Source organism: Falco rusticolus, chromosome 7 (assembly GCF_015220075.1).
Source record: "Falco rusticolus isolate bFalRus1 chromosome 7, bFalRus1.pri, whole genome shotgun sequence".
NCBI lineage: Eukaryota > Metazoa > Chordata > Aves > Falconiformes > Falconidae > Falco > Falco rusticolus.
The window spans coordinates 41,555,805-41,627,893 of NC_051193.1; the positions used below are offsets into that span (position 1 = coordinate 41,555,805).

The 72,089-nt window shown below is 44.4% G+C and overlaps 1 protein-coding gene across 2 annotated transcripts; it reads left to right on the forward strand.

Annotated features, from left to right (window-relative positions):
* The first annotated feature begins 1,063 nt into the window (after window positions 1-1,063).
* Window positions 1,064-55,469, forward strand: PRIMA1 (proline rich membrane anchor 1). Of its 2 annotated transcripts, none has more exons than XM_037394741.1 (4): window positions 1,064-1,408; window positions 7,728-7,878; window positions 31,421-31,550; window positions 50,984-55,469. In XM_037394741.1, exons 1-4 carry the CDS (start codon window positions 1,316-1,318, stop codon window positions 51,081-51,083), a joined length of 474 nt encoding a protein of 157 aa, XP_037250638.1. In that variant the 5' UTR covers window positions 1,064-1,315; the 3' UTR covers window positions 51,084-55,469. The 2 variants fall into 2 exon arrangements, with proteins under 2 accessions (XP_037250638.1, XP_037250637.1); XM_037394740.1 differs by lacking the exon at window positions 1,064-1,408 and adding an exon at window positions 6,254-6,449.
* The last annotated feature ends 16,620 nt before the right edge of the window (window positions 55,470-72,089 follow it).

Here is a 72,089-nt window from a genome sequence, read left to right on the forward strand (position 1 = left end):
AAGCAGGACCCCTGTGCCACTGACTCAACAACAGGCATCTACGGTCATCCTGATACACACCAAGCCCAACTTGCAGCAACAGCCGCCCATCACAGAACAGCTGTTTCACTCGTTAACTGCTTCACTGGAAGCAAAAATATCTTCATCTTTGATTTTCTGCTCTTCACCTTTGATTTTCCAGTGTTTCCTTTTTGTGGGGAGGCCGGGCTGCGGCACCATGATATTGGGAAGTGCTTTACCCCTTCCCTGCAGGCGCTGCTGAACGTTTCTGCGGGCTGTGTTATTACATAGACACACGAATGCCATGAAACATTTGCCTTACTGCATCCCAGAGACAGCTGGCTGGGGACGCGGACCCGGCAGCTCCCGCCTGTCACAGGACCAGCCCTTGCATCGCTCGGGCGGGGGGGGGGGGGGGGGGGGGGGGGGGGGGGGGGGGGGGGGGGAGGAGAGACCCCAAACCCACCGACCCCAAAACCACCTGGCTGCGGTTTGGGATGAGGAGCCTCCAGGGCACGAGGGGGCCGGCTGGCCCCTCGGCTCGGCCCCGCTCCCGCATGCGGGGGGGGCGCGGGGAGCGGATGCGGTGCTCCCGGGCCCGCCGCAGCTGCCCGAGCCCCCGGCGGCCACCCCCGTCCCGGGGCAGCCCGGCCGGGACCGAGCGGAGGGAGCCGCCGCCGGGAGGAGCCCGGGCGGGGAGGGAGAGCCGGGGGGAGCCGGGCGCGCACGGACTGCCTCGATGGGCTTGAAAAATCACTGCAGCAGCGGCGGGCAGGGGGGAGATGCATCTCCCGGGCTGCGCGGCCGCGCCGCTCTCCCCGCCTCTCCCCGCCGGCCGCGGCAGCGCCCGGCCCTCCCAGCACCGCGCCCGGCTCCAAACTTTTCCCGCCGCCCGCTCCCCGCCCCGGGTGTGCGGGAGCCCCGGGCTCGGCGGGGAGCGCCGGCCGGGGAGCCCCGGCGCGGGCAGGCTGCCGGCGGCGGCAGCGGAGCATCCCGGGGAGGGGAAGCCGGCGGGGCGGGCCGGGCGGGAGGCGGGCCGGGCGGGGGTGGAGGCACGTCTCCCTGCTGAGGGAGCCGCGACTCGCAGGGCGCTGGGTTTTCCCGACCACCCTTTCCCCTCCCCACCCGCCCATCTCCCTGCCTCCCTCCCCCCGCTCCTTCCCTCCCTCCCTCCTTCCCTCCCTCCCCTCCAGAATTAAAGTTGGGACGGTCGCGCTCCGGGGATGGGTGCGAGCCACCGCCTCTGCTGCCGGCTCGCTCCGCTCCCTGCCCACACCGCCCGGAGCCCGCGCCCCCGCCCGCCCGCCCAGGAGGGATGCCGCTCCGGGAGCTCCTGGCGCTGCTCCGCCGCTGCTGGCCCTCCCTGCTGCTGCACTGTGCCCTCCACCCGCTCTGGGGCTCCGTCCAGGTAGGGCTGCCCGGGGCCGCGCCGCGCCCGCACGCCCGCCGGCGGGGAGCGGGGGCGGCAGGCGGGGCCCCGGCGGCGCAGGGGAGGGGGCGCTGCCGGCGGGGGGCGGCGGGGTGGTGGTCGCGCAGGCGGCCCCGGGGCAGGCAGAGCTGTTGCTCTGCCCGGCGCGGTGCCCCCCTTGTCGGCGCTGCGGGACGGAGCGTGTACGTGTGCGTGTCCGTGTGTGCGTGTCCGTGCGCGCGTGTGCGCGGGGCGGCGCGCGGCCCGGGCCGCCGGCAGCGCGGGACGCGGTGCGGAGTTGACTTTCTCCGCGCAGCGGCAGCGGGCGGGTTTGCGAGAGCGTTTTGCGGCGCGGCGCGCAGGAGGCGGCAGCGCGGAGCCGGGCGCCGGCAGCCGGGCTTGGGCCGTGCCCTGCCGCGGTCGGTCGGCGCTGCCTGCGAGCGGGGGGTGCTCTGGGCGAAGGGCTGGATCAGCTTGGGCCAGCTCCGGCGCTGTGGTGGTGTGTGACCTTGGTTGCAACGTGGGGGGACCGGCAGGATGAACTGGGAGAAATTCCTATACGGTGAGGGAGAGAGAGCGCCCATCCAGTTTGGAGAATCAGAACAACAGCAAAGCTCAACTCAAATGCGTCACTTTGGCATTTCAAAGTTTATTTATAATACGTCTTCAGAGGGGTGATTGATGAGCCAGCCAAGTGCTGTTCAAGAACAGAACAATTACAGTTTCTTTCTTGCACGGTGGTGACTCCAGGGCTTTTACTCCCTGTTCTAAACTTAGTGGCTCCCAAGAGATTGAAGAGAGAGGTTGTTTTAGCATCTTGTCCCTTGCCGTGAACGACAAAGAGGATTTGTGCTCCTTACAGATTAAAATGAACAGAAATACAACAAAACCAACCTCCTTTAAACCAATGCCCCCATCACAAAAATCTTCACTAGTGCTACCTCACTGTTGTCCTGCTCAAGTATTCAGGTGGCTAAGCTTAAGTTCAAACTGTAATTGCATTTTTAAGGCAAGTGCAACTGTGTAATAGAGAAGCCACCTGCAACCTCTCTCCTGTAACCAGTCAGTCAATCAAGCAGACAAAAAAAAAACCCAAAACAACCAAAACCAAACCAAACTTGCATAAACATCTTTCTGGCAAACTATACAGATGAGCTAAGCCAATCTTTCAAAAAAAATTATGCTTATAAGAATTAAAACAGGCTGTCAGAAGTGCAAAAGCCAAGGGGCCCATCCTTTCGCTGCAATAATTTGGAAGTTTTGTTGTCCCATTCATCAACTATACTTGTGCTATTGCCTGCTGTTCTGTGGAAGAGCAATCAACAAATCTGCTCATGCTCAAGCTTTTTTCCAGCTTTCCCAAAAATAGGATATCTAAGGTTCCCTTCAGCAGGTACCAGCGGGAAGGGCAGATGTGAAGTGCTCACCGGCATGCTGACCTTACATGACGGAAACTCCCTCATCTTTAAATCCCTCCCATGACTCCCTTCCCCATGTTGAGTTGTAATCCTTGCTCTTATCTTCAAAGTCTAGCTAGCCATACTCTCCTCAACTAATTCAGTAATGTCACAACATGTCGCTCCCCTGCCCCTGCACCATCTATAGCAGCCATCGTATTTTCTCACATCTCTTCTCCCAGCCCCTCTTCACCCATTCGTCTGTGCGATGCGATGACTTACATGTAGCATGGCCTTCGCTCCCACATCTTTGCACTCCCTCCTCAAGCCCTGCCTTGAGGCACTTAAGAGAATCAGTCAGATGCTAATCAGAGGAGAAGCATTTATCTTATTAAAAAATACAAAAAAACCCCAAACAAACAAAACAAACCCCACAATCTTTTCTTATTAGCATCTCAGGCAGGCACTGTGACAAGAAGGAAAGGATGATTCTGTCTGAGGCTTTTGACATAATTAAAAAAAGAGCAGTAGTGTCACGATAAATAGCAGGGTCACGTTTTTTTTTCTGGTTTCATAAACATGGACTCTGGATTAACTCTGTGTGAATTATGCAGAGCCACCCTGGGATTGAGGCCAAGCGTGTTTGACATCTCGTCTCTGTAGACTGCTTCCAAGAGACAAAAGCTCTTGCCACATCAGCAGGCTTTTGGAGAGGTCCCTGTGCCTTTTCAATCAAATGGCACTTTTCTTTTCAAGCATTCCCCTTTTACCTGATTCCAAAAAGTCACAAGAGGGCCACACTCCAGGGACGTATTAATCCTCCTTTCCCATCCCACTCTTAGAGCATGCTCAAGGACTGCTGCAGCCCCACGGGACTCTACTGAAATACTAAACAGCTCTGACCAGATGCAGATTATTCTTCCACTCTATGCAAAGCAGGACTAGACCACTGTTTCTGAAGGAAATCTTGGGATTAAAAAGAAATACACCACAGGCATGAACTTCAACAGAGTCTGCAAAAGGAAACCACCAGTTGCCACTTCTGTTTGCTTTTCCCTGAACATTTGTGGATCATATTTTCATTTCCATTAATATTTAAACACATTTGTCCTTGTTGCAAGGCATATTCACATTAAACCACAAATCCATGAAGTCAACTCCATGTGTTTTCAGAGCAGGGCAAAAAAATGCATCAGCTTGAAGTCCAGGCAACATATATGTTCAAACTGACCACCTGCTGAGTGTGTTAAGAAAGCCTCATGCCAAACAAGCAACCAAGTTTTAGACAGGCCAAGCAGACCCCCATGGCATGCCCAGCACCTGGAGGAATGGCTGGAAGGTGCGGAAGTAACAACTAAGGAGCAAGCCCTGTGTGGTTCATCTCTGGAGATGACCCCTTGCCAAGGCCACCTCTGCTACAAACTGCCTGGCAGCCTGGGGGTGTCTGATTACAGTCATTACCTGCAAAGTGCTTCCAAAGCCATTCTGGGGCCATGGTAGTGTAGGGCAGAACAAACAAGCAGTAAAGTCTGAGGCTGGACTTGAATTAGCAGACATGGTCAGAGAAAGATTAGGCTCTTTCAAACATGCCTTTTTTCTGCTGCCATTCCTGTAAAGGCAGCTTACCTTGAATTGCAGACAGTAAGAAAGAAACATGGAGTAATTTATTTCATCATCCTCTGCCAGAGCAAGATTGTTCCCTAAAGCATATTTTCTAGTGATTTGTTCTGCTTGCCTTTAGAAGACACAAGTAACAGCTTTCATTCCTTTCATGAGAAGGCTAATAGACATCAACAGTGGGATTTTTTTCTTGAAAAGGAGCCAATGGTCTTTCTTTTTTCTTAATTCTATCTTGCTACTGTTAGTTAATCAGCTTTATCTATTTCTCTCTTCCGTCGAGGCCCCTCAACCTCGATTCAAGCCTTTCCCTTTCTTGCCAGATTTCAGCCAACTTACAACATCTTTGTTATTTTAAACTAACCCTCTAAGACAAACCCTCAGTACGGTAACATCTGTGTTCCTGCAGGTATCTTCTAACAACCAGACATTTTACTGAGTGACAAGAGAAGGGAAACAAATAGGTGATAAAGCCTATGCTTTTAAATGTCAGTTCTTTCACAAATGTTTAAAAGTGATCATGGGGATTTTCTATAAAGGTACAGACTAAGGTATTGAGAGACAGAGCAACTCCTCCTCCCCCCCCCCCCCCCCCCCCCACCTGAATAATATTTTAAAAATACACAGGAGCAAGGAGTGGCTGGGCATGTATAGGGTTAATTTTGTCTGCAAAGTAATTGAGAAAAATAACCACTGGTTTCTGAGGACATTCTATTACCAGCCTAAGGTAGGAGAGCCTCTAGGGATTTAAAAGCAGTCAATAGCTCTAAAAAAAGACAGAGCAAGCCTTTGGTTCTGGTTGATGTTAAGTTAGAGCAGTAAGTCAAAGAAGCTTTTTCATACCAGCGCTGTCTTCAGACTTACATACACAAAGCTGCTTCTGGTCTGCAAGTGAAGCTGGCTCCAAGTCTGCGCAATGTTACTCTTCCCTGTCTTTTTACTCTGCCATTGCACTAGTTCCTGCGAGACTGTAGCGAGCTGTAGGATTCAGCAACTGGGGAACTAGGTAGGGGACAGTAATTGTAACTAGGAGTAAAAAGTTGCTTTCCTAATCAGCTGCCAGGACCAGCAGAGAGATGTTACCCTGCCTCCTCTATCAGCACAGTAAACGCTGTCACAACGGTACAACTAGGAGGTACCCTGGGTGTGCCACTGCCACCGCATGGAGCAGGCACGCTTCCTAGGGGACTGCTCTTGGGAGAGTTCCCTAACACCCCAACCCAGCGTGTCAACCAGCACTGGAAGAGCTGAAGCAGTATGGAGGATCTTCAGTTGCCTGCAATCACTTACTTTAAAAAGAAATCAGCCTGTTTAGCAGACAGATTTATTACCAGCCATGAGGGATTATGAAGCTGGACCACTTTGATTCATTAGAGCATTCAGAGAGTTTGTGTAAGTTCCTGGAAGCTGTCTGGGATGGTCTTTAACCATCCTCTTACTGTTACCTGATGGTGGAGGGGAATGCTGGAAAGCACTTGTGCTGAATTTGTTCTTCCCTATGTTTGGTAATAGATTTTGACAAGCTGTTTAAAGAACTGAGCCTTCTGACTTGTGCTGTGCTGAGCAATCCTTCCAACTCAGCTACGTGTAACCTCTTCTGTTCTTTCCTCCCCTCTCTACCTATTTAATCAACAAAGCCCTACCTCCATTTCCCCGAGGCCAGAGTAATGCATCTTTCTGCATTTAGAAACCTCCTACGCATGTGAACACATTCCTTGTGCAGTGATGCTGTTTTAATTAGCCTCGCCTCTCTTTTTGGCCAGGAATAGAGGAAAAGATTGTGTGCAGCTTTCCTGCAGCCAAGAGGCAGCAAGCACCCTTGGTGCCCAGCTGCCGGGGGTAGGAGAGGTTTGCTGACTGCAATGTGGGCTGTGGGTTGGATTGAAAGGGGAGAGGAGACAGACTGTGTGCCTGGACCTGACAGGGGAAGGAAGCAAAGCTTGGGCAGAAGAGAGGTAGGGAGAAGACTGCAACCCCGGGTGGCCCTGGGGATCAGCAGGGAGGCAGAAGAGTCCTGCCTAAAACAGGTCAGAAAGCATGGCATGGGGCATCTTCTTTGTAATGACCAACGCGTCATGAAAAAAGCTAAAGAAATGATGTTAAGTCAAAACTATTAGGACAATAACCCAATCAAGACCAAACTGCAACAGTTGAATCCTGGCATAACTGTCCTTAGCTTCAGCAAGACACAAGTCTGTCCCAGGTGGTCTCCTAATCCTGCGTTCAAAGTGCTTGTTAGATAACATGCTTATTCATCTTTTAGACTTTGCCTCCTTAAAATTGTATCCAGTGTTTTCCGTCTGGGTATCATTCCATTCAAAAAGAGCTGGCTTAGAGACCTCTGAAGTTAATACCTCTCAGAAGCTCCTGTGATGTTCAGCAAATTTCATTTTCATTAGGGACTTACTCCATTTTGTAGCATTAGATTAGGAATTTTACTGAATATTACTTAAATCCCTAGTCATGTGAATATGGTAAGAAAAATATGCTGCTAATAAATGGTCCTTGTCATGACTAGATCAAGCTATTGAATATATTGTATTATATATATTGTATTGAATATATTATACTGGCTAAATTGGTGTCCATGGCCAAGCGACGCCTACAGCTGGTTTCTGCAATGCCTCATCTTCAGCTTTATTACTAGCCAACACTGCATGTTACGGAGGCTACAAGTCACAGTTTGTGGCATTTCCATTTTGACCGTGTCATTGCTGTGGTCCACAGATGAGTAAATTGTGGGCTCTCTCTCCTTTTGGTGGGAAGTGAAACGCTCTGTGAAATGCTCTCTAAACATCAAAGCAAGTCCAGCAAAGCTGAGGAGAGCTTTCCTTTGGCTTTCAGTTCTGCCATAAGGAAAATGAACATAATCCTGACTCTTAACTGTCTTGTCATTTTTGTTAGCTCTCTTCAGCTTGCAGCAATGACCCTGTGAATAATGCATGCTGCTAGATGGCTTTTGTAAGGAAAGAAGACTTATGCAATGGTATTGTCTGCCACTACTGCTGCCTTCTTACCCCATAATAACTCAGAAATCAGCTGGCCAATTTCAACCAAATCTGACAGAGAGGAAAGAGGTCTTCAAGAAATTATGTTAAGTAAAAAAACAAAATAAAAAACTCCAAAACCCCCCAAAAATGGGACCATGTAGGGAAGAGTCCTCCTTGTAGTAGACTTAAGAACATGAGCTTAGTTCTCACTACTGGTCAGAGGTGCCGCTTGGGTACTCAAGTCCTAGAAACACATTCATGGAAAATCAGTTTTCACTGTTTCTACTGCTCATGCAATAACTTGTTTCTTCACAGATCACTCAGGGTGAGCCCCAGAAGTCATGCTCCAAGCCTGTAGCAGAGAAAGTCACAGAGAGCTGCCAGGAAATATGCCAGTGCAGGCCACCACCACCATTACCACCACCTCCTCCACCTCCACCGCCCCCGAGGCTGCTAGTCGTGCCAAGTAAGTAGCCGCTGGTACGGTTGTGGTGTGCTGAGGGAGGGCGAAGCAACAGGGATGCCTGGACAGACGGAAGGAGAAAGAATGTGGGAGAGGGCACAGCTAGTTCATTTGTCATCTTCCACTTAGCAAATGGAGGAAAAAATGTTCTCTGTAGAGATGGAGATCTGCTTTCTGATCAATGAATAATGCTTGGCTTTTGGAGGAAAGCCAGAGAAATTCCCTCCTTTCATTGCATTATGTGATTCCTTAGCTTTAAATGGTTCCCTGATGCCCTAGCCCTGGGAAATGCTTTCCTACGGAGACATAGGCGCTGTGCTTCCCCCTGAGTTACACAGCCTCCTGTTTCACCAGGTGTACAGCTTGGAGGTCCGGGTACTCCAAGGCAAATTAATTTACAAGCAGGCAAAAATTCTAACACTCTGTCTAGACCATCCTGCAGATTTGGCTGTCTTCAAGGCACTGGAGCTTTACTGGTTTACCATAGCAGTTAATAATCAGGCTTACTGGTTTTAAACTGCTTACAACTGTAGCAAAAGTCAGAGGCATGTCAGGGGTTAACGGCAAGTGAGCAGTTTTCCCCCTAATGTGCTTACAGGCTAAGACTCATCCCTTTCTCTTCACACAAATTGATGCTCCCAAGCCTTATCCAGCCCATCCGAGCTCCCTCCTACTTTCCAGCCATGCATCCCCATGGCTGGCACACCTGGTGCCTGCAGTTCCTGCTGGCTAGCTCTGCCAGCTTCCTTACACATCAGTATTCCTGGGATCCCTGATGCACAGGTCCTTTCTGGAAAGTGATAGCTGTGCTGGTGGTCCCCAGAGGGGCAGTCTCTCCACAGCAGGATGGAGCTTACCGGCACTACCTGGGCTGGCTGGGTGCAGGGACAAGAGCTGGACCCTGCACAGACACTTTTAGGTCCCAGTAATTTGGTATTCCAGCAAAGCTCTTTAACCCCTCTATGTCTTGCAAATTTGTCTCTCCTAAAAGGCTGCTATTAGTTCTTCTCCCTGCTTAGATAACCTCCCCAGGGAACAGTGTTGCAAAGTATATCCAGTATCCTTCTCAGCGTTTCCCCCAAGGGAAAGAAATCATTCAGTAGCATCATTTGGCTGTTTGTCTTTACCAGTGCATCCCCAGATGTGCACAAGACACAAAGACGACTTCTGCTAGTTTTAGCCAGGCAGAGGACAGGCAGAAATTTTGCAGGGTGTTTTCTGCCAAAAGCACACTTCGTATTTGTGCCACAATGCAGAAATTTAAGGCAAAGACAGGAAAAAACCAACAGTGAAACACTTGGGAAAGGAAGTACAAAGACAGCTTGGGAAGCAGAGATGAAGGTTTTGGTATAGCAGGAAAGATCACAGTCAGAAAACAAAGTGCTTTGCCATTCTGTTTTCTTGTACGTGGGGTACCCTGTTGCCCTGAGATTGCTTTTATCCACACAAAATGTGGCATAGCACTGCTTCCCCTTCCCAGGCTGCCGTCAAGCAGCTGGTCTGAATGTGCGGATTTGTCTCCTGTGAAGCAGGAAGGCAAGCAATCATATCAGAAAAAAAAGAAGTCTGTCACACATTGCAAAAAGAGGAAAGAGAAATGAAATGGGCCTGCAACTGGGATAGCCTGATGCTTACTCAAGCTGGATTGCCAGGTGCTACCCAGTTCTAAAAATGAGCTATATAATCCAGATGACTAATATTTAAACAAGTTATCTCATTTCAAATGCAAAAAAAAAAAAAAAAAGATTACACATTCCTTTTCACCAGTAAGCTTCAGAGGTAGCAATCAGTGCCTTATCTTGAAGATCCTTTCGTTATTATCAGCTGTCTAGGCACTGTGATTTAGCCCACATGTCAGCAATCCCCATCCTTGTGAGAATGAGCAAGCCTCTGGTTAAATATCGATGTTATAGAACACACTTTTAAACAGCATTCAGAGGAGAGGACAGTAAAGAGACAAGACAGCTATTGTAAAGTAGTTGATGCTAGAGTTGCACTTGCACTTTTAAGTGGTTGAAATGAAGTACTGGAAAGACCTCTGCAAAAAAGCAGCAGCCCATGGAGCTGCAAGTTTTCTACCTTACAAGGTACAGTGTCTGCACCATGAGGCACTTCATAAAGGTGCTGGTATTGCTTTCAGAGCTTTGTGAGCCACAAAAGATGGCAGCCTGCTAGGTGCTATCCTTAAAAGCTCTTTTGCAATCAACTGAACGTTGTTGGAGGTTTAGATCATCTCTACATCCTTCTAAAACAGCTGCTGTGGTTTGGGTTTGATGGTTAAAGCCAATGGATATAAATTTCCGTCCATCCAGTTACTACAGACACTGACAGCTTGGTATCTGCTAAATGAAGCCATCTAGTGCTCCTTGACATGTCTTGTCTGGTCCCCCAGCTGCTGTGTGGGAAAGCAAGGGACCCTCTTTGTGTCCTCTCTCTGAGTCCCACTTGAATGTTTTGCAAACTGTAGCTGGATGGCACTGGGTAACTGTGAGCAGCTGAATCACTCCCTGAGGGTTTTCTTATTGTGCTTGAGGATAACCGAGGACTTTCAGGAACAGTTACAGTGCATTTAATGTCTCTTTAGGCATTTCAACATTGACAGGTTGATCCAGCAACAAATCTTTAGCTCTGCTTCCTGCAGAGAGATTTACACAAAATCTGTTAAATTTCGTGAATTCCGTAATTCATGTATAATAACTGGTAAACGTTGTGTTTACTCTGAGGGATGGTAAGTCAATTCCCTCCACATAAAATCAGTAGAATCCCACACAACTTAGCAGCCAGTCTAAATACATGAGCAGTGGTAGAAACACCAACTTTCCAGACTTTAGGAGACACCTCACTCTCATAGTCATGTATTTACAACAGGAATGTGTGGGGTGTGTTTCAGTGCACCCTGAGGAGGCATATCATTCATTCAACAGTATGAATATGGGAAACTGAATTAGATCACGTGGCCCATATATTTCCAAATGTGGACAACAAAATTACGGACTGGTGAATTCAGAGAATGCCTCTGCCACCGGAACTCCAGGCCACGGGGAAGAAAACAAGCCTGCTTTTGTCCTCCTTCAGCCATGACCCCAGATCTCTTTTTCCCACATCTCTGACTCCATGCAGACCACTGGCATTTCCAATGTCCCTTCCAACCCCATCCTTGCCTTCACTGCATCCGCTCTGCAGCTGTCATGGGACATTCCCTCGTGGCAGCATATCCATGTGCCTCTTCCTCACTAAGCAGAGGACACCTGGTCTGCCCCAGTGAATCCGTCTGCTTTACAGTATCTAAATGAAGGCTAGGATCAGCCACGCTGGTCCCTGTGGGTGCTGGTTCTCTCAATACTGCCAGTTCAGCCTTTTCTCCTTCTGTAAAGTGGGACACGTGGAGCATTTCGGCTTTGAGTTTCTTGAGTTTCATTGCAGGTGCAGTTTGTTGATGGCCTACTGTGATACTGCTGTCTTGTTTGATATAGATGCATACCACACATGTATGTGTTCATAGTTGGACTTGAAGACCTTAAAGGTCTCTTCCAACTATGATTCTATGATTTTACCTTACTGAGGGTCTTCAAGGAGAGGGCCCATCTTAGAAGTAACTAGGATGGTGGGGACTGTGTGACAAAGTGGTGGGCACCATCAGGAGACATGGTTGCTGAGCCAGTTGCAGTTCCTCCAGACCATCTGGCATATTGATGTTTCTGCAGTAGCTCTCCTTATGCCAGTAGCAGCCTGCTCTTTAACCCGTGCCGAGAAAACTGCTTGCTGATGAAGTGAAGGGAAAGCTCATGAGGCTCTGAGGGGCATAAGGCCAGCAAAGCTTAGATGCTGACAGCGAAGAAAGGAGGAACTTTCAATGAAACTGAGTGTGTTCCCCAGATGTGGCTGTAATGACCTGAAGGAGACAGAGATGCTCAGAACCTGGCCTTTAATTAACTGCTGCTTTTCCCCCCCCGTCTGCTTTCCTCCTTGCTTCTGGATTTCAGCCAGGACTAAGGCAAGGTGGATGGAGTACTTGTGTAGGCAGCATTTCTAACCCAACTTCAAGACCCGTGAGATTAGGCTAGTTCAAATGATGTTGACCCTTCAACATCTAAAACACTGCTGTTGTCAACCCTTAAATACTTTGTGAGCATGCAGGTTTCTCCAGGGGCATTGCAAACAAGAAAGGACTTTGTTTGGAAGTAGAAGCTAGGCTTTCAAATCAGGAAAGGGTTAATGCAAGGCATACAATGCAGTCAGTATCAGTTTTACCCTGTGTGAGGTTTGGGGAAAAAACATTTCAGATGTGACTTCCAAATGGTACAAGAAAGAGAAAAGATGTTCAGCAGGAGCTCCTCACTCGCTGGTTAGCAGCATCTGCTGTCTCTGCTCTACCTGTTTCTCCCATTGGGCGAGTTCACAGCACTTCCATCCCCTCTCTGGATGACCGAAACGTCCAGTCAAACTTTGCTTCAGTCCAAATTTAGAGGGGGAAACTTAAATAAAAGCTTGTATCTGAGATCATTACAAGCTCTAATAGTACAGCTGAGTCTGGATACATGAACCAACCTCTGACTCATTGGATGCTTGCACATAGGTACACAGTGACATCTTTGCGGCTCCTGACCTCAGTGAAAGTTTACCCTGAGCTATCAGTTGAGATAAAATACAATCATGTCGATGCAAAGCCAAAGTGAATGACATCACTGCAGAGGACTCTAATCTCCAGGCTGTAATTGTACGATTTTGTTTTTCAAGGTGAAATCTTTTCCTGTATCTTTGGAGACAGTGAGTCTAATTTACTAATTATTTGGGCTAGTGAAAAATGCCAAAATAAAAATGACCAAGTGCATTGAAGGTGCAACTTTTTGGCAACTGTATAAGCACAAATGTGTAGCTTAATTTCAGAAAGTGTCCAGGGTCTGTTCAGAGCAAGTTGGAAAGCTAAGGGCATTTGGATCTTTTAGGAAAGATGGTTACTATGTGTGCATGTAGGCAGGAATCTGAAGTACAGGAACAGTCTGGAACTTCTTGAACTTTGAGTAGGTTTTAAAGCAACTAAAAGTTGCAATTTCGGCTTGCTGACCATTAACAACATAGCCTTTCACAGCAGGAACTTGTGATAGAAATGAAAACTGTATGACTCTGGGACATAAAAGAATAAGAAATGTTTTTTCCTTAGGCTTTTCTGTGACCTAAATCTTGGTGGCAGAATGAATGGTCAGGGTAACCCAGCATGGATGAGTGAATGAGTCTGAGCCCCACACCAAGCACTGTCTCCACATGGCCATCCAAACAGGAGAGCTGGGCATGGTCCTGATGCTCGCCGCATCGCTTCTTGTGTTACCTGGGTACAGATGGTGATGTGCTTGCCTACACAATGCCAAAAGGACTTTTGTCCTTGGCAGAGATCTGTGATTGTCCCCCAGGAGCCGAGAGGAGGTTGTGATTGCAAACTGATGTGAAACCCTCCTGGAGGCCACCACATGTTTTAAAATATAAGGTGCCAAAGACTTTTCTGCAGGCAGTCTGGTGTAGCTGCTGCAATACGGTTGAGTGTCTCAGAGAGCAATGACTCTGAAGTTTCCCTTTGGGTAGGCTTTTTGTCTTGTGAGTGCTTTGCATCTTTCCAAATGGCTGCGGCAAGGGCAGTTCTGGCCCTAAGGGCTCAGCTGGCAGGGCCAGCTTTTACCTACCGCCCTTCTTCCAGGAGAACCTGTTCTGAGTAGTTTTGAGTTATCTGGGCACACTTGAGGAGTCTTGGATTAACTTCACCCAAGTGCTGATGCCCAAAGGAATTGTTAGCAAACAGATGGGGGTGGTTTTGTTGCATAATATGGGGGAGATGTTCTCCTCCATACTTCATACAACATAGTGACTATCGAAACCAAACAGTAATGAGAAAGAACTACAGTAGCAGCAAAATGGCAGGGGGCACATCATCTCCTACACTAAAACATTTATGGTAATGACAGCTACTGAGAAAATACTGTTTTACCACAAGTCTGGTCTAGACAGTGATTTTCTTAAATGCAAGCAGAATGCTGAAACAGGGAAGCCCTTTCAGTTTTGGTAACACAGCTGTCATACTGTGATTTACAGTCTTGTGTGAGAGCATTGTTTATAATTTACAAAGCAAAACCAAAATTGAATTCTTGTCTTCTCCCACATACACTTTGATTTTTCTGGAGGATTGTGACTCTAAGAGCTGGCAGTAGGATTTTGAGGCTTTCAAATCTAAACTGAAATCCAGCCTTGCAGTCTGGAGTCATGGATTATGGCACATGAGGGGTCTAGTCCAGGTCCCCATCGTGTTGTTTTTACATCACAGACACTACCTTCTCTGTTAACACAGTGAACTAAATCATAAGCATCCAAGATGGGATTTAGGCAGAATTCACCCACCTAAATCAGAAGTGCAATTATTAGATTTCCTGCCTCAAACTGCAAGCATCTCTGATTTTATCACTAAAGATAGAAAGACTTCAAAATCCTGATATTTTTTTGCATTTAACACAGCTATTTATGGTGTAGGAATAAAAGTTACAAGTCCTCACCTTCTAGTCAAAATGAGAAAATTATTTAGGGTGAGGAGATCTCTTAAGCAGCGATCAAATATGAAGTTTGAAATAGTTTGGACATCTGGAGTATTATATTAAGACTGAAGAGCTGGATTAGTGACCAGAAAGCAAGTAAGACTGGAAAAGTTCATGCTAATACTTTCATATTACTGGTGCACCTAGCATCTCCTTATATTGGACTGTTGTAAACGCTCTGTCTTTGTAAAACACTAGTTAGATCAGACTGTCAGTCACAGCTTCCAATGCTTTCCCAATTCAGAATTTTTCACCACAATAAATTCTGAAATGTTTTCTCAAGTCTAATTTTTATTTAGGCAAGTGATGGATCTTCCCTCTGCTCTGGGACCTTGCAGATTTGTTTTGAATTTTTCATGCAGTCATAAATCCATATTATGGAAAAATCCACTCTCTTGAAAATGCACTCGTTCATAGATTTTGAAGTATTTAAAAGTTAAGAGCCTCAGGCCAGATTTTGCAGTGCAGGACTCAGTGTGAGTTCTGTTATCTATAGATTAAAAGCATTATCTAATTTTGAAAAAAAGAAGCATCAGTTATTAAACTGATTCTGCAGTAGCACAGTCCCTTCTACTCTAAGACACATACTCCAATAGCTTAATTTTTTTATTTTTTTTTTTTAAGCAAAAGGAGTTGGCTAAGCTGAAGACATCAATTCCCTGTGTGGATGGCAGTCCATTTGTAGATGCCTACCATTTCACTGATTAAGAAGATAACAAATCTTCAGTGAAGTTACTGATGAGTCAGAGGCGGCTGATTTAGAAGTAATTGTAGGTTCCCCTGTCTGTGGCAGTAAGAGTTGTGCCCCATCTCTACAAGTCAGAATAAACTCTTAATTGGTTTAAGTTGTTCTGGCAGGGAGGGCTAAACGGCAGACCTTGGTAAAGCAGACCCACAGAACTGTATGTTCTTGCAATGGTTTTGTGCATCATCTTTGTGCTAAACATGATATAAAGGTGTTGCACTGCCTGTGTAATTGCAACTTACGGGTAGTTTTTAAGTCAACGTAGCAGATCAAGGAAGCAGCAGTCTGGACGTGTGGGGTGTTATCCCAAAGTGAGTACATAGTGTCCATTCACGTAGTACAGGCAGAGGTTGATAACTGATGCCACTGCCAAAAACTGTCATTAATAATTATGCAAGTTAATTTGACACTTCCACTAGTAAATCATATCACATTATAACCGCATATATACATATATAGCAAACTGTGAATTCCTGATTGTTATTGAAATTAATCATTTTATAATTTTGAAGCATCCTTTAAATGGAGCTGATATTGTATCGGCATAGGAGAGTTTGGTTTAACCCTCGGTTTGATTTGGCAAGCTGCAGGTGCTCTGCCTCAGCTTTATGGGGCATCATTCTGCAGCTCTGGCTGCCTGCTGTTGTAGGCTTCAGTAAGGAGTGATGGGGAGCAGCATCTCTGCAAAAGCTCGCCTACCTGTGCACGTCCAGGGTTCTGTGTAAAGCCTAAGGAAACTGCAGATGGCAACCAGTAGCCAATTTGCTTGCTTTTGTGACTGCAAGGTAGCCTGTGCCTTGTCTTTCAGCTTTCAGAAAACTCTGCAATGTTCTAACAAATGTACTGAGTGGTGATTGAGGACTTCATGTTGGGCATTTGGCATGGGGAAACAACTTGATCTGTTAATGTGGTGTAGTTGCCATTTTAAGTATTCTATATTTTATGGACACTGCATGAAAATTTATCAGTTGATAAATGTACTTTAATTTTTATTAGAAATAAATTTACTCCTGGCTTGGAAGGCATTTCATACTTCAGTTCCATTTTATTCTGGGTGGGTTATCAATTTTATTTCCCTTAAGTTGAACTTGAATACAATTTGGAAAAGGAACCTGAGTGCACTAGGGATGGGAATTATTAATTGGTCTCCTCAGGGACATTTTTCACTGATAGCTGTAGCCCTTACTTCCAGCAATAACTGAAACATTGAAGTGATACAAGGAATAAACTGTAATATCAAACAGGAGGATTATGTTCATATAGATTCCGTACACTAACAGAAGTATCTGCTACATAGTCAGCCAGCTATTCCCTAAAACTCAAGACAGAGGACTTGCGCTATGGCTTTCTTGGTAAAGTGAACTCTTCAAAGCCATCTGGTACTTACCAATGTAAAATGTATGTCTATTATGGTCACTCTGTCTGTACAGTATCTGAATGCACAACAGGCAAACCGTTAATTTTTCAGAGATGGACTCAAACCAGTGCCTTAGAAACTGCTGCTACTATCACATTAGGAAAATATTCCAAGTATTTCCAAGTCTTCCACGATCCGTGTTAGGAAATGCAGTCTGCAGTGAGCTGAAGCTGGAGTTTGTATCTGCTTTCCCTGAAGGCACTAATTTTGAGAAAGTTTCAGCTCTAAGATGTGAGGCTTGTCCAATCTTTGCTATGACCTGGAGGTGCCTGAGCTCTTTAAAAAGCTGCTAAGGATCGAAGAGATAATATCTTAATCATACCAGCAGCACTTAATTTTACTCATATTTCATAGCCTGTGACTTTGATGGCACCGCTCATGTGAATACCATTCAGTTTGAAGAAGTGCTGATCCGGACCTTAATTCAATCTATATATAGAACATTATACCAAGGAAATCTGTCACCTTTCTGTGGGATTGAATCTGCCAGCCCTGAGGTATCTTATTAGTCATTTGCTGGTGAAAGACTGGTCATCAGTGCAGGAGCTCAGACTTTGTATTTCAGCTGTTTGAATTTCAGACTGTATCATCCCCCCTTTGAAGACCTGTTCGCTGCAAGAGCTGAAAGATGGATACGCTTTCAGAAGACTTGATGGTAGCGTACTGTGACTCCCACAAAGGAGGCGTCTTGCCCCCCCTGTGGAGAATGGTGAAAAGAGACCCCAGGGTGCTGCTTGTCTCTCTGTCACCAGCCTGCTGGGAGATCCCATGGGAGCCAACCAGCCTGTCAGCCTCTCAGAGTTATCATATCTGAAATGGAGATACTTTTTCACCTCTGTAAACTTTGGATTTGAGACAAATGAATGTCAAGCACTGAAGATTATCATTATTTTTAAGCTCAAAAGTAAACAGTAATTGCTCTAGAACTGATCACCTATGTCCTGTCCTACCACTCACTGAAGTGGAGGCTGCACCACCACACAGAAAGGGCGATAAGGTGTTTACCATGCCAGGAGCAAGAGGCAGAACCTATAGCCATGCCGTCACTGCATGCTAATGAAAGAAAGGAGGCAGCCGGAGGGGCTGGACAAGAGTCCGTGGTGCAAAATAGTGCTATGTCATGTCTTATTTCTCCTCTGTCAATGATGATACAGCTTCAGCAAAACCCTGACAAAGGAGTGTGCATCAGCAGGTATGGGAAATTCACAGCCTAGAAGGGCTGTCACTATATGTATTTACAGTGTCCGTATGGGTGCCACTACCACAGTACCTTAACGGGCTCAGCTGTACCTGCTTCACAGCACCTGTTGGGGTATGGATTTCATCCAATGGTGCCTGAGGCTCAGTAAAAGCAAGGGCTAGCTTTTTAAGGGCTTTTATCACCTAAAAATGCAGATAGGTCTTGAATGAGCTCTCTCAGCAAGTGTCCTAAGATATGGCCTGCTCCACCTTATTTTGGAGAGGACAGATGCTTTCTATGTGCTGTTTACTAAGCACTTCCTTGCTGCTGATTTGAGGTTGGTGGTGGCCAGAGGATACAGGGAGGATGAAGCCAATTTTCTACTCATGTCTTTGCTCCTTGGCAGTCATTTCTTTATGAGATGCCCTTTGCAGCTGCACCACCCCATGTAGGACCCTTTCCCCCAGAAATGCTTGGTAGCTGGTGATGAACTCATCTTCTGCCCTAAAACAGCCTCTGAAACAGCCTGAAAGCCAGCTTGACTGGGGGACACAGTTGTCCAGAAGACTCATTTCTCTTCTTCCCTATCTTGCTGTGGTGCATCTAGGAGCCTGTGTGGTGGAGGAGGAAAGCTCTATGGGAAAAAGCATCTCCTGTCCCCAGTGAAGTTCCAGTTTGGAAGGGACCATTTACTTCTTTCTCTGGTCCCTACTTTTAACTGTTGTCAAATGCCTCAGGGCTCAGTGCTGTAAGGCTGTAAGAAGAGGTAGCTCTTTTCCCAAGAAGCTTGAAGAAGTTTCCACATATTCGATTCATAGCAGCAAACCGTCTCCTGCCCATGCTGAAGTTGCTCACACCTGTACTGAGTTCTGTGGATCTCAGCAGGCAGGGGCTCCACCACAGCAAATGCCAGAACAGAAGCTTCTGATTTTTTTGCAGCCTTGTTATGAGATGCAGCGAGGAAGCCAGAGCCCTGCACAGCGTTCCAACAGTTCCAATCCAAACTCTGACTGGCTCCTGGCAGAAGCAGCCACACGACAGGCATAGCTGGGGCATGCTGGCAGGGAGTGGGCTGCAGCGCTCACTTGGTCTCCGAGGCTGATTACAGACTATTGCACGTTAAATTCATTCTTAGAACACGTTGTGAGTTCGCTCACCTCTATGTATTATACTAGTTTTCAGATCCTCTCTAGGAAATCTGTGCCAGCCAAAGCAGAATGGGGGAGGAACATATATAGATATGCATATGTATGTGTGTATACATGTGTGTGTGCTTGTTGAACACTGATGGAAATACACTAATATGCTTTCAGGTATCAGAGTGCCAAAATGGCAAAGGCAGACTTACTTAGCATGAAGGTTCAGTGTGTTCAGGCATCTTTTTCTCCAGGATGCTCTTGTCGCTGCTATAATGCGATGAGGTCCCACAGTTCGCTGGGGCAAGCAGATGATCCTCAGCACTTATTTTTCCTTTCTGAAGAATAACTGGTGCTCTCTGTGCACGTCACTTGCTGCTGGAGAGCCAGACTGTGTGTTTGTGCAATGAAGTGGATGGTACTGTGCTGGCACATCTCTCTGCCTCTCAGTGGTGCCTCTGTTCAAAAGAACTGAGAGTTACTGTCCCCAGGTCAGTGCCGTGCTGCTGTTGTTCTGCCATAGACCATGGCCTCGCTGCTGTGTTTTCTTCCATAGGTAGCTGATGGGAAGGTCAGGGAATTACAGCTATTCATGTAGACATATAGATGAAGTACTTATAAATTTACCTGTTTACCCTCTTAGAGAATTGGGAAATGAATAATGGTACTGACACGTGGCCTTATGTTGCACTTTCTGTCCCTGCACCTTGCAACAGTTTGGAAAGCTGGGACTCCTGTCTCTGTCCTGGAGAAGGAGAAACAGAGGCGGGGAGTGAAAATCTTTCTAAAAGCACCCAATAAGCAAGGGGGACAGCTGAGGCTGGAACGTCCTGAGTGGAATGTCGGTCTTCTACTCACACTCTGCCTAAGTAAAGAGAGATTAAAACCTATATCCATGAAACTCAGAAGTTTAAATTTAACGTTGTATCACTACACACCCAAGTTAAACTATCCTGGCTTTCTGAGTGCTCAGAACCCCTGGAAATCAGGTCACCTTCTAAAATAAATTACAGGCTACTAATTTTAACTGCAAATTTTCAGGCCCTTGTAACCTGTTTATCTTGGAGAGACCAGATACCAACTGATCTGCTTGACGACTCCCGCATTTCAGGAGGCAGACCACCAAGTATGGCAGGGTTCGTCTGAGCGCCTGCTCTGATGGGGAGGCAGCACTTAGGACCACCTGGGGGTGTCACTAGGACTGTCTTGGTGCTGCTCAGCCTGGCGCTGATCCAGGTTGCGGAGAGCGGAGAAATGTGACAGTGCCCACAAGGCTCTCCAGAATGACCGTGTTGCTGCAAGGAGGAGGCTGCCTTGCAAGGCACAGGCTTCAATTCTCATTTGCTCAGGACATAAACCGATAGTGTGTGAGTTAATTGGGATAAAAACAATTCAGTCATTTTTGCTGAGAGAGAATCAGATGGCGAGGGAGAAATGGCATCTCACTGGGAGACTGCTGGTTAGAAAAGCATGTGATAAAGTCAGATCAGAGGGCAGTGGCTGACGTGAGCATCCATTGTAAAGATAAATGCCAGAGCTAAGTGTTAACACAGAAACCAGGTATGATGTAATCTCCTTAAAAGCCTTTTTTCCACAAGGCCTTTAAATGCTACCGCTTCTCCAGATCATGCTTTAGAGAACAGACTCTCCCTCTGCGCTTGCTAACCCCACTCTCCTCCAAAAGACCTTGGCGGCTGAAACCATGTTTTGCTCCTATTTGTGGGGTCATACCTCAGTTCTGGCAGGTCCCATCAGGTTCACCAGCAGCCTAATAGAATTAAAGCTGGCAGATCTGGTGCCCAGCCTGCCAATCATTTGGAGCACAGACTTCCCCTCCCTACTTTTTTTGATAGTCCTTTGACTGCTCTGTTGTATGCATCGCTGTCCTTTCATAAGCAGGTAGGACTCTGAACTGAAATGCTAGCTTTCGTCTGCAGCCGTGCGATGTTAAGACAAGTTATCCCACAAGCTTAGCATCAACACTTCCCAGGCACCTTATGGGATCCCACCTCATTTCTGTCCATAGGTATCAGCTGCACAGAGCTCCTGGGCTTGGCATCGGCATGCTGGCTTGGGGCAGGGATCTATCGCCTGCCCGGGAGGTCAGCAAGGGAGTTTGCTGCTTCCACCCCTGTAATGTAGTTACAGCCAAAGCCAGTGTTTGCATCTACTCCCAAGGAGGAGGCAACACGATCCAGAGGGTAGGACTGGCCAGGAGTCAAAAGACATTTTGTTTACTGGCTTTTTCACTGAGTTGCGGTGACTTTGCACAAACTGCTTCCTCACGATGTGCTTCACTTATGCCTGGGAGACCAATACTTTCATCTGCTGTTATTTTTATTTTGGTTCTAAGGATATATTCATTTTCTAAAGGACTCTCAAATCTGCCAGGGAAAAGCAGCTGCACGAGACCTACCAAGAACAGCACAGCAACATGGGGCTTTAGTGAAATCCACGGCAAAACCCAAACCTAAATGCATACAACCTCTAAAGCTTAGATCTTGAGCGCCACACTTAAAACTCCCCCACCCAGCTCCTCTCTTTTTCACTGGCTGTATCCAGGCTCAGGTTTTTTTACCAGCATCTCCAGTCCTATTTTTTGCGATGAGCTACAAACTCCTCTATTGCCCGTGACCTTCAGTAAACTCCTGCAGAACTGCTCCTTTCCTCCACCTCCTGCAAACTCTGGTCTTCAAAACTAAGCACAAAACTGAGCGTGTTTCTTGTTTCAGAAGGCAAGTATTTTTAGAAAGGGGGAGAAAACTAAGGAGATGAGGGAACCGAGAGTGTAGAATAACAACGTCTACAGTGTAGAAGCTGCAGAGGAGGGAGTTTCTCCAGCATCATCCCACACATGTTTTTATTATAGCAGAAGTTCCCACTGCGTTGTGATTGCAGTATCCCCCTTAAAAGTGTAGTAAGAACATATGCACAGAGCAGCTGCATGATATAAACTTGTCTGCAACATAATGTGGATAAACAGAAGTATCATCTGCTATAGGAATAGCTGATTTCCACCAGTATTATTTAACCTAGCTACTCTGGGGAGGCAGTAAATCAGGACAGGCTTTCTGCTGAGCACACCGCTATTGCCTGGTAGTAGTTGCTTACCTGACTAGCTCATGGCGCTCTGGAAATAGCCCGAAGTTTACAAGCAACAGGGAGGAGGGCACAGAGCTATAAGGAAATAAAAAAATGAAAAAATACAACATAGATTTTTTTTTTAGACAAAATTTTGCTCCAAAATTAGATGATCCTTATTTTCTTTAAGCCAGTCTATTGCACATCATGTACAGTTACAGCCATGTGCCAGAGGTGAGGGTGGTGGGGTAGAGTATTGCTGGTCTAAAGCAGTTCTTTGGTCTTTCCTTGCTGGGCAGAGTCTTCCTCCTCTGCCTGTTCTCTGTGGCAGGATCTCAGGGAACAGGTCCAGCAGAGCAGCTTTCTGGGTCACTGCTCTTTGGGGACTGTGATAATCCAAATCCTTTCCATCATGTTCGGATTTACTGGAGATGAAGTTGCCCCCAGTGGACTTCATCTGTTACTGGAGCTGTCATCCATTCCTGCTTTACATTCCTGCTGCATTGGCCCGGTCCCTCGAGTTAATGATGGCTGTTAATAGATCTGGCTTTCTGTGCTACCCATCCTGTGCCCTCTTTCCACCCAATGCTCTAAACTGGTAACAGTGTGTCCATCACTTTGAGCAGAACAGCCCTGGGAAGCCACGGTGCTCTGGGAATCTCGTATTTTATTGCATTTGCTGGATTTAATGCACTCAACACTACTTCAGTGTTTGGTGCTCTCCTGAGGAGCTTACTTTGTTTCTGCTTCTCAGGAAGAAGCAAGGACAAAGCAGCATCAGAGCTGGGACCACGTCCCAACCATTGCACTCAGAAGCTGCAATGCCAAAGCACCTCCATGCTGGACATTTAAACATCATCGAATCACAGAATTATTTGGGTCAGAAGGGACATTTAAAGCTCATCTAGTCAAACCCCCCTGCCATGGGCAGAGATCAGGTTGCTCAAAGCCCCATCCGAGCTAGCCTTGAACACTTCCAAGAATGGGACATCTACGATTTCTCCGGGCAAATATGTGCAAGCATATGGCAGTGCACATGACACTGTCTTGCTCCTCTAAGGTGGTCTGCTCCCAGTATCTCCTCTACATCATTTCATATCTCGCAGGGGGCAAGATTGTAGCTGCCACTGGGATACCAGGAGGGGGGCAGTCTGTGCCCAAATGCCTCTGGCAAGCAGCTGGATGGGTTTGGTTATGACCATGGCTTACCATAGGGCAAAGAAGTTGCCCCATTGCAGCTGTGGCCAAATCCAGTTTATCTTTCTTCAGGGTTTAATTGTAGGTACATGCCACTGGCAACAGCACCTCGTGCCACCACCAGCTCATGTGGTTGAGGCTGGACCTGTTCAGCCTCCTCCTGTCTTGGATCCACCATTAGCTGAAATCTGGGCATGGCTTTACCTTCCCCTCCTGAGTCTGCTCACAGCCTTTGCTCCGCATTCCCTGTGCATCCTGGAGGCAGTGCAGAGGAGGACTGTGGCTTTCACAGGCTGTCTCTAAGGCCACGTCCAGCTAGTCAGGGAGCAGGGGCTGACCCAGCCCCTGGGGCTTCTGTTGATACCAGAATTGCCTTTGGCATTTGGTGTGATGTGCTCCTCCATCTCCCCTTCAGCAGTTCAAGCATGGCCAGGTGTGTTGTCAGCAGACAACAACTGTGAAGGGAGGTTGATGAGGTGATTTTTGGACCTGCCCAGGAGAGAGCAAAGTGCATCCATTCATATCCGCAGGTCCTGAAGGAACTGGCGGGTAAAATGGCTAACCCACTATACATCATATTCGAGAAACTGTGGCAGTCCGGTGAAGTTCGTGGACTGGAACAGGAGAAACTGGAGAGATGTGGATTTAATGGGTGGACCTCTTGGTGGATAAGGAATTGGCTGGATGGTTGCACTCAAAGAGTTCCAGTCAACAGCTCAATGTTCAAGTGGAGACCAGTGACAAGTGGTGTTCCTCAGGGGTCCACGGTGTTGTTCAACCTGTGTGTCAGGGCAAGCGTGAGGCTGGGGCAAGTGGAGGAGCCACTGCATGGCACGCATATATGCATGGCACACATGCATGCATGCATGGCTTTCTGCCCCCAGGGGAGGTGCCAAGGCCCCCCCATCTCCTGGTCAGCTTCCTCTGCCCCGTCCTCCCAGGAAATTTTCCCCTCAAACCCGAGAGTGTTGATAGATATGGTTCAAAGGGAGCACATCCTTTACCTGTTCCTGAAATGCCTTTTAGAATAACAGCTGAAGACCTATATTTGCATCAAGGTCTAGCAGTACCACAAACTTCATTAGAGGGCTCTTCTAAAGGCTTTCTTTTTCCATGCTGGCTGCCTCTTACTGTTAGCAGCCCTGGGTACACACAGTGTGTTCCTACCGCACAGATTATCCAAACATCTGTAGCAGTTCCTACGTGACAAAATACAGCAAACAGAGGGGATGCTTGAGCTGAGACTGACTCACAGATCTCTCTCTGTAGTGAAACCAGAGTCTGGAGAGCCCCCAGCCCCCAGGGCTCTGGGGAGTGAGCTCCTGACCTTTGGCAAAATTTGGCAGGTGCTGGGACAAGGTCCTCAGCTGGCACCAGTCTCACGGCTGCGTGGACTTGTACTAGTTTACATCACTTGAGCTCTTGGCCCTTTTATATTAGCCGACTAAGGCTTCATTCTGAGGTACCATTGAGTTAATCAGCACTCACTTTGGGGTGAATTTACACTGCCGGAGGGAGTGAAAGGCCTTGCGTGAAAGTACGCAAGACACCTCAGGCTCAGCACTGAAATCGGCTTTCTCAAAAAAGATGTGGGCATGTATGTAATGGAGGCTCTCCTGTTTCTCATCTTTTACACAACACAACGCGTATAGAATAAGTGTCTGTCTGAGCCTCCGTGTCTGTGTGTGTAGCTGCTCCTCTGTTGGGTTTCTCCTCCCAGAACCCAAGTGATGTCACATCAATCAGGGGATTCAATGAACTCCTCTGTTCCTCAGGGGGCTGGGTGAGGCACCTTGATGTGAAGATATCCAAACTCTAACAGGATCAAAACCCCTCTCCTTGTTTAACTGGGCATGGAGCTTCCTGGGAGTCTTTTCATATACTTCACATCTGAAATCACATCTAAACCTTTCTGCGTTTTCTGGGGGAAACCTTTCTGCGTTTTCTGGGGCTGTTCCTGCATCCCAGTGTGATAATGGTTGTGGCTTCTTTCTGTCTTACAAATGGAGATGCCAATGTGAAAATTATGTGAATATATCAAAATAAGAAGGCAAATAAGGGTGAAGATGAGAGTAGAACCTCAAACCCTGCCTTGTCCAGCAGTTCAACAGGTCTCTAAAGTATGTGACATACAGAGAGGTTGCTAGAAACACATTGCCTGCATCTCCAGTTCCTTCTAAGTTTCAAACAAGACTGATGAAATACTTAAAGCCTTTAGAATATGAGCCTGCCTTCAAAATAAAATCCTATCTCACTTCCTAGCATGCTAATTAAAAGTTCATGGCTGCTTCAGGCAGCCCTACAATAGCAAGAGGAGTGCTGCAGGCGCAGAGGCAGCAGGGTTTAACCTGTTGCGAGTGTACAATATTAAAAACAGGCAGATGTCTCATAAAGATGATTATGCCAGCAATCGACCTTTCTGCAAGAACTGGAATAAAAGTAGGAGGAAAATCAATAATCACTTTTGATTTGTCTTGAAAACACCCTTCCTTTTTTAGGCATGAAGTTACTGTTATTGTAGAGATATGAGAGGGGTCACTGTCACCCTTCCATGTCCCATCAGTGCACACTCACCAGCTGCTTGGGACTGAGCCTGTAAGTGGATTGACACACTCAGAGCTTGGCCAGAGACACTTCCCCTGGGACTGCACATGGGAGCACAGGTCACTGCCTCCCTTAGCTATTTGCCAGCTCAGCCCTGTCTATGGTTTGGGTTAGGTTGGGTTTGTTTCATTTTGTTCTGTTTTGGTTTGCTTTATTTTGCTTTGCTTTGTTTTGCTTTATTTGTTTTGCTTTATTTGCTTTATTTTGTTTTGCTTTGTTTTGCTTTGTTTTGTTTTGTTTTGCTTTATTTTGCTTTATTTTGCTTTATTTTGTTTTGCTTTATTTTGCTTTGTTTTGCTTTATTTTGCTTTATTTTGTTTTGCTTTATTTTGCTTTATTTTGTTTTGCTTTATTTTGTTTTGCTTTGTTGGGCTGTCTGATGGGCAAGAGCTGGTGGAAAGACATGCCCTCATGCAGGCTCCGTGCTTCCACATCGCTGCTGAGGGCTGTGCAGAGGCACCAGCTCAGCCCAGCGTAACCGCCACAATGGAGCACTTACTCTGTCCTGACAGACTTCATGGTGTTAGTTTCTAATGTCCCGGCATTCCCATGAAAACAGCAATCAGCCTACAACCCATATTGCAATGGAAAGTAATAACCCTAATCAAAATAAATGACGAGAGTACTAGATTTCTGAAATTTGAGCTTCATAAAGTATAGCTGTGACCACTAAAGATAACCTGAGGGTGTATCCAAGGATTTCAAGTCCTGCTTCTATATTCTGTCACAGACAGTACAAGCATGTGTCACTTTTATAACACACACAAAATTATGTAATGCTTAATCCAGAAGATTAAAACAGCTTCATCACTGGTTTTTTGGGTTTTGGTAGCTCAGGGCAATTTTGAGCATGACCCACTCTGAGATTTGCTAAAAAGAAATTAGAGACTACTTTGTAATTTTACGGAAACTTCTTTTCTAGTGGCACAACCTCTATTTTTGTGCCTGGACATTGAGGGAAACCCTCTGTAGCTGAGCTAATCGTTCCTGGTATGCACATTTCTGGCTAGAGCCGTGTGTGTACAGAGATCTGCTAACATTAGAACTGGAGCTCTGTCTTTATGCTGAGCCTTCAAAACAAATTTAGTCAAAGAAAGCAAGTGTGTAAGGCTTTTGTGGTGCTGAAATAGTTTGCAAGATGCCTTTGTTCTAAAAGTACTTTTCCATGAATTTGTTTTCAGTAAGTCGGATCCAGCCACCCACTGCAGGTCTGAAATGGGTCTGTTTATTCATTGTGTTTATTTAGGCCTGGTGCTCTGGGGAACAGGAGGTGTTTGCCCTCTAAAAGTAAACCTAACCAACATTTGTACTTTATAAATTGTAAGGCCAAGAGAAAAAAGGCATTGTGCTCATGTGGCCTTCCCAGGGACAGAGCATTTTCTTTACTTATTTCTTATTCCGAGTCCAGTCTCTTTAGCTGAATTTAGGCATCTTTTAGGAAAAATCAAGACTTTACATTAAACTAAATTTTTCAGTGAAATACTTTACCAGAGCTGATAGACTATTGTAATAAATAATTACCGTATAATGACAATAATTACCCTACTTCTAATCTAAATATGCTTAGCATCCACTTGAAGTACATTCCAGCATCATTTACAAACTCTACCCCTATCCATCAGCCTGGTTTTGGGGGAAAAGAGGAGTAACTGTTAATAAACCACATTCTCTCAGCAGTGACTTTCCTTTTATAGTTAGATTTTCAGACACACCAGTTCTCTCGCTTTTAACTCAATTGATGTGTGCCACACTGAATCACATGGAATTAAGTGAAATGTCCTACCAAAGTCTAAAGCTATCACACCAGCACTAATGCATCTATTTAGCAAACCTGTAAGCTCCTCAGAAAATATCTAGTTACTTTAACAAGATGTATTTTCCTAAACCTATGCTGTTTAGCATCAATTATTCATTTTAATATTTTATTAATTGAATGAGATCTTCATTGTTTGGGCAGAATTTCTGTCAGTATGACAGGCTGTGATTGCTTAGCTCACCTGCTTATCTTCTTTAAAACATCATCACTTTCCTACCACTTTCCACCGACAATGTGTTCAACGTGCAGAATGATGCTTCAGGGCTTAGGAGAAAAAGCGTATTTTCCTTGAGTTTTGCACTGTGAAAACCCCTTTCTCCATTCAGCTAATTTTGGGACCAGTGAAGAGCAGCCACCCATGAGTCAAACCAGGACACTATCACACTGTGAGCAGCTGAAGCTCGGTAGTCTCGTGGTGATGACAAAGGGACTCCCTGTGCCCAAGGATGTCCTCTACTCCCCATATACACCACTGCAAATGACAGCAGTGCACAGCTCATTGTTTCTTAACAAGACAAGGGAAAGGGCAGAATTTGGTTCTGAAACCATACACCTGCTGGGGGTTTATATCAATTTGAAAGAGGTGGTACAAAGCAGGAGGTGATCATGAGAACTATTTTCCTACATTTCATCAAAGGTTTTGTAAGACGATGAAACAATTAGGACATTGTCATTGTTACAGGTAACGTGGGACATCTTCTGCTCAGTCTTTTTTGTAATAATTTCACTGTGTCCTTAGAGGAGGGGTTTGGACCCATGTCTTCACTCCTCCAGAGAGTACCCAAGAAATGCATTGCTATTCCATGCAAAGTGGCACAGCTGCAAGAGTGGGGTGCAGGTGTCCTCACCCCAGGATAATTTCTGATCATTGAGGGCATGACACATGTGGGCTTAGCCCCTCCCAGGTGCAACCTGTTTTTTCTACACTGTGGGCAATGAGCTGGGGTCTGGGACAGGGTGGGGAGTCTCTCCAGCCCTGGGCTGCCCCAGGGAGTAGAGTTATGAGCCCTGGTGTAAGAGGAGAGAGACATGAAAGCCTTCCTAACATCAAGAGCTCAGTGTGGGACTTGCTAAGAGGCACATCTCTGAGGACGTGGTGTTTCCCAGGCACCTTTCTGGCTCTTCAAGAAATTCCCAGCTGCACACAGAGGCATCCATGTGGGCCAGGCTTGGGCTTCGCATCAGTGCAAGAGGATTAAAAGCAGTTCTGCTCTTCCTCAGAGGACAATTGTGAGTAGAAATGCATTAAGGATGTAGAAATGCCACAGTAATGAGGGCTATGTGAATGTGTACCGGGAGAGGCAGAAAAAGCACGCAACCAAGAGCTTACTGGGAAAAGAGCGGGTATTTCTAAGGAAAACAAGACTACCTAGCACTGGAATAATAAGGGGTAGAAATAGAAAATAATTTTTAAAGTGATGTAAACCCACCAGCCACTAAGAAACATGTTTTGATAGCTTGTAGTGTGATTTCTTGTGCATTTTTCTGAGTGCCTGGTCTGGACCGGTGGGGAAGGGAACTGAGCCAGATGGATTAGGGGTCACTTCCACATCAGCAGTTCTTATTATCCTGTCATTAATAGCTACACGTAGGCTGTGAGGAGTCATATTCACTATTCAATCCCACATGTATCTGTTTATTCTCCGTGTAAAAATACTGTGATAAACCATCAAGGAGCAATGGTGCACAGGCATGTGATAAGCCTTGCTTTGTACCCTCTCCCTGTCATTTGTCAGTCCTATTTGTTGTGCTGAGGAGCAGCCCAATCTCACCATCTCATTCTGCTTTATGACTAGTTTGGCTGATCCTGCCTTTGAGGAAGAACAAGGACTAGATAAGGATAGCCATACTTGTCCTATTTTTTATGATCTCATCTAATTTTACATGGCATCTGCTGATGGATGTGTTCCCTTTGATTTCACTGAGACCTTTTGTTTGCTGGGACAGCACCAGGAGGGTAGAGTTGGACCTGAGACTGCCTGTCCTTCATGTATACATTTTATCATCTTTGGAATAACTTCTGGAATCCTAGAAAATAACAATATTGAAAACTTTCAGAGAATATTAAAAATGTTAGCTTTATCACAACACAATCAACAGTTTCATCATCCACTGAAAACTGACTTCTGCAGCTGACATAGTAATAAAGAAATTCTGTTGCTGAGATAGTCTGGGAGTGGACACATTGTCAAAAGAGGAGCCAGGACCCACTAGTTCTTCAAATCACTCGTCAGCTTTATTTTTCTCTTTTGTAAGATACACCACCCCCACCCCCCCAAAATTTTTTTTTTAAAAAAATCAAACAACCACAAAACCCCCCAGCTTCACAGTCAATATATGTACAATAAATTGAAGGCAATATTTCTAGACAAGTATGATCACAGTGATAGCATGTGTTGAAGGCTGATGTGTGTGAGAAAGATAGGACTTCTTATGTGGCACCAAACGCTGAACTGCCTATAAATTACCAAGCTGTTTGCTTTATTATTTTGATTGTTTCTCACAGTTCCTTACCTAGCCTTTTTCTAAGGTTTTCCTGCAGATTTGTGGGCATGAATGTTGGCAATTCTTCTGTAGATCACGCAAATGGAAAAAATTTTCCCAGTAATTGTGTACTTCAGGATTTAACCTAATGAGTCTTAACCTAAGAGTATGTGTATGTCTTTTCCTGATGAATCACAGGAGACACAGGAGATGTCAAATCACAATAAGAGATGCAGGTGTGATGACTTATTTTAACTAGTGCAGCTATTTGTGATGTGTGTAACAGGAAGTTCAGAATATAGGATGTATCAGATGAAATAATTGGACAAAAAAAAAAAGGCTTTAGCTGTATTCTGTTCTCTCCCCTACTTAACTGAACATGTAGATTTAGACAGTCCCATTGATAGATTCATTACTAAACCTCATTTAAGGTGACCCACATTCTCATGGAGTTTATTTGGTTGTGCGCACGGTGTTAGTGGTCTCTTCCCCCTCTACAGTACACTGGTACTGCTCATGGCATTGTCTGTTGCTCACCATACTTCTAAGTGTCTTCTGAAAGCATGAGGAAAAGAATATTGCCCTGAAGGAAAATATTTTAACTAAATGCCACCAGTATTCCTTCTGATGCAAAATATTGCTTGCTTTGAGGGGTACTTACATAGACAACTCTAGCCCTAAATCGAATAAGGAAAATGTAACAATAATTGCTAATATTTTCATGAGGTAACATTTCTTAATGTTAGTATTTCTTAACTATTGGACTTAAAATTCAAAGGCAATGTAACGGGAAAAAAGCTTGTCAGCTATAGTCCTCTAAAAGCAATTAATAAATGTAATAAAATTCCTGTTCTTTTAAAACAAATTCCCCTTCCATGCTCCAAGGTTACAGTGGTAGCAGCTGCAGTACTGATTGGTAGGCTCTGCTGCGGCTCCCCTAATGGGGTTTGAAAGTCTACCCTTATCAGCACAACAACTCTCTCTAAATCTGATGCAGCAGGAGATGGCAAATGCAGAGGAAGAAGAGGTCTCTCACAGGTAGCAGAACTCAGCCTTTCTCCTTCACGCTGAGCACTGTGTTGTGGACCACACAGACACAGAGAACTTGGTCGTCTGGGGACTGTGACAAGAAATATCTAGTACCAAACAGAGGAGTTGCTTGGGAAAAAAATGGGTCCTAAATGTGAAATAACCTCTTTGCATGTATCTGTGGCCCTGGCATAGTGCTATTGCATGGGTGACTGAAGCGTATCTGATTACACACTGTTCATTTGGGAGAACTCATATATTTTTCCACACTCTGTTTACAGCTCCCAAGTCTACGTTTTGTCCCACTGAAGAGACCTGGTGGCCAGGCCTGGTTATTATCATTGCAGTATGCTGCGCCACACTAGTGTTCCTCTTCATAGTTGTCATCATTTGCTACAAAGCCATAAAAAGGTAAGACTCCAGATGCTCTTACTGTGCTTAGGGCAATGCAACCCCGCAAAGGTTGACCCCAGACGTGGCTGACACCTTGTTTTGTTTAAAGGCATCCTAAAGGCCAAATGCATCCTGTAGTCAATGTGTGTTTTCATTGGAAGTTAATTTTATGTACCATATCCTGCCTGTGTAAAGGGTGACGTTCAATGCATGAGGAGGAATAAAACTAGAAATGGGATAGAGCCACAATGCTCAGATTGATAAGAACTTCCCTGAAGTCAAATTGTGGTGGTTTGCTGGGGAATGCCAATAACTTTGGCTTGGTCGAGCGCAGATGTAGGTAACACTGTCCTGTCCGCTCCTGGTAGTATTCAGAAATTACATGTGGGATGTGAGATTTTTGGCCCAGGACCATCCTGAGTGTAGTATTTCAAATTCACGTGAGGTCTGTTAACTCAAACTCTAGGGTAATTTGTGTAGGTTTTCATTTGGAGACTACTTCTAATTTATTCTTGCTTCAAAATTATCATCTACAGAATCAAAATCAAAACCTGTCTCTTTGAACATAAAGCCTATGTGAAGCCTACATACAACACGGTGTGTAGCAACCGTTTCAGCTCACTGGTTTTGCAATAGATGTGCTTGCATAGGCCTCTGGTAGCTAGAGAGTATTGGCTTCAGTTACATAGAAAAATAGAAGTGGGAAGAATTTTTTCACCTAAATAATATTTCATATTTCTGGTGGAAGAAGTCAAAACTTGAACATTTTTGTGTGAAGGCTCCAACTGCAAGTCCAAAGCGTCAACATAGAGAATAAAGTAACTTGTGGGAAGCCGAGATGATTGGAGCTTCTTTTTTCCTCCATTGGTTTCAATACAGCTCTGACAACATCCCACGCTTGTGGCTTTGCACTGTCACTGTTTTACATGTGGGGCTCTTGGGCACAAGCTGTTAGTACGGCTGGGTGGCCCAGCCTGGAGTACAGAATGCAATACACAGTCCATAACGCTCATGAGATACTGCAGTGACCTCTGAATCACAGCTTGAATTAAATGATGGTTTCTTCAACTTTGTGATTTTTTTGACGGACATTTGAGGGGGGAGGAAAAAAAAAAAAGAAAATAACTGAAAATACCTTTCATGAAACATGTTATCTGCACGCAAAGCAATTGCAAGATTTTTTATGAGCTTCAGCAGGGACATTTCAATGGTGTAGCGTTGCACATGCGTTGTGGCTGTCTGAAAAATTTATGTGGGATTGGAAGGATAGTGTATCCAAGAGCATCCAAAAGGGAGAATTCAAATGAGATGACAGAAGTCTGTATTTAATTTCCTATTAAATTTACATAAGTATCTTTGCTTTTCTAGTTTGGCTAAAATGAATGCTTATTAGCTTTGAGGAGCTGGAAAGCTTTCACTCTGGCCACGGCACTTTTAAAAAATCATTTATGGAGGACTGAAATTGGAGTCCAATTGGATTGGTACCACAGTGAAAACTCTAATTCTATGTGGAAAGTTGTATTAATTTCAAAACCAGCTATTGTATTTTTTGCCTACTGCCAAATTGTGAACGATTTCTGCAAAATATACCTACAGGAGCAGTAACTCTCCAGGGCAACTTGTGCCTAGTGAGGAATTGCTCTTGAAATTTACTGTGGTGCTGGTAGATGGGAGGAACAGAAAAGAAATACAAACAGACAAATTTAGAGCTGCCTTGAAAAGGTTTGGGGAGTTCACATAAGACAATAGTCTTATGCTTCAAGTTGGCAAAGGATAATAGTGATACTTGATGAAGACACCAATTTTTGTCAGCAGTGTGAATATTAACATACAAGTCAGCCACCTGAACAGGCATTAGGCTCAGAGCAAAGTGAAAATTCCTCTTAGATCTTCTTATTGTTGACATTCCCACCACTGGCTAACACTAAGCTGAAAACTGCTCAGATGTAGGATGGACAGCTATAAAATAAAATCTTATTAATTTTATTTTTACAGAGTAACTAGAGCATTTCTTTTCATCAATGAGTCCTTTCTAAAACAGCTGTGCTAAAAGGATGCCCTAAAGTGCCTGGCAGCATTCCCCAGTAGTTCAGGTCCCTTGATCCACTGTAAATGATATCTGATGATAAATGCTGGGAAAGGAGATAAGGTGCTTCACAAGAGAAGCATCTCTGTCTTAGACACAGAGTATTACCACATATTGTTGAGCTGAATTGGCTTTAGCTAGTGTGAGAAATCCTTCATTCTATTTTTTGCTGAGAGGTAGTGATGGCTAGAGAAAGAGTAGGGGGATTAATCTGGGTGATGCTGAAGCCAAGAGTCCCTCTAGTGTGTTCCCAGTCTCCAGCTATATAACCATGCTCTGCCCTGTCCTTTCTCACACCCCCATCCCACCAGCTCTCCTCTGCAATCTTCTTCCTGAACCCTTGTTCCTGCACATCTCCTGCAATATGGACCTCTGTCAATGCAGCATCTCTGACAAACCTGTCTCCCACCTCCCCTGAAGAGATGCTGAAGAGTGCAATAACAGCAGTCATCTGGTTGTAGGGTGCAGCAAAAGTTAAATGTTTTAGTGGGAAAGTGCAGGCAGAGATTTATTTGCAGAGCTTGGATCTGTTGTGTTAATCCCGCACTTTCATAAGAATAAAATTTGAAGTAAAAGAAAAAAATCTATTGTGCTTAAGTTAAATTCTCATTTACTAGTTTCAAAGGGCCAGACCTAATCAAACTCTCTCATTTTCTGTAGCAGGAAGAGAAGGAGTGACTGTCCTCCAGGTATCATAACTCAACTGTATTTTTATTCAACCTGTATAAAAACTCTTTCTACTGGGTTGGCTTGTTTTCCCTCATGAAAGCTAAAACTTCAACATATCACCAATTTTAGACACTAAGGGTTTTGTGCTAAAATACAACCTGGTGGATTGGTGCTTCTTTGTATAAAATGACTACCAGAACCAAGCAAGCATGCTGCTACCTCCACCCCTGCATCTCTGCTGGAAATACTCGGGTTCTCTGACTATGAAATAGTCATAAGTAATGCTGAAGTGCATTCCAGTGGATAGATTTGACCTCTCTGGTCTGTGAGGGAACTAATACCAAAATGTGTCCATCAGTTTTAATACTCAGAGACCTGCTGGACAGGTTAATTCTTGGGAAGGTACATATGGGATGAGTCTTTGAAGGCTCTTAAAACAGCCTCTGAATTTCCTATGTGTGATGCTGATGTCTGCAGTGTTGGGCACTGCATGACTGCCACACTGGGTACAGATGTGTGCTGCTGCATAAACCGAGCACCAGAGGAGATGACACATGATACTGTGTTGTGCAGCAGCATGGTTATACACAGGGTGGTAGCACCCTCAGTTTGGCAGTGTAGAAACAGCTATTTTCTCTGGGTTTGGTGATCAAGAGGTATTTCCACTTTTTAAAAAATGTAAATTTTCTCTTAAGAAACTTTTCCATGATACATTAGAAAAAAATTAAGGATTGGCACTTAGCATCTGCAGCAATCAGTCTGTGATGTTTGTAGATTTCTAGGACAGGCTTAATGACCGGTTAGGGCTCAGACCCACTGTAAGCAGTGGTATTTTTCTGCTCATTTTGTGGATAAAGAAAGTGATCTCACAACCAGTGATTTCTGTAACACATAGCAAGAGCAGATGAATAACTGGTTCAAAATCTGGAATACCTCCAGGTATTTCTCTACCATGTCTCTGTTTGTACAAACCTGCCATTCTTTCTCTTTCCCTGGAAGACTGTCACCAAGAAGTAAAAGCAGGAGGTCCAAGGACAATTTATAAACTAGCACAGGCTGGAGGAAGCTGGGTCATTTCAGTATTACATGGTTTGTGGACTTGGGCAAATGCACTGTGAATGCCAGCAGCTCCAACAAATCTTCATCTGGTGTAAATCACTGCATATTCAAAAACAATCAGTGGGGGTGGATTCATTTTAATCAGCTCTGGAGGTGGTTAACATCTCCAAGCACCTGAATAATAGTAAGACAGTAAGACTGGAGGGAAGTGGGAAGTAAACACAGTAAAGAGGATTAACAAGAGTTGTTTGGTAAATAAGCAACTGAGATGGGGGAGAGAGGGACCTGCAGTATGTAATCCTATTTCTGCAGCTCACTAGTGTGTCACTGTCTGTGAGGGGAGTGAGATATTTACATAAAAGGGAAAAATAAATCCATGGCTCCCTGTATAAATTTAAGATATTGGAGCCATCTCTCAAAACCTCACAGGGGGAAAGCAAAGCTGAGCATTCTGGTCTCCACGCCAGCTGATGCTCCAGCTATGCAGCCTGGCAGGATGTATTTCAGATGGCTTTCCAATATGTGAAAAAACTTACATAGTGTCTCCAGAATATTGATTCAGTCTGAGATGACCCACGAGCAGCCCCTTGTGCCTAGGGATGTGACTCCTTGGCTCTGTTGGACTTCAGGTAGGATGTACCTTGCTCTGAGATGAGTTTGCTGCCAAAGAGCCCACTTGCTAAGTCAGCAGAGAAAGCGGGCTGATGATAGCAAAGTTTTACCTTATATACCTTTTACTCGCTATTCTTTGTCAAGCTATTGTTTTGTATGTGTCCCATAGCCTGAGAGAGAGGTACCATAAATGTCTACATATGCATTTCCTTAAATAGGCACCGAGTTCACCTTCAAATAATAATTAAATGGAAGAAAACATTGTACTGAAATAAAATGACAGGTCATATTTAAGCTGTCTTAAAATTCATTGCTCAGGTATTTTCTAGGGTACTTAGCATTAGTGTATGATTTATGAACCCTGTATGCTGCAAGGTCTAGTTTCAGTAGCAGGAGCAAGGTTCTGAAAGTTGGTTTTATTTAACAAAATGAGACAGGTACTTGCAAGGGGAAAACACTGAGGCTTTCTTAAGGAGGGCAAAAAGCAGCAGTGAGGGCTGTGGTGAGGTTGTCTCATGGTGCAGGGATGTACATCCCACGAGGCAGGCCAGAGCCCTGCACATGTTCCCCAGCCCGGTTTGTACCACTCACTTCCCTAAAGAGCAAGGACCCTGTAGTCCTCCACATGGCCATCTGCCACATGCCACTGAGGCTAAGCTCAATCTCGTCCAAAATCATTATTAATTGCAACACAACAATGCTTTTCAGTACAGAGAGAGAAGACAGAACAGTGTCCTAAACTTACTTAATCACCTTAAAGTGGATATTCATAGCATGACTGATGACAGACAGGTCAAGGTGAATCAAGATTGTTATTCTCTTCTATTGTCCCTGGCATATTAGAAGGGATTGTACTGAAATGGTGCCTTAATTCTCAGCAGGTGCCTGAAAAGACAATAATTACTCAGAAGATAAAGTGAGATAGTTGGTGGAAAAGATCCTTAGAAAGTGCTGTTGGGGGGGGGGCACCCAAAGGGAAGAAGGAGGTCTGTGGGGGGCAGATCTCTCTGTCTTTGATGCAATTCATTGATGTCAAACCAGTTCAGGTCTGCAAAAGGGGTTAACTCCTAAGAAGTGCCATTCAAAAGGGAATACGGTCTTCATTGGGAAGACCTGGGAATGTCACTGAGGGTAGCTGAAAGAAAGACAAACTTCAAACTTTTGGAAAAGCAAGGAAAAGGCAGTTACACTGTAGCTTGATTATCTTTTCCACTGGCTGAATGTTGATGCTTATCAACAACAGGATCACCATCTACCACTGAGCGCCACTGTCCAGGTCTTCTGTCACCTCTAACCAAAGCTCAACATCCTCATGTGTTGCTTAGCCTCTATGTCTAACCATCTCCCAGTAGTGAATTTACTCCCATCCTTGGAATGAGGTTGCACATGATCTACTAATGACAATTTAAATACTCTGAGCAACCAGTCTTTTAGAAGGAGATCCCATTTTTTTGACCATCAAGAAATGAGTTTATAGAATCACAGAATGGTTGAGGTTGAAAGGGACAGCTTGAGATCATCTAGTCCAAACTTCTGCTCTAACAGTCAGCTAGAGCAGGTTCCCCAGGTCTGTGTCCAGCTGGGTTTGAATATTTCTACAGGTGAAGCAGCCTCTCTAGTTCTTGTTGGTTTTCTTGTGCTCTTTCAAAGCTGTCTGTGTTAATTAAACTACCTGTAGCCCTGCTTGATGAAAACTTGAGTGCTAGTACAAGGATAATCAGTTGTTCTTCCAAAGGGTATTGATGTCTGGGTGTTGGTTGTGCAAGAATTTCCAGGGTAGTATATATGAGACAAGTTGTTGAACAGCTTTACAACTCGACCCAAGCCCACTGCAGATGCCAGAGCTCTGCTGTATCCATTCTGTTGATTCAGTGGCATCACTGAGGATTTTGGATGGGGGACTAATAGTTGGCACTGCCCAGTATTTTTTGGGTGCATCAAGATGAAGGGTTGCCCTCATTTTTAAGTGGAACAGCAGAATTATTGTACTGCTTGCAAGCAGGTTTATTTGACAGATCAAGGGCTGATAAGTGGATAAAATAGCCTTTCATTTGGAGAGATGGCTGAGCAAACCCTCAGGCGGTGCTGTGCAGAAAAGTTTGCTTTGCTGTTGCCTGTGCAGTACATGTTGGTCAGATAAGCAGGAGGAGCTGCTCTTCAGTGCTGTCCATCTGGGTTTTTTATAAACACTACATGTTTGCATACCTATTATAGGGCAGGATTTTTTTGTCTCTTAAGTTATACCAAAGACACATTCTACTAGGGAGAAAGTGTGCTGTCATAAGTGGATAAAATGCTCCGCGCGGTTTCTCATAACCAGGAATACTGGAAGCCTTCAGGAGGTTTTAGTCTTTAACATAAAATAAGAAGTCCAAGTATTTCACAAAATACTCTCCTATGGATCATTTTTCACTTCTTTACTCCTAATTTGTGATCTATTGACAGAGATGCCAACAGCAATCTGTAGGGCGCTATGGTCTATCCTGTGATCGATTAACTTTTCACTGTGACTAGAAACAAACTTGCCATTTTTCTGTGTTCTGTGGCAGATGAGGGTACCACATCAAAAGGCAGCAGCCTTGCGATAGAGTTAAGTACTGCTCAGTTACTGCCTCAGTGCAGCTCTGTAATAGCCATGGGTGGATTTTACAGGCTTGTGCCAGAATATAATGCTCATGCTGTTCCAGTTGTATTGATCAAAATATTCCTCATTTACACCAGCTCAACTAGAAGATACAAGTAGATGCTACAGTTCTGAAATATATAGACTTGCCGGGTTTACCATGAGGTTTTTATTACATTTCTTCCTGAAACAATAACTTCTGAAGAAATGTGAATAAACATAAGATAAGCGTTCTCTTCACCTACCAGTCAAAAAACTGACTTTAATCTCAAGACTCTTACATAGTCAAAATCCTGCAAGGCAAAGAAATAAAGTTTTCTTAGAAATTAATTTAATTTTTAAGCCAATCATAATTTTTGCGAGCTGACATGAGGGCATTTGTGGCTGACCCTGCTGGTGAAAAGCCACAGCTGTGGCTGACACGTACCCAGCCCAGTACCTAGTATGCAGGGACACTTGAAGAAGGATTTGGACTTGATTATCTGGGATATCTCAGCTTAGGACTGTGTTTTTTACAGTCTGCAAGAACCCAGCAGCAGCACCCCGGGGTGCCTGGCACAATCTTTTTTACGGCTTAGAGGAGATTGTACCCATGGTAGTAGGGTAGGGATGTAGATATGTTATTCAGCACTGTATCACCCAGAAATTCCCTCTACACAACAAAAATCTCTCAGGAACCCGCTGGGTGCCTTTATTGCCCCTTTTTGCTTTCCATGAAGGATTTCCAATGCATCTGGAGTAAAAGCAGCAAAGCCTGATTTCTCCTGTGGCTGAACAACTGCAGCTCCCAGTGGGTTCAGCAGACATGACAGATTTGCAGGAGCATTAAAACCCCCAAAAGAGAATAAGCCAGAAAAGTAAGAGAATACCCAGGTAGTTGCCCCCATACTGCCCCAGGCAGGATCTGCCCAGACTCATTCTGCTCTGCCTTGAGGTGTCAAGAAGCCAGACCTGACCATGGAGCAGCTGGCACCAGCTGATCCCCACCCATCACATGCATCCAACCATCTTTAAGATGATTGGGACTGTTCAGCTATCTCTCAGCCCTGTGTACGTGCCCCATTTGCCCACGGTCTCTGCCCGTTCTTGTTTCCTGCAGTACTTTTGTTTCCCACATCACCCCCACGTTGCCCCAGATCTACCATGCAGAAGATACCCCCTTCCTGCCTGACCTTTTGGCACACTTCTGGCCAGCAGGCTTGGCTCGGTGCCACCCTTGGCTTCTCCAGTTCATGGCTTCTGCTGCCTTTGATTTTGATGCCTGGCTCTAACCTGGACTTCTGTGCACAGAGACCCTGGGGAAAGGTGGAGCTCAGGGAATGGCAGGTGCTGTGCTTGGATGCGCCTCCTCCTGTGCAAAGAATCTGAGCCAGAGGTAACAAGGCATCTGACCACAGCAGTGTTATTTCCCACTGTAATTTATGTGCATTAGTTTCACACCTTTGTCCAATTAGTCACGACTTGGTATGGAACCAAGACATCAGCTTTTCCATGCCCTAGCTGAGACCAGGTGTTGATAAAGGAAGGCTCAGGGGTGCTTGTCCACATGAGCTGCTTTCAGGGGTCCCCACTGCTCTGGAAGGGAGGTCACATCACACCCACCCCACCTTGCTGTGCTGTTTGCTGCCATGCAGCCACACCGCCCAGGGGCAAAAGGGTGCAGACAGGGCCCCCCTTTGCAAAGCTGCGACACTCCTTGGGCACACGTTGATCACTTGCAGCTGCCCTCAAGCTCCTTGCAGCTGTGCTGCCACCACTTGTGTTGGCTGCAGGGTGTGATTTCTGCTACCTCTGTCCTTCATTCTCTGCACCCCCCATACTTACTGCTAAATATTTATCATGCTCTGGGGTTGCTAAGCAGCCCTCAGCTCCCTGCTCAGGAGAGTCTTGCCGTGAAGGTGAGACAGGCAGTAGGTCAGCGTGGGCAGTGCTGGGGCGGGGGGAGAAGGTGGCATCAGCTGAGGTGGTCCTGCTCCACCACATACTTACCTTGCTCTGACTCCAGTATCTGCTCTGTCAGCAGGCACGTGGCCAACCCTGCTGCCAGGTGGGCTGGGCTGGAGAACAGCTCTCCTGGTTTGTCCATCTCGGAGAGCTGTTGGCTAAATAGCTGTGTCAGGGAGCACTTGTGGAGGTGAGCATCACAGCATCCATTCCCCAAGCTAATGCCAGGTGATGGAGTGAAGCACTAACAGGGGGTCTGACATAAACGGCCTGATCCCAGCTGTATGCAAGACAAGACTAGGAAAATGGGGTCATTCCTCATTTTGCCTTTTGAAAAGAGGCCATGCAGGGAGGTCACAGGTGGAGAAACGGTGCCTTCTTTGGTGTCTGCTTTTTGAGGCAGTAGCGTGAAACCTTATGAAAGCAACAGAAACTTCAGGCTAACTTGATTCTTTCATTTAGTTGCTTTGAGCCCTGGAAAGCCAGTGTAGAAACTGGCTGAACTCAAATCCTTCCTCAGAAATTGTCCCCAGTTCCAAACTGCACAACACTAAATCTCTGTGTAGACATCAACGTGTGCCAGACTTGCTGGTTTCTCTGCCTCTGTATAGACTTGCCCTATTGCACACCTGGAGCATGGGAAGGCTGGGACCACCCTGTGCAGTCCACTTACAGTGGGTTTGCCTTTATTCTGCAAAGAGCAAGGTCTGGCTCTGCAAACTCTTCTTTGTGAGTGGACAAAGTCAGAAGAAGCTCCTTGGAAATCAGTGGTCTTACTGTAGCTGGTGACAGAGACAGATTGCCTCAAATGCAAAGTGATCTCGATAGTTGGAAAGATCAGTTCATTTTACAAGTTTTAATTTTCTTCTCAGCTCCTTGCATTTATTTGTGTTGCAGACCCTCTTCTATGAAAGACATTTTTATGACAGAAAATCTGCAGAGAATTTTGGTTCATCTGCATAAAAATTAATCATTATTTAAATAATTTTGTGACATTCTATTTAAATGATTCTGTGAAGTAGCAGTAGACTTGTTCTTCTGTATGGATCAAGTCCATCATCCAAGTTGTTGCCTATGATTGCAAGGGATCAAATGGCAAGGTGGATATCTACATTCAGCAAAAGATCTGGGCACAGAGTAGCACAGAAGATCAACTTTGTTTTGGGGATGGAAAAGTCCATTGCCTAAAATGGCAATATCCACAGTCACTTGGCTCATGAAAGACATAACGTCCTTCAAAGATATTCAGAGCAAGACAGCAGTGAAGAGCAGCCCTTGCTGATCTCCTCTCTCTGCCCCTTATTATTCCAACCCCACGTTTTGCCAGCACTGATGTCCACCCTGTCCCAGAGCATGGGGCACCAGCAGCCAGCCAGTTTGCAGACATGGTAGGGGTTTCCTGCACCTTTGCCCTCCTTCGCTTTCCCCTCCAATATAGATATCTGTTTATAAGGAGAATTTCTATTTATGAGCCCAGCTAAATAATAGCTTATAAATGTCTTTTATTGGCCTCGCTGTAGCTGACAGAAGCAGTTAGGCAGTCTTTATCAATGTATATGTTTAGATGTGTTGTCTATATAAAAATAGTGAGGTATTGATCAGGACTGGTACAGCTGGGCACTTGAAAAGCAGGTTTCAAATCCAGATTTCCTAAATAATATTTAAGCACTTTGAAGATAAAAAGCATTGAATAGTGATGGGTGGTGTTCAATCTGTTCCAGAAGGACTGGGGAATTTTAAAGGACTAAGCGAAAGATCTCGGTGTGGGCTTCCACTGGTGTTTTTGTATTACTGAGTAGCAGAGGAGTGTTTGTTGCCTTCATGCCAGCACCTGTGAGAATGTGCATGTCTCGGTTTTGCGTGGGTCACAGAGAGCTCTCACAGATGTGTGCAGAAATGAAGGATCAAACCTGCCTGTGCATTCAGCTTGTGGGCACAAAAGCTCAGAGAGTGTGCACAGCCCAGGTCAGAGGAAGCTGTACATTTTTGTCCGTTAGACAAGCTCCGTGACTTCAGTTTTAGTGAGATGCCACTACTGCAGTAATGCATCCAGCCTGCGTCTGTAATGCATCTGGAGGCTTTTCACAGGAGGGCTCTGGGAGATGCTACTCTCTTCCTCCTACTGATCTGCATGAAATAGGGAAAAAACAAAGTAGGTGTCCTGCCTTCATGATTAGCTGTTACCTATTCCCAGACCTGGTGCTGTGGTAGAGCAACTCACCCTGTGTCCAGCTCTGACCATAGGTATTGCCTTTGATCACTGAGGATCAACTCAGGGAAACTGAGGCTGTACCTGATCAGTGAAATGATTTCTTCTGTAACTCTGGTTGTTTCAGTTCCCCAAAGCAGTCAGTATTCTTTCTTTGATACTTCACGGTGGCAGCCTAGATATCTTAGTAACATGGGACTGGAACAAGACCAGTCACCCTGTCTGTCCCTGATATTGTGAGCACTGTGGCATTTGATCCTGTTCACAAACACACCAGTCTCCTTCTTGAAGCTGTGTAGTTTTCCCTTTCTTCCGGCTGTCCTCCAGGAGTCCCAGTTCAAACTTACTCTTTTGAGAGTAAAAGAACTTATTTTGCATCTCCAGCCTAAATTTACCCATGGCTTCTTCCCATTTCTTTCTTTCAAATGCCCTTTTCCTTTTCTGGTGTTCCCTGAGACAAACCCCATCCCCTCTTTCTTTTCATTAATGATATTGTTCCAAGTTTGTTTATTGTCTTCTATAAGAAATTGGAACAGACATTTGAGCTGGTTACTCCCTGTAAATTATAGACTTGTTAGGGCAGATCATGCCTAATGCAATAGAGTTGTATATAATCCTGGTTATCTGGGTGCTACATATATATTGACGATCCCAGGCTGTTTCTGTACTGCTTGGCTGAGCGTGGTGTGCCATGACTTGAGGGAGCTCCATGAACGTACCTCAGCTACCTGCACTGCTCTGCGGCCGGGCAGGCCTTTGAGGAGCAGGAGTGTCCCCAGCTCATCCCCAAAGGGCACTGCCAGTGTGTAGCACACCGCCAGGCATGGCCATGGCCATCCTGCAGACACGTTTTGGCACTGTTCAAAGCAGGGACATGTTGATTCCAGGCATTTAATGTCTTTTTTTCTTTTTCATTTTTAGTGGCTTTTTGCCAGGCTGGAAGGCTGGCAACATGAGCTCATTTTTTAACATTAGGTCCATTCATTTTTTTTCCCTTTTGTCACCAAAACATATCAATGATGTATTCCACACTGAGAACACCCGACTGATAACGTCAGCTGTAATATCCTTCCAGTCAATAAAACCTTTTAAAGATCATTATAGGGAATGCAAAGAATGGGCTGTAACGTGAGGGGTCACTGAAAGTACTTTTATCAATTATGTCAATTAATAGGCCAGTATCCTCATAATAAAGATCCTTCTCTTCCTTAAGATTGCTTTTGTGTAGGAGTGTAATTCTGAAGTTAGCTTAATTGAAGACCTAGTTGGAAATGTGGTTGTATCACCTTAGTCTCCCGGGGACAGATCTTCCCCTGTAAGATCAGAATGAATCCTCCTCAAGTCCAGCAAAGCCTGTGGAATTACTCTGACTTTGCAGTGCTGAAAATAAATGAAGAATAAACTCCACTTCTTAAATTTCACATGTGGCTCAGCAATCTACTGCAATTACTTGCAATCTGAACAGGCCAGATCCTCCCTTTAGACATACCAGAGTGACTTCAGCAGGCTGGGATAGACGCACATCTGCAGAAAGAGATCTGCCCACTACATTTTGCGGCCTGAGTGCACCAGCCCAGGGAACCTCTAAGTGCTGATGAATGGCTGCAGAGCGGCTCCATATGGATTTTTTTCCCCAAGAGAAGCACTCAGCAAAGGCTAGATCTTCAATCCATGCATCGTGAGGGGCATTTGACCATCACAGGGGAGCATGAACCACACTAAAACAGAAGCTGCCCACACGCTTGCAGGGCTTGTTTAAATATACACCAGATACTGGTCAGCTAAAAATGGTTGTAAGGGAGAGCTGAATTAGCCATAAATTGCAGGCTTGAAAATGCTCACATGAACAGCCAGAAAAGAAGAAGCTGTCATTAGGAGATGGTATCTGGGGGTAAGATCAAAGCCTATTGCTGCAACATGACTTGCAGTGCTGTGAGAGAGTCTTCCTACTTTTGCGTAGTGGTCCTAGCACTGCGTGCTTGAGCAGATCTTCTCCCCTTCTCCACATGTGAGAGATAGACAGAAAAGTCTGAAGATGTTAAAAATTGTATGCTTACTTTGTCTTGTAAATCTTACTTATCAGCTGTTTTTTTGGGCTAAGACTGAAGTACTCAAAGGTCTCTAGGGAAAGAACAGCCTTTTCTGATTCACAAAAGATGCCTTTATTTTTTTCATAAGGAGCAAAGCAGCTTGAAGGAGATCTCTATCAAATGTCCGAGACTAAAAGTAACCCAATATACTAATCTTTCCAAATGGTGCAGGTAATATCACACAGGTTACCTATAGTTTGGAACAGTAAGTAAAAAAACATCACATATTGGGATAATAAGTAATAAACACTGGGGCAAGACTGTTTTTCTTTTAGATGCTGGATTATCTAATTTACCAGCCTGGAGATAGAAATGCAGGGAATACATGTAAACGCCCTGGGAGATTGAGAGTATTGAACATTGGTACTCGACAAACACTGAGCAGAAGTGAGTGCATTGCTGAAATTTCTCCAGATGGAGCTCCTTTTTATTTTAACTGTAAAACATTTGCTTTGTACGTGGGAGGTAGTTGAGCCAGTAACCTCTTCCTACAAGTAATGAATAGTATGCTGCTTGGTTTCTGGACAGATAGATGGTCCACATATAGCTGTTAACTAATTTAATAGAGAAAATCTAAGGTTTCAGAGAATTCTCATCATTAGGGTTTCTTCTTTGATTTCTGTCTTTACGTTGTAAAATAAAAAATATTCAAACTGAATTTTTCTGAGCATTCTGGGACAGTCAAAGGGAGAATTCAGAGTGTGACTCTCTTTTCATGACTGTGAAAACTATCTCCAAAGAAGTGTCCTTCTTTAACATGAGCCCCATACATTTGGCCATAGCACCAGGCTGGCCAGCCCAGGTTAGTCATTAGGCACTGCTTGTTGTGGATGGCTGCACACAAATTCCATGTCTGTATCCTGGAAAAGCAACTGTTGTCAGTACAGTGAGCCCCTCTAGCAGGGGTCGTGTTCACAAACCAATCCTAGAAAGCAAGTTCACTTCTCTCACCCATTGCTGTCATGGGAACTGATTCACCTCTGGTGGCTGATGGCCAGCATGAATCAAATGGCTGTTTGATGAACGCCCCCAGTACTGAGATGTAAACAGCCTCCATTCACATCCTTTATGTTCTTATAAACATTCAGGTTATTTGGAGAGATGGTCTAGTAATTGAATAACATTACAAAATTTATTCTTTCATTCCTATCCTGTATCTGCTAAATAAGGATGTTTCTGAAGTGTGACAGTAGCTCACACATCATCTTGTCTGGGCTTCCAGCAGTGAAGTCTAGCAAAGAGCTGTAAACATAGCCACCACAGGTACTGCTAGCATCCTAGCCTGGGAGATGAAGCTGAGTGAAAATATACTTACCAGATTTTAGTCTGTTTCTTGGACAACTTTTGAAACACAGGAAGGTGCTGCTTCAGTTGGATCTCTACTGGTACATAGGTAGCTTGGGTATTTCTGCTGTGTGCTGGGGACACATCAAGATAGACCTATGGCATGTATAAACAATCCATCTTCAGGTCTCTGATTTGTCCCTTCCCTTCTACTGCTTCGCCCAGGGATCAGCGGGCACACGCCACCGCCAGTGCAGGAGGGATGGGCGAGCCACGGTGATGCTCACTGGCAGGGCAGCTCAGGGCTGCTTATCTTTCCCCATGGCTGTGCCAGGTGACAGCAGGGCTGCCCGCAGAGCCTGGTAGCAGCTTTGTTTGTGGTAGGAGCCACCTCGAGGTGAAACTGCTTTGAGAGGAGAGATAAGTTCTTAATGTGTTACTAAAAGCACCTTCATGAGAGGAACTGAAAACAAGAAAGGTTTTTTTTGGCACAGGTACCATGTACATTGGCACAGGTACAGCTGTGCAAAGGCAGTAGAGGGATGTCTCATAGCTTTCACTCTTGCTAAAATTATCAGTTGATACTGATACCCATACAAGCCAATCTGGGTGGTTTGTTTTTTTGGGTTTTTTTTTTGGTTGGTTTTTTTTTTTTTTTGGTAGCTGCCTTTTAAGTACAATTTACAATTCTGTACCACGGCTCAGGAAAGAGTGGAGTTGCACTGTGGTCTTCTGAGCACTGAGCATCTCCTCCAACAACACACAGCAGGGAGGGCAGAGCAGCCTTTCCTCCTCTAACTGCATTTTAAAAGAGGAATGACCCTGTTCCCATTCTGTACGAAACAGGATAGGTGTTTCCCTGGGAGGACAATCCAGGGCAGCAAATCCTAAGTGGAGACAGGCATCTTCTGGCAGTGCTGAGTCAGGTATGGGAGCCCCAGAAAGAGATGAATTTAAGATCCCTTCATTCCCCTGCTGCCAGCCCAAGGTCATCTCCTCCCAGCTTAGTTGGGTTTCCCCGAGGTCCTGTCTTCCCAGATGCTGGCAAGGGTGCAGTGGCACTCAACAGGGATATTACTATGGAGGCAGGCAGTAGGAAACAGATTTGTAATGCTTAGGCTTGTCTCATGAAATCAAGTTTTATCCTAAACTCTCATCCCTTCCAAGCACACAGCACCTTGAAGAATATGAGCATGTGGATTGTATTGTGTCTTTTAAGCTCTGTTGCAGTTTACTCTTCTGGACAAAACTTCTATTCCCATTTCTAGGTAATCTTATTCTCCTCAAAGCTTCAATAAGCCTATAAGTAACAAGGCATTAAAAAGTCCTGATTAAATGAATAGTCTGCTTAGCTTTTGCTTGATTTTGTCTGAAAGAGAGAATATACAGATTTTCTTAAGCATTTACAAGTGAGACATGAGGTGAAACCCTCCTCCAGTAGTCTACCACACAACAGCCTTACAGATGGTAGATGAATGCCAAATTTACACCAGTAGCCAAAGCTGGTAGGAAGGGTGTTGTCAAATATACCAACCTAGTTTTGTGACTAGGCATGCTACAGGGCCAAAACATGTGTTTCCTCTAGGAAATTTTCTAAAGACAGAACATACAAATTAAGTTTGAATGTGCATTGTTATGTTGACCTTTACACAGGACTCTGCAGAGAACTGGTACAAGCCAATATGAATTTCTTCCATAAACAAGATTCGTAACGTGGTCAGAACCTCATCTGAAATTTAAGCTTGATGTGTGAAATACACTGTTAAATGGCTGTTTGATGCTTTCTTGATTTTAGGATTCATGCAAATTAATGCATGCATGGTGGAGAGGTCATTATGGACTCTGATGCATCATTTCAGGCGTGTACTAAGCTGTACAGAGTTGCATGTCCCTTTCATTCGCAGATGTTTGGCATGAAGAGTGCGCCAATTTGTTTGCCAAACATCAAAGCACAATGTATAGGAAATCATACGGTAAAGCAATGCAACCCACTTGTTAGTGAACAGCCAGTTTCGCCTGCCACCAAGTGAGTATGTCACAGATATGAATAGTTCCCTACTCATTCCCTCACTAATTTGAAACATCGCTTTTACCAACGAAAAGCAACCCTGGAATGGAAATGCATAAATACCTAACCATAGGGCTTCAACTGAAAGGAGTCTTGGAGCATTACACACAGGAAGATCACACATAATCTTTGTTTATCAGGCATAAAATAGGATAAAAGGGTTCCCCTTGGTGTGTAAGAGGAAAACTTGCATGCTTGGAACTCAAGAGTCAATGAAATTTGAGGCAAAAAAGAGCTAGTGACACACAGAGCTAGTGGCACAAAAAGAGCTAGTGCCCTAATGCAAAAGGGCAGTTGAAAAATCACAAGCCAAAGTGACTTTGCACATCTGAATACATAGGTCAGTTTTAATCACTGTGACAAGTGCATACAGGTCTGCCAAACCAGTGATTTAAATGGTGTAATTGAGGCAAGTTTAACCTGAAATCCATGCCTGATGTACATTTGGTAACAAATCGAGTGAAGGAGTTTAACGGAGCAGTCTCCAAGCCTGAACTTTTGTGTCTGCCAAAAATAAGTAAATCAATGTCTCACACAGCCATTTCATTGAGACCCAAGAAAGTAGTTGCTCTGGGTTTTTTTAGCACTAACCCTGAGCAGTTAATAAGGCAGAAGCAGAACCTTGATAAAATCTCCATTCCACGATTTGCAGGCTCTGAAAAAATACACTTCCAATGCATACTAGTGCCCATGGTGTAGTATCGCCAGCAGCCTCTCCAGCAGTGTCTGCAGAGAGGTCTCGCCGTTGGAGGAGTCTCCAAACTGCTGAGGTCTGTGCTGGGAGACCAGCCTGGGGAGGGCAACAAGCAAACGTCAGCTCTTGGAGAAGAGAAACTGAAGCAAAAAAAGGGGGAGGAAAGGAAAGAGAATTTCAGGCAAACTGAGGAAGCTGGTCTCGAAGTCACTTCTAGACACCAGGAAAATGTAGATAAAAATGAGAGGAAGACATTTTTTAACATGAAGAAAGAAGAGGAAGACTAAACAGAAAGAAAATGGAACTTGAGAGGTGCAGAAACACATAGCAGACCAAAATAAAGGAGTAAACAGGAGACAAACAGATAGCTAGTAGAAGTGGCCAAAAATGTCATCTTTTTTTGACCATTCGTAGAGCTGATTATCAGAGTTGGAACTGGGCAGGGGGGGAGAAATTTTTGAAAGCAACAGAGAAATTTAGACAGCCACACCATTTTTCCTGCCCAGGAAAAAATCAGAGAAGTATTGCTGTTAGATTCTCCATTCCTTTTGCCAGGGAGGTGACGGGGTGGGTGGGTGCTTTACAGTGTTGTGAAAGACGGGGCCACAGGACCTTGTGCCAGATACAGACAGGCACAGTGTGTTAATGGCTGAAAAATGGCTTAACAGACCCTTAGTCTCAACAACTCTTCGTCTCCCCTTGCCTTCCGTTTCCATTCTCTAACAGCTGGAATCATGGCTAATACTAACAAGCCTTAACTCTTACCAGCTAGAGAGGCACAAGATATCACAATCAGAAGTATTCTCTTTGAGATTACAAGCAAAACAAATTTATCTTCCTGTAATCATTCTCCATAAATCTTTCATTAAAACTTTGCTGAAATTAAATGTCATTAAGCATTTTTTTAATTAATCATTGTTTTGTTAAACAATGTCAAGAACAATAGCACAGACTGACTGTTGTATTGCATTTATCTGTTCCTCTTTTTGCCCTCAGAAACACCTTAAACTCAAGGCACTAGTATCTGAAATATCCATGTGGAAAGCACAAAGCTTTTTCCTTCTACTAAGATTAAAGCTTGAGTTTTAAATAAAGGTTATGCCACTTTTGAGAAGTTGTGAGAGGAAACACATGATGTAACATGGTCTGTTACGGAACTTAAGCTCACGTCTCCCTTTTCAGTCACTTCAAAATCTCAAATAAGATCATTTTGCTCTGTGATGTGCAGATACTTGTTAGTTTTCTGCACTTTCTGGGCATTTCCTGCATTGTCTCACAATTAGCATTGGTGGTCCTGGACTGTGTTACCAACTGGTACCAGCGGCCACCAAAAAAAATAAAAAGGGTGGTTGTGCTGAGGAGCTGGTAGATCACAGCAGGTGCCATGTTTCATTCACTAACAACTCAAGACACCTAGAACACAGACATTTGTGTCTGGACTAACAACCTACCCTTCCTTCACAATGCAGAGAAACATAAATGCCTTGGGCACAAAGCATCTGACTCATTTTGCGTATCCACTTCAAGCTGTTCTGAACTGTGTTTTAAAAGTACCTGTTTCTCTCCATTGGCTGTGAAGGTAGTTTGGGGTGGTTACCACAAATGTACATATCTACACTGATCAGATGAGTCCTCTCCTAGTCACCAAACACAGTGGTTTTATGATGACTGTTGAGTTGGGCCCTCAGTGGACACATCTGGTCATCATCCCAGTTTGAATTATGTGGCACTTGGAGGAGAAAGGCCCAGGACTGCCCCAGGGCAGAGCCTGACCCAGGGCCCAGCCTCTGTTCCAGTGATGAAGATGGTGGTGGAGCCTTCGCCTCATGCAACAGGCACACTTGTATCTATACACAGACCAGCATGGGCACTCCAACAGCCCATCATGAGGCCTTAGGACCAGACCCTCCAGGTGGATCATGAGGCTTGACAAAATTTAACTGCTGGTTTGGCCTGTGTTCAGAAAGGGAAATACAGACAGAAAAATTTCAGTATTATGACACATTTCACATGTCTTTGCTTTCAATCTGTATTGACAAAGAAGATGTTTATCTCTGTCCTTTCTTCTCCCCCCCACCCTGCCTATACATCACCGAACCTGGGATCACCCAAGGAAACCAATGAGAAAAGAAGAGAATGGAACCAGTCGGGCTGAATATGCAATGACCTCCTCTCAAAACAACAAAACAGTTGATAACAATGCGGTTGTATAATCCCCGAAACCCCGCCGAGGTGCAGGAGGTGGTAAACTGTCAAAGCACACACACAGAGCAGGCAAGGTGGGTGAGATAAGGCAACGGAAGGAGCTCTGTGGCCAAGGACTTCATTTCAGAAACAGTGCACGCATCAGTGATTCAGAAGAGAAAAGCAGGCTGCTCTTCAGGCTGCTGCTTCTCCAGGGGAGGATAAACTTGCCCACCTGGGCTGCCCAGAGAAAAGGCCTCACAAAGGCATAAGCATTGCATGCTGCATCTCATGAAAGCAATGTCGCAATGCCTCCCGCTTCTTCTTTCTCCTCTCTTCCCGCGCCCCACCCCTTTCCCCCCCCCCCCCCCTTTTTCATCTTGAATTCAGTGTCCACAAAAAGCTGCTGAAATAGGATCTTCTGAGGAGAAGGTGATCTGCCAGACTGGCAGCAGCTTATTATAAATGGGTCTGAGGGTCAAGGATGGGAGGTGTCACCTACGTGCTTCTCCAGCCTGTGCAGTTCTGTACACTTATACTTCATCCTTATCATCCCTATTATTTCATTATTAAAAAGGGAACAAAGGTTCCTGTTAAACCATCAAGTAACCAAAAATTGCATGACCTTGTGACACCCCAGGAAATTCATCTGCAGTCTGATGACTATGCAATTTCCATGGCTGAAGACTTTTCAGACAAAAGAAATCAAAATGTAAGATTTTAGCAATTAGCATTGCTATTGAAAGAGAGAGATTATTAAGAGGTGCTTTGAACGTTATTATTTCATAATCATCCTCCTTTTTTGCATCACACTTTAATTTTTATCCTTAAAAAAGCTTTTCCTTTGTGAAATTCCACACATTTCTCTGTGTTTGCATCATGCTGATTCCCCAGGGAAACCCTGACAGGAAAGATGTTGTGTCCATCTTGGCATGAGTATTTGGGTGGGATTGTGATGGAAGTACTAGCAGCCCTTTGATGTCTTCTTCATTCACTGACTAGTGTCGTTTCCTGAAAGCGTTGAGTCTTCTGAACTGACCCACCGAGGTCATTGTAGGTCTGGCTTCGAGGACCACTTTTGAGGGTCTGGTAAGCTAGTTATGCCCACGTTAACTCAGTCTCTGCCTCTCCTGGGCAGAGGCTGCCGATTGTGCCAAATTCAGCGTAGTAGCTTAGTGTTGTACTTTCCGTGACGTGGATTGCAGACTACTTAAAGCAAAACTGAATCCACCCAAATTCCTTTCACGTAGGATCTCAGGTTAGACTCAGTAAGGAACCCTTAGGATAAAGGCAATGAGACTAGCCAAGATGCTGGTCTTTCCCCACCTCCTGAAAGCTGTCCTTCATATAACACCACCATGTATATGTCTCCATTTACCTCTGTGCTGAAAGTCATGATGCAGTGAAAGACAAATTTCCACCCTGGCTTCTTGTCTGGACATTCAATACCGCTCAGTCTCCATGTCTGTGAGTAACTACCAGGCTCTGACCTAGTCTCGCCCCAGGGCATGGCTGCGCCCCAGCCACCATGTCCCTTGGTACTGCAACACATCAATGCTTTCAGTTTTATATAAGGATGTGCCTGAACTGCAGAAATCAGACCTTGATTTTGAACACATCCCTGTCTGTGGTTGGTCTATCGCCAGGATGTAGAGTTTGGGCTGATGGCAGAGAAAGACGATGGTCTGCAGACCTTCCACAAAAAAGCTCCAGGATGTTCAGATCAGCACTTCCAGCTCAGGCCCATCTGTAGTTTTCTATTACCTATTGAATAATAGGGTGTATGTAAATATAAGTATCTTTTCAATGATAAAATGAAATGCTGCTATATACTGCTGTTGAGGAATTTATGGAGTTATTAATTTAGCTTTTTAGCCTGTCATCACTATGTAGAGGTTTAGCTACATGAAATTATTTTTTAAAGGCTAGACTTTCTTGAGAAGTGAATGCAATTACAAAAGTGAAAGGGAATAAGTAACCCTTTGCCCAACAGTATGATCATTCCCTGCCATATTCATGTTGTGTGCTTGCACAAGACACAGTTATATATTCCTAGATCCAAAGTGTGATTAAAATGACAGAATTTACATTTTGAGTCTAGTATCCCAAATGTCGATTGCCTAAAGCACTTAGCCCCTAAATACTATAATAAAAATATTGCAAGTATATTTCTAGAATATTTTTTAAGCTATAACATTTATTTTGGTGTAGTTACCTATGTTTGCCTTTCTTTTTTTACTCCAGTTGTTTCTGCCTAAACATGGCATAGTTTGAGACTGGTTGCATGTTTAGCTGAGAGTATAAAGTATGAATGCAGATGAGATTAGCATGATAGGGGCTCAGGATTAGCACTTTCTCCTTAAGGTTGTTGATTTTATTTATTTCCTAATACAGCTTTAAAGGTATGCTCTGTAAGGCCAAAATCACAAAAGGGATTTGTAGCTCATCATGTCCATCAAAATGTGTCTGTTTTTGCAAGAAAAAGTCTAAAGAGATGGTCACCAAACACTGTCTGATTTTCAGTGATGTCAATGAGAAAACGTCCTCACTAGAGAAAACCCTGGTGCATGACATAACCCACAAGCAAACCCACCCCGGTTTCCCTGAGGTCTCCTCGGGAGAACATACACATTAAGGAGCATGGAGAGCCAGGAGGCAGGGCATTTCAAGGAGCAGCACATGAAGACTAGGATCTGTTTTCAACTCTGCCACTGATCTGCTGTTTACTAGCAAGTAATTTTGCCTCTCTGTGCCTCAATTTACCCATCTGTATAATCAAGATAAAAATACCAGCTCTGTGGCAGTATTTTGAGAGCTATAATGTGTCTGATTTGCATAGGCAGATATACACTATAATTATATCCAACATGTTGATATTAAGTAAATGTATTAGGGCACATCATTGCTATAATATTTCTTAAACAAACATTCCCCAGTGTACTTCTATAATCTGATGGCCACAGAAGTTCAGCAGCAGACAGGCTGAGAGCTGCTCCTCTGCTTGTCCAGAGCCTTTGCTCTCAGCACTCACACAGCTGCATGGCAGGGAGAGACGGGAAATCTTGCACGGGGTAGTTTTGCCTTTAGATTGCTGCCTAAGTACAGTTGACTACATTGCACCAAAATTTAAGGTGATCTTCAGAAAGGCGCTTGGAAAAGTGTTCTAGAAGCAGATGTAAGACTTCAGAAAAGAAAGGCCAGAAAGGCAGTGTCACTGCGGAGTGGTTTCTGAAGTATGCCGATGTGGTTTAAGGCTGTGTTTAACACTCTGCAGACTACTTGCAAAGCTTTTATAAATGAGGCTTCTGTGCTTCCTTATTGTGCTATAATTAAATACAAAGGGAAAGGAACAGTCTTGATGGATAAGGGCTTCACTAAGCAGTGACCCTGGATTTGGGGAACTGGCAATCCAAAATACAGCTTTACAAGTATTTCAAGTTTAGTTTTAGCCATCAAAATATCAGGGGTAGAAAGGCCCTGCATAGCTCTGTTCACAAAATAGCCAGATCCCCGACAGACACAGAGGTGGCCAATTCCTACTCAGACATTAACTGCTGTGCTCTGACCACCACCAGACAGACTCCACAAACTGCTGTGCTCAGTCTGCAGGAGAGCATCAACTCCAAGTTTCTTCTCAAGGATCACCACTAGCAGACAAAAGCAGGGAATGCACTTTAATGGCCTGAGCTGCAGAGTGTTGAGTTTCCTCGGTCCTCAGCAGCACCGGGAAGGTGGAGCTGAAGCCCCAGCGCTGCCACCCTTCCTGGCTCAGGCTGGACACAGTGGTGTGCCCAGGAAAGCATCTCCACCTTGGATAGATGCTGCAAAAACAGACACAGAAGAAAAGAGGAAAGTTCCACTAAGTATAAGATATAAATATATTGAGAGATATATATCTATACAGAGACCTAATTGTCCAGTCTTGCATGCCATATGGTCACAGCATGTGAAGCAAGTGTGGGCCTCCTGCTCCAACCAGGTCATGACCATAGATGCTGCCAAGCAACGGAGAATCAGGCCTATGGTAGATACGTATTTATAATACTCCCTGCACCTGTACAAACAGAAATATATTATTTTAAACTGCAAAATAGTGTGTTTAAATCAATGCATGAATGTAAATATTCTAAGATCTGCCTTCTTGACTGTGCACCACATGTACAGATGAAAACAAATATTGTTTATAGGAAATCTGTATCAGTGGTTAAATGACTAAAGAGAAAAAAATTATCAGAATTAATGTTGTCATGTTTCTCAAACAAGCCATTAATGTATATTTAGTATTTAAGGATATTGCTCAATAAATATGTTCCGTACCAAAAACTGTGTTGCATATACAGATTGTGCAGTACCCTATTTTACAAAGGCACATAATTAATTTTTATTTTAAATAAATATGTACTTGTAAAAAGTTTCCTGTGTCCTGTCAGTTGCATAGCTGAGAACAGAGTCTACACATTGAAGAGAAACGCTGAAAGGAGGAATGGCTGCGGTGCCTCTTGAGGCACTTCTCCTCCTGCCCAGATTAACCCTGCTTGCTTGGATACTTTCTGTTCCGGTTTTGGAGAAGCTCATGGCTGCTGCTTGTGCCCGTGTCTGGCTGGGTTTGGTTCTGTCTCGCCTAACCTTGCAGCTTTAGTCCCAGACACATGCACTGCTGGTGCTTCATAAATGAAGGAATTACATTCGTACATTCCTGCAGCCCCTCAAAGCTCAAGAAACCTTTTCTCTTTATGCCGAAGGTGGTGCAAGTTTCCCTAACAAGTTTCTAGGTTTAGATTGATTTCTTTATCTTTCACATAATACTTTGAACTTTGTTTATTTTGATGCGAGAGATAATGTGCAGTGTTTTACATCCTAACTCCCTGCACAGACTCCACCCTCCCCTTTCCATGCAGGAGCAAAAGCAAATTATGGACTAGTCCTTCAGCAGGTCAACACTCTGACTTACAGTAGCTAAACACAGATCCTTTGGCCGGGATTCACCCCTCACAGTTTTATGCCTTTACCAGACAGGAGTGAAGAGCACAGTCTGTGTGAAGTCCTATGAAGTCAGGGGGTCCTCACAACCTGAAGCCTCCTTCACAGCTGGGCTCTTCTTTCCCCAGCCACAAAAGGAGCCTAAAGTAACTCCCTGGGGACTGCCAGCAGCTGAATACCAGCCAGGGAGTGGGAGGATGGTTGCCTTTAATTCCCATGACAGTACACCCTAACAGTTTTCGTTGATTCCTTGGGAATTATTTCGTGTCCCCATTTAAAGAACCCCTTAAACAGGACAGACCAACATTAATGCAAAGTGATCAGGTAGAAGTTTAATGAATTAGTAATAATCAATAACAATAACCATTATGCCATATACTATGATAGCCATCAGCCTTAAATATCAGGCGTGTTTTGTAAAAGAAAACTTCCATGTTAAAACCTCCCTGTGACCACCGAGAAAGAAAATGCCCCTGGAAGGCATCGGACCTTCTTCAGGCATCAAAGCCGCCAGGTCAACATCTGTAGCTCCAGCCTGCAGCAGAGGAAGAAGGATGTCACTTTGAAGAGGAAACTGCCACGACTGGGAAGAGACCACTAAGAAACGAGTCTTCAGAAAAAGGTAGGGTGCAACCCTGGGGAAATTCGGGTTAGGTCCCTCAAGTCCTACTAACAGTAAAAATATCAGCCCAGAATTTGCCGCCATTTGGCTGAGCCCTCACGATGCTTTAGTCATGGTGAGATGGTCACAGGAATCAATGCATAAGCATGATAAAAAAATGACCCAAGTACCAGTGCTCTTCAGCGAGAAATGCAAGTACTGGGTGCAAATGTGTTCAGACTGGAGCGCAGCAGAAGAGCTCCAAACCTAAGACCAAGGTTATGTCTTGTGCATAGTTGAAAACATTGCTAAATCATATGAGACACAGCAACCTGGCATGCTGAAGAGCCTGGTGTTGCCTGTTGCACTCTTCCTCCACTGCCCCATCACTGGGAAGTGGCGTTATGGTACCAAAAGAGGAATTAGATTACTGGGTCTTAATAGTATTTGGAGAGGGAGCAAGAGATTTGTTAATGAGAAAGATGCAGGGTATTCTGTGATTTCGGTAATATACAATCATTATCAAGTGCATTTCACTGGTTTCATCTGGACACATGCATTGCCAAGGTCTACCTCATTTTAATAGACGTCTACTACAATTAGTTTCAAATCACAGCTTTCTCCATTTCTGAAAGATGCTCTGATCTGGGCATGCTTGATTCACACAGGTGTAATCTTCACCACCAAAACAATCGGATGTTTAAAAAAACCCCACAACTGATGATTTAGTATATGCCAGTCTTCAGTTACTAAAGTGTTAACATTCTTAACATTAATGGATATTTCTTTTCTACCAAAAATATCCCCTCAGAGCTGATCTTCCATTTAATAAAGATTTTATCTAAGCCATTTCCTTAAGGTTCTTTCGTAATTGTTATGTCTTCAACAATTTTTGTAGCACAGAAACAATTGTCTAATTGCAAGCTAATAGAGAAGTTGCCCTTGAAAGTGGCCTGAATCTAATTAATTTTTTTAGTATTCAGGAAAAAAATACTGGGAGTATTAATACCAAGATTCCTGGCATGTTCTGAACTTGTTTTATTTTTGGTTCCGTTTAAAACAAAAGCAGTCACTGCCACATTTAAACACTTGTCCTGCTGCTCCTGTCTTGCACCGTGGCACAGTTTGGTATATCCATGGGGATTAGCAATTCTCCTGATTAGACTGAGCATCCAAGCAATGCCTGTGCCATACCAGTGTCCTTCTGGCCCAGCCCATCCCGGTGTAAGCACCCACAAGGTGCTGCAAGCCCTGGCAAGGGCTCCTGACCTGAGCAGCTAATATACAGCACATAGCATGTCCTGGAAGCCACAGAGGGAGGCACCAAAGCCTGGAAGAAGTATGTAGCCTTTGAAGAGATGTTTTCTGGGGAGGGCTAGGGCAGCTGCCGGGTGCAGGATACATCACCAACACCCACTTTGTGCCCCCAGTACACGCAGTCACTGAATAAGTTAAGATATAGCAGCGGCAAGATGATTGAGGCTGGGGGTAGGTAGTCAAACCCCCTTTATCATATGTTATAAAATGCCATAAAAATATTATACCCATAAAAGAAGCATTATTGTAAACTGACCAGGGTTTCTGATCAGCCTCAGGTGCTGCTGAGGCGGTGGCTGGACAGGGCAAATGTGATGCATGGAGACCCAGCTCTGCCACCCTTAACAACTTACAAAAGAAAATCCTACAGACTAATTTCTACCTCGCTGTATAAATGGCAAGGCTTTAAGAAGCTCATTTTATCATGAGTGCTGGCTAGATACATCAAATCTTTTTTCTGGCTTGTTGGTTTCCTAATCTGTAAGCTCTCATAAAACCACAGTTAAATGGTATTTATATATATATCTGTGTGAAAGTATTTTATATTATATATCACTGTGGCTGAAAGAGAAAGGAAATTTCTTTGTAAATAGCAGCTGGCTGTTTTGCTTTCCTATGTATTGATATAAATTTAACAAACTCGTTTTTGTGTAGCACAAAAAGAACTAGGAGCTGGAACGTGAATAAATTTCCCTCTACGTTCAGCATCACTTCCCTCTGCACACGCAAACAGAAATGCTTTCAGTATTTAAGGTTTCATTTAACTCAGTCGTAGTTGGAAACAGAAAAGAAAATATAAAGAAAAGCAACGGTATGGCAGACACATCCCAGTGAACGAGCCTGTGAGCTAGAGACAGTCTTTCCTATTTTGATTTGTAATTTGAAGGTAATTCAATTAGACATTTCAAGCAATTTAAACATTCATGCATTGTCCAGCACCAAAGCTTGAACTGTTCAGTAGCAAACTAGACCTGACAGCCTTAGCAGGCTGAGTAAAAATCCCAATGTTTAAAATGAAAAGCCCTCACCTAATTGATGCCTACCGGAAAATTTTAAAAAAAACGGGGGTGCAAAGGGAGACAGGGGGGCTGGGAGAAGTACAAACAGCAGAATGAGGCGTATATCCTGGCTGGGGTCTTCACACCTCATTTGCAGCCATTTGCTTAACAGAATATTTCAAGGCCTGTATTTTCCTTTTAGAGAGAGATCAAAATACAAGCGCACCTGCTCATCCATCTGCTCCACCTCTCCGGTGGTCGCTGAAAGGCAGGCAGGCATTTAGGAGTAAAACGGAAGGGAGCTGCAGCTGCTTAGGAAAGCTGGATGCTTCCCACCCACGCTCAGTAGCACCGAGGCATCAGAAGGCATCACCTGGTGCCACGGCCCCAGCTCTGTACCCATGCAGCAGGAGAAAGCCCTGCCCAGACCTGTGGCTCGCTCAGAGATGGCAGGGAGAAGTCAGAGAGCAGGAAAACCAATCACCATGCCCATTTCACACACAGCAAGGCATTGCACGGCCCCTTGCCCAGCAGCACGTGTGGAGCCTGCAAGGGGCCAAGGGGCCAAGCCCACCACCCACTGCCCCGCTCCGCCCAGCTGGCCACCAGCAGCCAAATCCCTGCGGGGGGTAACCATGGGGTGCATGGCTCTGTGCCCACAAACAGAGATACTGGCTCCTCGGGTGACAGCTTAGTGATGTTAAAACACTGTATAATAACAATGCAAGAATTCATAGAGTCATAGAATGGTTTGGGTTGGAAGGGACCTCAAAGACCATCCAATTCCAACCCCCCTGCCATGGGCAGGGGCACCTTCCACTAGACCAGGTTGCTCAAAGCCCCATCCAGCCTGGGATGGGGCATAACTTCAGGGGGAACTTCAAACAAGGATGTTTCAGAGCCTTGTTTGCTTTGAATGCTTTGTCCCTTGTGACCTCTGAATCCAGGAGAAGGAGAGCGATTTGTCTTTTCCCAAACAAGCTGCCCTGGAAGCAGAAGGTCATGCTGACCTATCGACTGGCTGGCTGGCAGGCAAGACTGCTTTGATGGACACAGATTTGGGCTGCTCAAAGTCATTCTTTCAGTAACGACTTCTAGAGGCAGGTGATGAAAGCATCAAGAAACATCAAGTAAAATTTTTCTGGCAGGATACACGCTTTCGGTGTCCCTTCAATGCCTTTTCAGAGAATGTCTGGAGCAGAAAACTGACCTGCAAAAATTCTCAGGAATGTATCACACGTATCCCCTCTTCATTTTAAGGATTATGCGGGACCAAGTTTGCCTAAAACCCCAAAAAGTATATATAGTACATATGGATAGAGGGTACCATGGTAATTTTCCTTGAGCCTTTCTATTTGACGACCCAGTGTTCAGTGTGCTTATAACTTATTCAAGTGTGAACAGTTTGTGCTGAAATTTCCCATGCTGACTGTACGCTGCAAGCTGACCTTTGTATTTGCCTATGAGTTGCAGAAGAACAATTCCGTTGGTTTTAATAATGGTATTTGGAGAAAAGAAATGAAAACAAAACCCAGCAGTAACTTCTGGCTGTTTTATTAATAATCTCTAATTCCTCAAGCCTTTAGAGAAGGAATTAAATTTGCAAGCAGATCAATGCTTTTATTGCCAGTTACAAGCCTCCGGAAACTCACCATTTCCCTTCTTTACAAGCTACTTGAACTGGACAGGTAAATCCTCTGAAAAGTCTGTCTGCAGTGAGCTTGCTCTACCTCTTGGCATTCCTACTAATGAACTTAACTCAGGTTAAGACACTGGATTTCAGTCAGTTCTTGTCCAAGAATTAATCAATTCAGTATCTGTGAATGAAGTAGGGGTAGAGCTAAATAAAAGCAATTCAACTCCTTTTTTTAAAAAAAATATGGTTTGGGAGGTTCAAAACTATTTTCACATTCAGTTCAGAATTAACAGTGAGTTTTACTCCAAGTATTTGCAATAGTTAGCAAGTCAGATGCTCTCATGTTCAGATATCTTGATAGAAACAGACCTTAGTAGAACAGAAAAAACACTTAGCAGAAACAAACAATCTCAACAAAGGAGAATCTTCCTACCCACTGTGTTAGTGGGAATGAAGAATATTTTCAGTGTTGCCTTCGAACAGGTGATGCTGATCATACACGCAGGTAGAGACCCTCAGCATGAGAAATCCCTTGATGAATGACCACATGGATCTGCTCTGCCCTCCTCTTTCCTGGTACTGTGGGCAGCACACAGACAAAGCTGCAATTCAAAGGCTGTTCAGACGTGCCTGCTGCATGTAGGCACAACAACACACACGTGCAGATACACATACATACATGGTGCCTGTCTAGAAGTGCACAACTATTTGCAATTGTCAATGAAAATGCAGTGTAAACTGTTTCAGGCCATGTTTTGAAACAAGCTTTGCTCCCTGCCCCAATCACTAAGGCAAAACTGTTAGAATCTGGTGCTCTGAAAAATGATGGGGGGGAAATGGACTAGGAGATATCCCTGGGTTTATCCTTTTCCCTATATTTTTTAGTTACTGATGGTACTCATCTGAAGTCTACGTTGTTGGGTTTTTTTCTCATGCCTCATCACCTGCAATATGAATTCAGGTGTCCAAATTGAGGTTTTGTCTGCATTTGAGCAACTCATCATTTTCAGATTATGATCTTTCTGACCCACAGTTGTACTCAAGGAGGTTGCCCAGGAAGTAAATAAATGCAGATTTAGCAATCAGTTCTGTAGCTGAAGCATCAGACTGTGTGGTACTCACAAGGTCACCTGCCAGCTTCACTGGCCCTACTAGAAGCAGTAGAACTACTCCATAACAATAGGCATGGGGAAAAGCACCTGAAGTTTAATTTATTAATTGTAATTTCATGTAGGAATTGTGTTGTTAAGATAACATGGAAGATGGAGCCAAGCACTTTTAAAATTAAAATTTACCATTTCTGAGTCAAAAATATAGTCTTCTCTGAAATGCTCTCTACTGTACAAACAGGAGACTGATCCACCGTAAGTTTGAGGAATGTTCTAAATTCAGCATTCCCTTTGAAAGAGTTTTAACAAGATGAGTCTTGTGATGAAATTCCATTTGGTATTTCTACTGTGCTGGCTGCTGTCAAAACGCGATGAGACATTCTCTGCCCAGCACCGTGTAATGTGAACAGACTCAACTTTTGCTGTCAGGATGCTGAGGGATATCAATAAAATTGCAGTTTCCCTTTTCATATGGGAGAAGAGGTTTATTCTCAATACCTATGATTTATGAAGCCCGACTTACGAAGCCACTGAATACCTGAGGCAGGATTCCGCTCACCTAATTTTAACCAAACTGAAGATGTGGTGTTTAATATGTTGAAATTATCTAGAATCTTGTGAGCAGTGGAGAAAGACAGCACCTCCAAGTGGCAACCCATCTTACCCTGAAATTAGTACCTACACGTGGGGGGCTGAGGAGCCCCAGCCCGTTTGGCTGTGCAGGACAACTGCTGAGACACGGGACATCGCTCCCAGGGTCTGAACTTATTGATGGTGAGAGGGCAGATGCTGCTGCATGCAGGCATTTCAGCAGGCAGGTATCATTCAGTCCAATGATGTCAGACACTCATCCCAGTGGGAAATAATGAAAAATTAAGTAATCATCATCATCATCATCATCATCATCATCATCAATAATCAGACTAGGAACAATCCATCCAAAACTGGACACATTCATACAAACTTATACAGAAGATCCAGCTTTATTCTGGAAAACACAGTGGGCTAATTAATATCAAACGACTAGAAAATTTGATGAAAAACACTCTGTGTGTTTGCGCACGCATGTATGTGCACACATGTATGCAATTTAGTTCAGCCTGGGCAGAAAGATGTTATTCTGAAAATAATAATTCTTGGGCAGACAATAGCTTTGAGGTCACTTGCACAATCTGGTCAGGCTTCCACTGAACAGGACAACTAGAAAGCCTGCAGCACATCCTCCTCACCCCCGGTTAGCAGCAGCACATGCAGTGCAGGATTCCACAGCAGCCATGGGGTTGCAGCTGCTGGGAGGCTCAGCTTCCCTCTCTGGAGACAGACACCCAAACTGGGACCTCACAGGGGTCTGGAGAGCAGGCAGGAGAGGAGCCCAGGGTCCCAATCCAGCTTTCTAGCAAGGCCATCTCTCCAGTGATGAACATGGAAATGCAGGCTACACATGGACTAAAACATGAAGGCTCTCTCCCCACAATCCATTTTCTTTTTTTATTAATAATTAAGATATTTATGTAGCTAAGAGAAAACGGCAGCAGCCATAGGACACCTCCTTCAAATTGGTTTTTCCTCCTGGTTTTGAGCAGTTTCTCATATCAAGGAAAGCTACTCGGCACGCAAATGAGGAAGCAAACCCCCTTTGAACCAACTCACTTCTTCACTTCTAGGGTGAGGGGCTGCATCATCTGTCCAAGCTGGCTGGTCACACACCATCGACAAGAATGACCAGAGGTGCCTGAAAAGCCAACTCATCCCTTTTGATGGCTACAGTCTGTCACTGTCTCCTGAATTCAGCACGCATTGCACAGATGTGCCCTTTCTCCAAGGGAACCAAGCAGCTGAAAGTAGCATGACACTCCATCATCTTAGGAAAGCTTAAAAACAATCAACACTGAGTTTGTCTATGAGTTTTCAGGGATTTTCTGCCTTGACTTACACCTAATCAGCAGAAATAATCAAAAAAGAAAGAGATTCTAGAATAGACCAGCTACCAACCCACCTTTCCCAAACATTTCAAGATCTCAAGCCCCATTTACTCCAGGAAAATATGCCTTTATTCAACAAATATTCCTGGTGATGTTTTTTGTAGCATGAAGTGCATTTTTTGAAATAGCTGTTTCACTATGTTTTCCAAACGTAGTAACTGTTTTCCTGTTTACACAAACAACTTGTCTATACAGGATGAGATCTGCTTCAGAACAATTTCTCTTGGTCAGATTATGCACCAGTACCTCTAGAGTTTGTTTGGAAAACAATCATAATTTAAAATCTTGCTTTGACCTGTATTAACTTTCACCTGTAGTTGAATTAAGACAATGACCTATAAATAATGTGCATGAAGGAGATAGGTCATCAGCTGAGGCTGCAAACCCTCGATGCTAGGTGGGAGAAGGGGATCCCAGCTATCAAAGGCATTGCAGGAAGTACAATGCCCAGCAGATGATTCTGGCTGCTAACAATTACAGATGCTGCCGGATCTGAAGAACTGAGTAGGGGAAGCAGAGTTGTGTTGTGTGTTTTTTTCTAGGGGGGTGCACTACGTGTCCTGAGTTCAGTGGCTGGGTGCCCGTGGACTTGGCTGATGTAGGATCTGGATTCATGTTCAGGTTTTCCAGACCAAAGAAAGTGCTGTTATATTTTGTGCAGAGTTCTGGAGCCTGAAGCACATAGAAGGATGTTTTTTGAAATGCAAGTACAAAAGATTTGTCTAAAATTTCCTTTTGCATAAAGGAACACATTTTAAAACGACACTGGAAACTAAAACAGTTATTTCCTATTATGTTCTGCACATCTTATTCCAGACTCAATATACCAGGAGACAGACTAAGGAGATACGCAAATGATGAGATTCTTATTTGCAGGAGAGGAAAAAAAAAACCTTCGGCAACGAAGACAGAATTCACCCACATGTCATATGACAGTGATAACTAAACTAATATAAATTAGACATGACATTTGGATGCTGAAGAATAACCTACATTCCACATTTGTTGTGATGATTCACACCAATGAGCTTGACCCAAAAAATGCTACACGAGTGCTCAGTATTGTTAATAATAATCATTATTCAGAGAATTCCCAGCTGGATTAATTCAACTTCCTTTCTGCAACAGCTCCAGTCTCCTTTTATTTAGCATGTTCATTTTATTCACTTCTAAGTAAATGTGATTTTCTCAGCAGATGCCTTTATTTTTGTATTTGAATATTTGACTCAGCAGAGCTGAGCAATGGGCATCCTATCCCCGCTCGCTGACTTACCGCTCTGGCTCTGCCTCGCAGCCCCACGTGCCGCGTGCAGCCATCCTCAGAGAAAGTCACAGCTCTGGAAAGGCACTGAAGGGAACAGCTGTCACGTTCTGATGAAGCCCGTGGGTGCAGATCATATCCTCCTGTCTGACTTGATGTCAAATGATAATCGCAAGGCCTGTGCATTTTGATACAACTTTTAGGGAATCAGTCTTACCAGTATGATAAAGTGAACAGGCTATGAGTCCTTGAAAACACAATTTGAAACTCTCCTGGGAAAGGAAGGTGGTGGGGTTTTCCTGGTTCTTCATCTTTGTGATTCAAAACAACTCAACAAAAAGACAGATTTTTAGCTAAAAGCCACGCTTTCAGACCACATTTTAAACTCTCCTATCTGCTGTTATAGCTGTAGCTGTATCCTTGATAGACCTCGTCTGCATCCACAAACCAGCTGTGGAGATTGGCCAGTGGCTCAGGGAGCATCACCAGCTGTATGGAAGCTGAATTTAAAGAATTAGGGACTGTGGCAGGAGCTTTTTCCCCGTGACCCCTGGCAGGCTCGGGGGGACCTGTGCAAGGCTGTAGAGACACATTCTCCTGTACGTGCCTAGTGGCACAAGAGCCTGTGGATGACACCAGGCTCTGATGGGATGCAGGTACCAAATCGCTCGTCTCCAGATAAAGCACTGCAGCTCATACAAGCATTTGCCACTTCTTTGTTGGTTGCTTACCTGGCTTTCATCTCATAGAGGGCTGAAATTTTTTTCTTGTTTTTTTTTTTTTTTTTTTTAAAAGGGTAAGTGTTTTCTGGATTTAGCTGGTACTTTAAAGTTTTGGACAAAGGAAGAATCAAAGCCTTGGTTCCTCCCTGGACCATGTGGGTAAAAGGCAACAGGCGATCACCTAGGCTGAGTTTGCATTAGCTTTCATTAGCTCACAGAGAGCATGATTGGTCTCTCTTAGTCAGCATCAGTGAATATAGTCTCAGAGTTGAGGTACACTGAGGTAGCTAATTTGGAGACATCAATGTAAGGCTTGCAAAGAGCATTTGCTGGAGTCAGGAGAATTTTTTTCCAGTACCCCAGGGAACCAGAGGTAATTATTTCCATATACCCCCATCACCTCCCTGAAGGCAAATGAGGCTCCTTAGACAGAGCCCAGTCAACTCCCCAGTGGGGACATACACCCTACATTTACTGGAAATGAGTGCTGTAGGAAGGGATGAACTAGGCAAAAAGGTCATTTGTCTGATCCCATTTCCCAGGTACTAATTTCAAATTATAGAAGTAACAGAACTGACACCATTCTTCAGAATGTTGTTCTCTTTTGTTTTCTCTTTTATCTCTTTTATTTAATATTTTGATTATTTATTGGTTGATCCTGTTTTCATAGGGTGGGGAGGGGGGAGTTCCCCATTTATTTTTTTTCCCAACCTCCTGGATGCTACCATGATTTATAGCATTTTTTTTCTTCACAAAACCCAAGGTACTGGAAGAAAGAAGTGTCTTATGGGTAACATCAATTTCTGATAAAGAAGAGTCACCCAAGAACAGAAATAACGTACAGTCCTGCCCCACTAATGAGTGCATGCTGCAATCTGTCCCTCCTATAGAATTATACTATTTGATGCAAAACTGAGCAGCTGCCATTCATATAACAGAGCTGAGACCTTCACCTGGTAAATAGTCATGTAGTCCCACTGGAGTCAAGGAACCTCAGTTTTACTGAAAGCAAAGATCCATCCCCTTCGCTCCCTTCATCAAGTGGCCAGAAAAAAAAAGTGGTGCCGTTGTGAACCAGTATCTGCCTTATTCCCTCTCCCCAGCTGTGTTGACTGTGGTTGCTCCTGCACAGCACTATGCCCTCTGCCTGAAGCTTGAGGATGGCTTCCAGCCTCCCAGAGCTTTTCATTACCTTATCTCCATTATTTAGACAAATACAGAACACTTCTCCAGACAGGTTGCAGGGCGCCAGTTTATCTGCATTATTGTAATAATGAGCCTTTATCCACAGTATCCAGCCTCTCCTTAAACATCAGTCACTGCCTGATTAATGTTCTGTAAATAGGGGGATCTCCATGCCACAGTACTAGACGTACTGCCCTCCTCTTTTGATCCCACTCCACTGTGTTTCACTGCTTGCTTCTTGTTTTGCTCTTCTGACACCACCTGACCACTTGCCACCTTTTTTACTGTTAAATAACCAGTCAGAGGAACATTCACTACCTGTTTAATAGGACCTGTGTCACACATTCAAATTAGTTGAGCTTTAATGCGTTAACCTAGCTGGTCAGGGCAAAGAGTAGCTGAGGTGTCCTGAAGCTGTGACATGTTAATAATAACTGTTATTTTGGTGTCTGTACAGCCCATGAAATATTGCCAGGGTCAGGATGTCCCAGGGCTAAGCATGATGCTATGTAATTACATGGAAGGCGAAAACCCATAACCCATTGATTTTATTCTGGGAACTATATGAAGCTATCCTGTAGCAAACCAGTCAAGTGATACAGAGCTTTTGGGGTGACATACTTATTTTACATGGGGTTTTGAGGATCACTTTATTTCTTTTAAATTCCAGGTTATAAAAAATGATCAGAGAGAGACAAAGCTGTATATTTTCCCTGTGCTCTGGCTTCTCAGAAACATAATCCTATAAATGTAGCCATATGTGCAAACAGCATTTCAAATGCCTTCTAGGGGCTCTCGCTGTGCTGCTCAGGACGAGATATGCTTATGCACTATCTGGAAGTCTTGGCAAGAGGAAGACAAGAGCAATTTCAAAAATGTGGTAGGTCATCATGTTTCATTAAAACATGCTAAGATATACAAATCTAATATAGATAGCGAAATAAGATGGAACACAGCTTCTTTTTGAGCCAAAGACAGGAAACAGGATTTATAAGAATCAGTCCCAATTTTCTGAGTTGTCTGTTGGAATAGAAGTTCCATTCCTGGCAGAAGGACATTTATCTTTGTAGAGGAATGAAGCTGGGTTAATTAACAATATACAGCTGTGAACTGGCTTCAGGGGCGGTGGGTTGGCTGATGTGGATAAGGGGCAGCTGTGGCTGGTTCCTGCTAAGTAGTTAAATAGCTCTAAGGGGTATGGAAGAGGAGCAGCCAATAAGAGAGATCTAGAAGAAGCAGAGGGAGGTGAGAGAGAGCCCTGGATGCAGCAGAGGCAAGAAGCAGGGTGGACTGGACTGGCCCGGCCTGAAAAGTATGAAGAAACAGCACAAATGGTAGATGAACTGATGAAACCTTGTGGGGGATTGGTGACTGCCAGGGCAAGGTGTGGGAACTACTTACTGAAGTTAACCTGGTATGGGATGGTAAAAGCCTTGCTGCAGCCAGCTAGTTTTGAGAGTGCTGCGACAATCTTCTTTTGGCTCCATGTGTGAGGCCTCTGCCTCATCACAGATAGGTATGTCATGAGAGAGATCCAGTTATGTTGGGCGCTGTGCATACACATAACAGGAGATATTCTGTCTCCAAAGAACTGAAGAGATAGCAAAATCTAGGAGAAATGGAGAAATCTTACTCCCATTTGAAAATGGGAAAATTGTGGGACAGAGTGACCTGCACAAAAAAAGAAGGCTCACAAGAAACAGCCCAAAAAGATCACACTTCTTGGGATGCCCATAGCATCCAGTGAGCTGAGGAGGCCTCAGCAAGAGTCTGGCAAGTTACCCCTGTGTCCAGAGTCCAACCATGTCAGTATGGTCCTAAAACCTCAGCAACTACCTCTGGTGACAGCTACATTCTGAGCCACAGCAACCCGCAGTCTGTAGTGGAAATCACTGCCTTGTGATGCTTCCCCCCCAAAGTTTTTCCTTTTGGAAGAAATGCATTTTTGTTTCAATGGAGAAAGCAGTTCAAAGGCAGGGTAACTTTCCTTAACTTTCCTAAAGAGGAAAAGAGGTCATATATCCTGTCATTTTCTTACAACCACTTTAAACATCTGCAGACCTCATGGTTTGCTTGTCCAAACCAGTTAGGACTGGGAGGTTTCTATTTTTCTTTCTAGCTGCAGGAAAAAGCTAATAAAACAAAAGGAACATGCCTCAGAGCAGCATTTCAAACAGAAAATTATCTACCCTGAAGATGTGAAAACCCATTTTGCTATATTTATCAGTTTCATAGCAGAGAAAGGTCAAAATGTGAATTTATCCAGCAAAATCAGCAAAGCCTCTCAGGCTTCCACTGTCAAACCAGCATAGAACTAAAACTGCATCTTACGGTTTAATGTTGGCAGAGCTTGCCTTTTTGCTGTAATCGAAATCTTCTATAGAAGGTTTGGGGTATCGAGACAACACAGGTTCAGGAAAAATCTGATTTTCCACAAATTCGGTATTAAAAAACCAAAACCCAAACCAACAACAACAACAAAAAAACAAAAAAAAAAACACCACCCAAACAACAACCAGGAAAAATGATGCAGAATCACTTCTGCTCTAGAGCATGCCAAATCCATTAAGTTAATTAGTTAGGCAGTTGACGTTCTGACTGGACATTTTTTCTTTGTTTAGAATCTTTCATTCTTCACAAAAGATCTCTCATTATTTCTTATCTAAACAAACACCAATATACAAGAATTCTGCAAACAGTTTGCTGATAAAATTTTTGTCTAAACAATCACAATCTGAAATTTGAACAGTGTGACCTATGTGACCCATTACGTAAATTCTATTTTCTCTTCTCTTGTAAACCAGTGGCTCAGACGTTTATAAACAACTTTGTTTATCCCTCTCTCAACAATTAGTTTCAGTCCAAAATAAGTTTCCTTGTAAGATTTCTATTTTTAAAAAACAACAGGGAGATGAATGACAGGACACTTGAATGTAAATGTCCGTTCTGTCATGTACTTCTCATAAGACAGGACATGACAAACAAAGCCAGATCCCCAGAAGACATCTAACAGATCAGTCCAAAAGGCAGGGCTTTCAGATGCCTCATCACCTGTCCCCTGGCTTGAAATGGGCTTCAATTCCCAGGCTGCTAGGATCCTCCCAGTACAGTAGCTCTGTTCTGGGCACACACACGCTTCCATCTATTCAAGCAGTGCTGAGTACTAAAACTCATCAGGAATCACAAACCGGTTATTTCTTCTGCCCCAGTTTGACTGGGATGTGCAGGGATGCTGGCTTGGCAGCCCGGGGCTGGAGCACTGACAGGAGGCGGGAGGGCATTGCAATCAGTGCCCTGCTCCAGTCAGTATTGTGCAAAGTGGGGAGAGAGGAAAGAAAAGAAAGAAATCCCTACCCAAAAACACTGGGGGAGGCCACAGACTGCAGGTAAGAGCCAAATTCAGACTTTGGCAAAGCAGCTGCTTTATCTGCCAGGGAAGTAGGAAACACTGCATCTCCCCATTCCCCACCACGGCGGCTGTACTGCATGCAAGTGGAACTGAAATGGGCTAGGTGTTTACCTAAAACTGGCTAGGCATTTAAATATGGTTTTCACAAATGCTAACTCTGCACCAAGGAAGGCAAATACCTCCAGGAATCATTTAGGCACTGAAGCCCACGAGCCAGACTGGTGATGGCCAGTTATTTCTGTTTTCTGGGCTCCGTGGAAAGAAGCCCCTAGAAATATCAAACACCAAGATTCCTGTAGGTATATACAAGCTTGCTTGTCTTCATCAGCCTTCACAGCTTCCCAATAAGTATTCCGCAGGCTCCCGGGGGCCTGGTGTGTTGAAAAGCGTTGAGTTAGAGACTGAAGACGTGTCTGTGCCCTGAGTGCAGCAGTGTACAGAGGTACCTTCGCTAGCACCGAGTGAACCATCACTGGGAATAAACACCTCCGTTTTCATGACACAGTACGAGTGGCCACACGGAGAAGCTACATGCCAATGGCTACTGACCCGCTTTATACGGCACCAAGGAAACAAAGAGCTGTCCTTCAGGGTGGCTCCTCTGCACTGGATTTGTAGCACAGCAAGCAGGCAAGGCAGCGGACCCACACTCCCTCATCCCATGGAGAGGGAGAAGGGAGCTGAGGAGCGGGGCAGGCTGGCAGGCTGCAGTGGGCTCACCACGCCTCCATCCCTGACATCACCACCATGCCAGAACTTAAAAGGCTTTGCTGTACAGTACATTTCTGCTCCTTCCCTCCCTCCCACAGGGAAGTTTATGAGATTAAAAGCTTAGAAAGTCTTCTAGTCACGGCAAGAAAAGAGGGCCCATTTCACAGGGTCCCTTTAGCCTCTGTCAGGATCAGAGGAGAGGAGACTGCTCGCATCCAGCCCCAACCTAGCCCTAGGTGAAGTGCATAGCATCCCCAGCAGCACCTCTGGGATGGGGAATTATACTGTTCCAGCACAGGCTCACACAACTCCCAAGGCTGGCACAGAAAGGATTTAGCAATAAACAGGAGTGCAGCAGGGAGCGGGTCTTCCAAGCCCAGAGAGCTTGTTTTGTCATGCTTTTCCTACTCCATCACACTCTCCAGGAAATGAATGACCATGACCTTTAACAATTTAATTTTCTGAGTGTGTTTTGGCATTGATCAAGAAGTTGCTTGTTTTGGACTTCAAGTGATTGTCTCTGAATTGTTACTCTATATACACGCCTGCAAGTGAGGGGCCCTGTGACATTCTTGCTAAGCTAATCAGTGTCTGCCACTGAAGCTTAGTAAATGTTACAACCCTGCCATGCGAGGCCTGAGGTTGTTCTACTGAGGAAAAGAAGGGTAGGAATTGAATTTGAGGAGAAAACATTTTCTACATGATCAGAATTTGATATAAGCCTTAACCCTTGAATATTTCTTACTAAAATACCTCATCAAAACTAAGAAAATAGAAACATCTTCTACTTTAGTAAGCAGCAATATTTTTTTTTCAAAAGAAAATTAGTTCACTTATATGTCTGGACGAAAGATGCAGGCTGGATTGCCTTTATGGGCCAGATCCTGCCATCCCTCTTACCTTGATCCCGCTCTATGGCCAAGCCAAATTTGAGTTATCACTGCTAATAACTGTAAAAGATAGCACTGGATTTTGGTCTGGCATTTGGTAAGTTCCTTCTTTTCAGTCTTTTGGGGTGTTTGATGGCTACATTTTAAACCTTTGAAAGAGTGAAGAAGTTTGGATTTTTAGCAGAAGTTTCCCCTAGCAACAAACCCTGCCCGATAAGCAGGACCACACGCACT

Bases quoted from the DNA above. Each gene is read 5' to 3' on its own strand.
- PRIMA1 (XM_037394740.1), top strand. From the start codon at position 6,285: ATGTGGGCTGTGGGTTGGATTGAAAGGGGAGAGGAGACAGACTGTGTG. The intron at 6,450-7,727 runs GTCAGAAAGCAT...GTTTCTTCACAG, and splicing joins AAGAGTCCTGCCTAAAACAG to ATCACTCAGGGTGAGCCCCA. The intron at 7,879-31,420 runs GTAAGTAGCCGC...CTCTGTTTACAG, and splicing joins GAGGCTGCTAGTCGTGCCAA to CTCCCAAGTCTACGTTTTGT.